Source organism: Pseudochaenichthys georgianus, unplaced genomic scaffold (assembly GCF_902827115.2).
Source record: "Pseudochaenichthys georgianus unplaced genomic scaffold, fPseGeo1.2 scaffold_456_arrow_ctg1, whole genome shotgun sequence".
NCBI classification, from domain to species: domain Eukaryota; kingdom Metazoa; phylum Chordata; class Actinopteri; order Perciformes; family Channichthyidae; genus Pseudochaenichthys; species Pseudochaenichthys georgianus.
In genome coordinates this window covers 696-72,784 of record NW_027263021.1, presented here as the reverse complement: position 1 = coordinate 72,784, position 72,089 = coordinate 696, and the positions used below count along the sequence as shown (strand labels likewise).

General features: G+C 44.8%; 1 protein-coding gene across 2 annotated transcripts; it reads right to left on the bottom strand.

Moving 5' to 3' along the window:
• Positions 1–14,252: 14,252 nt before the first annotated feature.
• Positions 14,253–71,039, bottom strand: LOC117442700 (NLR family CARD domain-containing protein 3-like). Of its 2 annotated transcripts, none has more exons than XM_034078652.2 (19): positions 70,945–71,039; positions 45,296–45,528; positions 43,114–44,923; positions 42,240–42,413; positions 41,659–41,832; positions 25,856–26,029; positions 25,122–25,295; positions 24,388–24,561; positions 23,654–23,827; positions 21,614–21,787; positions 20,400–20,570; positions 19,145–19,185; positions 18,974–19,014; positions 18,850–18,896; positions 18,261–18,478; positions 17,160–17,419; positions 16,392–16,508; positions 16,131–16,272; positions 14,253–14,807 (listed from the first exon to the last, which is right to left on the bottom strand). In XM_034078652.2, exons 1-19 carry the CDS (start codon positions 70,986–70,988, stop codon positions 14,461–14,463), a joined length of 4,689 nt encoding a protein of 1,562 aa, XP_033934543.1. In that variant the 5' UTR covers positions 70,989–71,039; the 3' UTR covers positions 14,253–14,460. The 2 variants fall into 2 exon arrangements, with proteins under 2 accessions (XP_033934543.1, XP_033934544.1); XM_034078653.2 differs by having other exon boundaries at positions 43,114–44,920.
• Between the last annotated feature and the right edge of the window lie 1,050 nt (positions 71,040–72,089).

Sequence of the window (72,089 nt, the reverse complement as noted above, 5' to 3'; positions counted from 1 at the left end):
GAGGTTGGGTGCTGCTGCTGTGAAGAAGGCCGACTATGGGTGCCGATGGGCGGACGGCAAAGCACCGCAAAGTAGACCCCCTTTAAGTGTAGCCAGGGGCACGATCAAAATCCTCCATGGAGGTTGGGTGCTGCTGCTGTGAAGAAGGCCGACTATGGGTGCCGATGGGCGGACGGCAAAGCACCGCAAAGTAGACCCCCTTTAAGTGTAGCCAGGGGCACGAGCAAAATCCTCCATGGAGGTTGGGTGCTGCTGCTGTGAAGAAGGCCGACTATGGGTGCCGATGGGCGGACGGCAAAGCACCGCAAAGTAGACCCCCTTTAAGTGTAGCCAGGGGCACGAGCAAAATCCTCCATGGAGGTTGGGTGCTGCTGCTGTGAAGAAGGCCGACTATGGGTGCCGATGGGCGGACGGTAAAGCACCGCAAAGTAGACCCCCCTTTAAGATTCCCAGGGGCACGAGATTCTTGAGGGTGTGATCATCTTGGTTTAGTCCGTGGGGGAGTGCTTAAGTTCGGGGGCCCGGGGACCCAAGGTGTGCGAGGTTCTGGAAGTACGCATGTCAGGGAGGGATCCTGGAGCTCCTTAGTCCGTGTTTTGGGGGTCTTGGAGCGGCCACAGAGAGGTGCTTTTCCCCGGGGTATGTCATGGAAGTCTGAAATAACCTGTTTGCTCATGTCAGGGAGAGATGCTGGGGCTGCTGCGTCCGTGTTTTGGGGGTCTTGGAGCGGCCCCGAAGAGGTGGCTTTGTCGGTGTACGTAATGTAAGTGTGAACTAGCCTGTTTTCTCAAGGCAGGGAGGGATCCTGGAGCTCCTTAGTCCGTGTTTTGGGGGTCTTGGAGCGGCCACAGAGAGGTGCTTTTCCCCGGGGTATGTCATGGAAGTCTGAAATAACCTGTTTGCTCATGTCAGGGAGAGATGCTGGGGCTGCTGCGTCCGTGTTTTGGGGGTCTTGGAGCGGCCCCGAAGAGGTGGCTTTGTCGGTGTACCTAATGGGTAAGAAAGCCAGTCTACACAGGTCGTGAAATGTGATTGAAATGTACAGAGTGCTGTACATTTCAATCACTTTGAATGGGAGTGGTGAGGTGTGGATGAAATGGCCATATCTCCCTTAAATTCACAGCAACGTTAGCCAGCTTTCACACACTAATTCATGGGTAACAGAGCCATGTGCACCATGCATTTAAAGTAATGTTAGCCAGCTTTCAGACACTAATTCGTGGGTAATAAAGGCCTGTACATCTCCCTGTTTGAAAGGGCCATATCTCCCTTAAATTCACATCAAACTCACCCATCTTTCACACACTAATTCATGGGTAACAGAGCCATGTACACCATGCATTTAAAGTAATGTTAGCCAGCTTTCAGACACTAATTCGTGGGGAAGAAAGTCACCCTGGACGGGTCATCAAATGTGATTGAAATGGACAGATTCCTGTACATTTCAATCACTTTTAATGGGAGTCGTGAGGTGTGGATGAAATGGCCATATCTCCCTTAAATTCACATCAAACTCACCCATCTTTCACACACTAATTCATGGGTAACAGAGCCATGTGCACCATGCATTTAAAGTAATGTTAGCCAGCTTTCAGACACTAATTCGTGGGGAAGAAAGTCACCCTGGTCGGGTCGGGAAATGTGATTGAAATGTACAGAGTGCTGTACATTTCAATCACTTTGAATGTGAGTGGTGAGGTGTGGATGAAATGGCCATATCTCCCTTAAATTCACATCAAACTCACCCATCTTTCACACACTAATTCATGGGTAACAGAGCCATGTGCACCATGCATTTAAAGTAATGTTAGCCAGCTTTCAGACACTAATTCGTGGGGAAGAAAGTCACCCTGGCCGGGTCGGGAAATGTGATTGAAATGTACAGAGTGCTGTACATTTCAATCACTTTGAATGGGAGTCGTGAGGTGTGGATGAAATGGCCATATCTTCCTTAAATTCACATCAAACTCACCCAGCTTTCACACACTATTTCATGGGTAACAGAGCCATGTGCACCATGTATTTAAAGTAATGTTAGCCAGCTTTCAGACACTAATTCGTGGGTAATAAAGGCCTGTACATCTCCCTGTTTGAAAGGGCCATATCTCCCTTAAATTCACAGCAAATTTACCCATCTTTCACACACTATTTCATGGGTAATAAAGCCATGTGCACACTGTATTTAAAGGGCTGCAGGAACACTTTACCCGCCTTGTAAACACCTTCTCCTGGGTAAAACAATCCATGTATTTCCGCCTGCTTTCCATCAGCACCCGCCAGTCATTTCAAACGGTTTCAAATCGTTTTTTCACTTTTAAAAACAGCTTTCTGCCCTGTAAATGATTTCTAATCATTATTACCGTCATGGAGGAGCTGCAGGGACACTTTACCCGCCTTTTAAACACCTTTTCCTGGGTAAACAATCCATTTATTTCCGCCTGCTTTCCATCAGCACCCGCCAGTCATTTCAAACGGTTTCAAATCGTTTTTTCACTTTTAAAAACAGCTTTCTGCCCTGTAAATGATTTCTAATCATTATTACCGTCATGGAGGAGCTGCAGGAACACTTTACCCGCCTTCTAAATACTTATTCCTGGCTAAAACAATCAATGTATTTCCGCCAGGGTCACAGCCTGCTGCTGCTGCTGCTGCGGCGGCTGCTGCTGCTGCTCTCCCTCCCTAAATTCACATCAAACTCACCCAGCTTTCACACACTATTTCATGGGTAATAAAGCCATGTGCACACTGTATTTAAAGTAATGTTAGCCAGCTTTCAGACACTAATTCCTGGGGAAGAAAGTCACCCTGGACGGGTCATCAAATGTGATTGAAATGGACAGATTCCTGTACATTTCAATCACTTTTAATGGGAGTCGTGAGGTGTGGATGAAATGGCCATATCTTCCTTAAATTCACATCAAACTCACCCAGCTTTCACACACTATTTCATGGGTAATAAAGCCATGTGCACACTGTATTTAAAGTAATGTTAGCCAGCTTTCAGACACTAATTCCTGGGGAAGAAAGTCACCCTGGACGGGTCATCAAATGTGATTGAAATGGACAGATTCCTGTACATTTCAATCACTTTTAATGGGAGTCGTGAGGTGTGGATGAAATGGCCATATCTTCCTTAAATTCACATCAAACTCACCCAGCTTTCACACACTATTTCATGGGTAATAAAGCCATGTGCACACTGTATTTAAAGTAATGTTAGCCAGCTTTCAGACACTAATTCCTGGGGAAGAAAGTCACCCTGGACGGGTCATCAAATGTGATTGAAATGGACAGATTCCTGTACATTTCAATCACTTTTAATGGGAGTCGGTGTGGATGGCCTGTTGAATCCGATTTTGAGCACTCTTTTCCCCGCATAAACTAGTTTAAATCACCGTTAAACACTTATTCTGTTGATGTCTATATAACCGACTTCCCGCTATGCATTAAGTCGGTTATATGGACCCTGTACACTAGGCATACCGCGGCCGGTAGTAAATGTCCAACCATTGTACCCTCTGGTCCCTAGGGTATGTAAGTTGCAACGGGGGAGTGGAAAAATGTCCGGGGCTTCAGCCCGAAGCGCCGAAGGGTTGAGCTTTTTTGAGCCCCTTCTCCGTTGGCACTTCATTTTTGATTATTTTAAGATATAATTGACCGTTTTCTTAATTTTTGTCTTCTTTCCACTGGTGGGGGCGCATGGCAGGCCACCTATGAGCTCCCAAATTCGGCCTGTAACCTCCACGAATTGTGGGCTAAGCTCCATAAACTGACAAAGTCACCCTGAAATGTCACTTTTATAGCCCAAAATATATAATACAAATACATTTAAATAGTAAAAGGTACAATTGTGCTCTGAATTACCCGGAATTTGATTTATATAGCCCCATGATAGTGAATACAAATCATTTCAAACAGCCATAAACCTCAGGTTCTTTTTAATGTCCTCAACATTAATCCTTGTGATGCTTCTCCAATTGTGCCCTCGACTACCCTCTGCGATACATTTCTTAAATTTGTTATCAAAAAAGTATCTGCGCTTAGGCTAGCCCACACTAGTGCTACCCCAGATTCTGCTCCTTTTCTGTGCCCTGCTGTCCTCGACCACTTTGAGCCTGTATCCCTCTCTTCTCTCTCGGATGTAGTCAAGCACCTGTGGCCGACAAACTGCACCTCAGACAGCATTCCCTCTCGTTTCCTTAGAGATGTTTTTGAAGCAAGTGTTTTATTACTTATAAACACCTCTCTTAGCTCAGGATGTGTCCCAGCTGCCTTCAAACATACCGTGGTCAAGCCACTACTTAAAAAGAAAAATGTCGACCCTTCCATTCTCGCAAATGTTAGGCCCATCTCACAGCTACCTTTTTTATGTAAAGCCCTGGAGCGAGTAGTCTACGTCAGGGTTTCCGTTAGCCGGTAATTACCGGTTTTTAGCTGGTACAATTTATTAAAAACCGGTAAATTCAAAATCTGCCGGTCAAAATGTCTGGTAATAATTAGGGAGGCTCCGATCGATCGGCCGCCGGTCATTATCGGCCGATATTCACTCTTAATGTCGAGGAGTCGAGGAGGGGATATTTGAGTATTGAGAAGCCTCTAAAGACATGTACAAAGCACTTTGTTGCTTCCCATGCCTCGTCTTCTTTCAGACGAGTGGAAAGAGAACGTCTCAAATCCACATTTAGGAGTTTATTTCTCTAACTCTGTCTGCAGGTTTCTCCTAAACTCCCCTTATATAATGCCTCATTTACATATTTAAACACAACCTGTCAGAAAACTTGTGATATAAAAGATAGTAAATAAAATGGAGTAAATAAACAAAACAATCACAGAAAAACAAACAACTAAAACTCATGGGACCCAAGAAGACGCAGTCGGCTGAGGAGGTCGACGAGATCAAAAAGTCGGTCGACTTTATAGCCGGAGAAATCTCTCCTGTCAGGCTACAACAGAAGGGCATCCTGGACTTGGTTGAGGAGGTGAAAATACTACGGATTCAGAACACGGAAAAAGACAAGGGTCTGGAATACCTGGAAAACAGGGTGGAGGACTTGAAGCAGTACACCCGGATAAACGACGTGATCATCACTGGGCTCAAAGTAAGGCCCCGGTCATATGCCCGGGCTGTGGGCGCTGACGCCGGGGGGGAGCCCGGGGAACTGGATGCTAGCTCCACGGAGCAACAGGTGGCTGCTTTCCTACAGTCCAAGGGGATACAACTGGATTGCAATAACATCGAGGCATGTCAGCCGCTACCCAGGTGGAAGAACAGCGACAATCCGGCTATCATACCGAGGTTTGTGAACAGAAAACACAAGACCAGTCTGATAAAACAGGGAAGAAAGCTGAAAGGATCAGATGTCTATATGAATGATAATTTAACTAAGCGCAACGCTGACATAGCTAGAAAAGCTTATATATTAATATGCAGTTAATATATGAGACAGAATTTATCAATGTAGAATTATTTTAATCTTGAGGGGTGTGCGTTCTATAAGTCTCAATCATGTTAAGAAATAAGAAAAAGTTATGTTTATCTCTGTAACTCCGCCCACTGATGTTCATATTAACCGAAAGGTACATCATTAAATGGTAAATGTCGCCTTTAAGGAGCAGAACATTTTTGTTTTATTTGTGTGTGAATAATGAAATAATTTCAAATATGTTTTTCTGTGATAGGTCATTGGTGTGGAGAAGAGCTCTGTAGTAAATGGTGAGTATTCAAATGTTTCGTGTGATTTACTTGACTAACTTAAACTTGATCTTTAACTAATTGAAAACTGGTATTAGTCTGACAATTTCTGAATATGTATTCATAACATTTACATACTGCAAACATTGCAGGGATATACACTGTTACGGCTGCTGTTTGTCTGCTCCTTAATCTGTCTGGGATTGTTTGCAGCTGTGTGCGTGTGTGCGTGATTATGCAAATGATCTGTGTGGTAGCCCCAACATCATTGGCTGCCCATCTCCTGGTCTGCCTCTGAAGATGGTGATTGGATCGACGTCGTCCAATCGCAGCACACAGCCGGCGCACACCTGCTGGGGAGGAGTACAAAGGCTGCGGACTATCAGCACTCTGGAGGCTCTGACATGTGGACAGACGCCTCTCGCTATTATAGAATTCTGTTAACTGGTTAAACTTGTGTGATTAGTAGTGTCTAGAGTAGCTTAGTTAGAGTGTAGAGTAGGTTAGTTAGTGTTTCGAGTAGCTTAGGAGTTTGTGACTGTTGCATTTTAGTTTAGCTGCGTGTTTTGTATATATTGCCTGTGTTAGTCTGTACCACTTTTAAAGTGAGGTTTTGTTTCGTTCTTTATTTAGCATATTGGTATTTATTTCCCCTGTATGCCTTTAGACTCCTTTTGAGTCCTCCCTTAGTTTGGTTATCTGTCAACCTGTGCCCTTTTGTTTGTTTCAGTCCCATTTTGTTTACCGCTGCTATTTAAAATAAATCACCTATAAGTATACCAATCTGGTCGTGTCGTTTCCCTTTCGTTCCCCCGAGCCAATTGGGAACGTAACATACACATGTTCTGATTGATCAGGCATAAGTTATTCAGAAAGTGAGAGGCAAAAGCCAAACGTTCTGTGATAAAGCCTCCTGTATTCTTTCCACTTAATTAATATGAATGTTCTCCTTTTGCATTTTCTAATCGAATTTCATTCATGAAATATCTGAACCTTTTGTCTTCTGAATTATCAGGATTCTTTTTTACACACACACACACACACACACACACACACACACACACACACACACACACACACACCACACACACACACACACACACACACACACACACACACACACACACACACACACACACACACACACACACACACACACACACACACACACACACACACACACACACACACACACACACACGGACCTGTGTTTACAGTTCTCTTCTGGAAATATGCACATTTTAAATAAGATAAGGCCTCGTTTGCATGTAACCATAACACATCAGTAAGGAAGCTTCATGGGGAGATCTGTTCTTTTCTATACATTCTCCTGCTGTGTCTCATTTGACCCTCCTCCTCTGCCGTAGCTCTTCTTCTCTAACTTCCTGTACCTTTAAATGAAACTTCCTGCTGCTCTCCCAACATCTGACACACACTGACGCTGTGTGTGAATCCTTTACATGTTGAAGTGTGTGTGATACCCTCCTGTAGTGCTCTGTGTATCAAACTGCACCAGTGTGTGATATTCCATTAGCAGGAGGTGATCCACACACACATGTTCGTGCTTTCAGAGAGGCTGTGGGGGAGAAGGGGCACACACTCTGTCTTTCAGGAGGAGCTGTCTGTGTCCTCACAGTCTGAGAGGCGCTGGAACATGAACTCCTCGTGGTGCGTTCAGGTGCAGATGATAAACAAAGCCTTGGGAGGGGGTTGCTGCTGATGCATTGTGGGATATAATGTGTGAAAACTATAAAAAGTTAAGAAGAGCTTCAGTCTGAGGCCCTCGTCTCTGTCATCAAGAGTCTTTCTCTCAGGTGTTTCAGGGTGGGTGTCTCAGGGGGGGTCTCAGGTGTTTGGGGGGGGGTCTACAGGTCGTCGCTCTCCACCAGACCCCAGGCTGCAGGGGGGAGGAGTCAGGGAAGAAGGTGGCCTTCACATCGAGTCCTCGCTCCGTCAGAGCGGCATAGCGACTGCTGGAGGGGCGGACCTTCTTCATCCGGGGGGCGAGGGGCTGCTGCCACTGGGCTGGGGGGGGAGAGGGGGGGGGGCTTATTATTTAGAGTTTTGTTCAGTTGCTACAGTAACACACACAAATCTCTGTTTTGAGAAAATGAGCCCTGTTGTCAAAAAATGTGTTTTAGCAAATGCAAGTTACATCTTAGAGCTTTTAGACGTTGATGTTGAGCATGGAAAATGTGTACATGTGTATGTGAGTGTCTCTGTGTGTGTGTGTGTGTGTGTGTGTGTGTGTGTGTGTGTGTGTGTGTGTGTGTGTGTGTGTGTGTGTGTGAGTCTGTGTGTGTCTGTGTGTGTATCTGTGTACCTACCACGATGAGCTCCAGGTTGAAGGAGTTCTGCCCCGCCTTGTTGGAGGCGATGCAGGTGTAGATCCCGGCGTCTCGGCTGCTCACTGGCTCAACAACCAATGAGTGGACTCCGTTCTCTTTCACCAGAATCTTGTGGGCGGAGTCAGGGCGGATCGTCTGTCCGTTCAGCTGCCACAGGAGGTCAGGGGTCGGCAGCCCGCTCACCTGAGGGGGGGGGGGAGTAGAATGTGTGTGTGTGTGTATGTGTGTATGTGTGTGTACCTTGCAGTCCATCCTACAGAGGCGTCCCTTAGTGTGTGTCAAGTCTCCTCTGATTTTGGTGCAGCTTGAGGCATTTACCTACATTTGATTGATTTTGCTAACTTATAACTGAACTTATGAGGCGATATACCTCTAGTGAGTGGCCCAGCCCTTCGTATATTTTTCTGTATGTGGCCCTCAGTGAAAGAAGTTTGGCCTCAATGGTCTATATTCGAATTACTCTTCTTTGTAACTCACTTTTTAAATCCGTTTCAATCAATGTGTTAGTCAGTTTCCCACTCTTATAAATGTCTGCCTTTGACATTTTGAAACTCACATGTCTTTCTTCAAAAAGCATGAACCAGTTACTCAAAAGAAACTAGCTGTCCAGGTGAATCCACTCATTACAACATGTATTTAGCACATCTCTGCACAGCCCTCCAATTTAAAATATAACACAAGGTAGTTTGTCATATATTCCGTTGTTTTGTAGACCAGGGGTGTCCAAACCTTTTTCTCCGAGGGCCACATACAGAAACATATTTGAAGGGCTGGGCCGCACTCTAGAGGTTTATTGTCTCATAAGTGAAGTTATAAGTTTGCAACATGAATCAAAAGTAGGTAAATGGTGCTGCAGCCTACATCACAGCTCTCTGTAGGGTTTCATTTATTGTGTTAGCAGCTCCTTCCTTAAAAGAGAAGCCTCAGATTGCTGATCATACGAGGAAATAGGAAGGGTTGTTATTTAAATAAGTTATTGCTCTTATCAACTTAGATTGGCTGGAACATATTTTTAACTTTATTTAACTTAACTTGAATTGCCTGAAAGTGGGCTTATTAACACATGAATACTACTGTGTAACATATGTGTACAGATATATTTAAGAAGTACAAGACAAGCTCAAGTTTCATTTGTGGGCCGTATTCCATTACACTTTTTGCATTTGGCCCCCGGGCCGTAGTTTGGACCTCCCTGTTATAGACCGAACGGTTAATAAACAATGAAACATAAGCACTAGTTGCAGAGAAAAGTCAGATGCATCCAGACAGTCTTAAAAGAGAGAATCCATGCATGTGCTCTGTTTGATATTTCATAAAAGGTAATATCATTGGGTTTTGGACTGATACGACGACACGTTTAAAGACACCACCATTATGGATATGAGGATCGACATGTCCACCAATTTTTGACATAGACTCACATACTTTCAAATACCTGAGTCAGTTTTATCCCACAGGCAATAACATTACATTGCATTTAGCTGACGCTTTTATCCAAAGCGACTCACAATCAGTGCGTTCGACCAGGAAGACACAACCTTGAAGAAAACAGAATCATAAAGTACATCAGGTTTCATAGAGCCAAGCATTTAAGTGCTACTCAACTGGCTTTAGAGGAGCCAGTCCTTTATTAGTATATAAGTGCTCTGTTAGCAGTTCTTTGTTAGTAATTAAGACTATAAGACTATTAAACACCTGAGCTCTGTGAAGAACATCCATAAACATTCATTTGTCATCTTGCAATCTATTATTTATATCAACAGTTATCACTGCAAAAAAACGTATTTAATTGTGTCTTAATGTACATTATTTAATTTCATATTCTGTTCTTGTGCATATTGTATTACATTTGCATGTAGACTTCTTGCTCTACTTTATATTGTATTATATATATATCTATATATATATAGATATATATATATATAGAAGAGTTTCATTGATTTTTTTAGAAATCCGCATTTTGAGAGAAATTGAGAAACTGGGATCGACGCTAGGCAAAAAGATACCGACAAATATCTTGACAATTGATTCATCATTAAGGAAACTGCTATTTTAAGTCTCTAAAATGGAAAAATGTGCAGTTCCCTGGGTTTATATCATATTACAGTGAAATCCACATTTTGAGAGAATTTGAGAAACTGGGATCGAAAGCAGATATAAATATAAAGACAATTATCTTAATAATTGATTAATCGTTAAGGAAATAGTCACTATTTTTATTCATTTATTTTGTATTGTATGCTGCATTGTTCGAGGACCTCAGGTCAGAAGATTTCAGCGCTATTTCTACTCTGTAGCTGCTGAGCATATGATGATAACACCTTTGGGTTTGAACGTCTGCACAGCCTTCTCTCTGATAACTGGACTCAAACTCACACTTTACATTTTACGTTTATATTCAATCTAATATTAAATAATCCATTCCTTGCACACTTATTGTAAATATAATATCCTGCTTTATATGTTGTTGCTGTACATGTCTCTATTGTACAATGCCTTGTCTTTTTATGCTGCTGCAATGCAAACATTTCCCAAATTGGGATCAATAAAGTACTTATCTTATTTTATCTTAAAATATACCACACTGTAGTCTGACATATATTCAGTGTTCTAAGTCTTTTCGTTTTTACGTTTTTTAGGTTATTTTGTATATTTAAATGTGTATGTTTGACCTCTTTTTACAACTTATGGTCTTAAGTAACATGTAATGTAAATCCTTTTGAATTCTCCTATCCACTATTCCTTAACCCGTGACGTTTCACACAGAGGTCAAGGGATAGACGATGGGAGCTGATTTTTGGACTATTCGACTGTAACCGGAGTCTTGTTCTTTCCTATGAGAGCTGCTCATTGGCGCATGAAGGCAAAATGGCCCAACTTTTGAGAGAGCGAAACGTCACAGATTACCCAGCATGCCTAGCTGTCAGAGCAGAAGTACCCCTGGGCCGTTTCTCAATCTCAAGGATATTGGCTTCCAAGTCAATATTTCAAGGATGCTATGTCATCGAGTGCCGCCGAAGGACTGTTCCAATCTCCAGCATACTTGGAATTCCACCGAGGCCGCGTACTTGGTTTGGGGGTAATTTCGAGGCTGCACATGGGTAGACTTCGCCTCCTTAAAATCCCCACAATGCTTTGTGCACGGACCAATTTCAAAAACCCTTGCGGAGAATGGCTGAACCGACACAGCGCAGCACACATTTAAATGTAAGCATGTAGTGGCGTAGAACATGTGTTGGTAAATATGTGACTTTGTTACATTTGTTTGTTATCACCAGAAATGTGTTCCGTGAAAGTAAAGCAAGTTCATAATTAGATAGACATCGTGAGGGATTTATTTTCGGTACAGTTTATGTTGAAACCGTTAGAGAGAGTGGCACACTTGTTAGCCTGTTCCATTCGTCTTAGTTTTCCGAAGCCGTGGCTTGGAAGTATACTTGCTTAGTTTCTGAAGGAAGTGAATTGGAAGTATGCGACTACCAAGCCAGCATCGCGATTGAGAAACACCCCTGGGTGTTTCTCAATGTCGAGTAAGGCTGCTCCAGAGCCACTATTTCATTACATTACAGTACATTACATTACATTGCATTTAGCTGACGCTTTTATCCAAAGCGACTCACAATAAGTACATTCGACCAGGAAGACACAACCTTGAAGAAAACAGAATCATATAAGAACATCAGGTTTCATAGAGCCAAACATTTCAAGTGCCACTCAACTGGCTTTAGATAAGCCAGTCCTTTATTAGTATATAAGTGCTCTGTTAGCAGTTCTTTGTTAGTCATTCTATCGCTCGAAGTGGAGTCGAAAGAGATGAGTTTTCAGTCTGCGCTGGAAGGTGTGTAAGCTTTCTGCGGTCCTGATTTCAATGGGGAGCTCATTCCACCATTTTGGAGCCAGGATAGCAAACCCACGTGTTTTTGCTGATGGGAACTTGGGTCCCCCTCGCAGCGAGGGTGCAGCGAGTCGTTTGGCTGATGCAGAGCGAGCATTTCAAGCATGCTACGTCATCGAGTGCCGCCGAAGTAACTGTTCCAATCTCCAGCATACTTGGAAATCTACCGAGCCCGGCGTACTTGGCTTGGAGAAATTTCGAGGCTGCACATGTGTAGACTCCACCGTCTTCAAATCCCCACAAGTGTTTTGCGCACGGACCAATTTTCCCAAATCTGTGGCGGAAAATGTAAGGCGGTGTCACACTCCTAGGTTTATGTCACGGTTTTAGTGTTGTCTGTCTGGTTATGGGCTTTGTAAGTCTGTTCCCTCTGTGTTTTGTCTTCCTCCTTGTGTTTTGTCTGGTCCTCCTCCCTGCCGTTAGTTTCCCTGGTGTGTCTGATTGTCTCATTGTGTTCACCTGTTGCCCTTGTGTTTCTCCTCCCCTGCCCAGCTGTGTCTTGTCCTGTGATTACCTTTCTGTGTATTTAGTCTAGTCTTCCCCTGTGTTCCATGTCGGTTCATTGTTTCCCCTCCATGTTATTCCACGGTCTGTGTTCCTTGTGCTGCTCGTTGGTTTTGGATATTTTGGATACTGCCTTTTTTGCCACAGCTTTTATTATTTAATAAAGCTCGCTTTTCGTTAAATTCTGCATTTGAGTCCTACCTGCTTCACCCAATCGTACCAGAATGAACCGACCAAATTTGGACTCAGCAGATTTGAATGTTTTGGCCCCACATGCGGAATGTCTTGGGTACTGTCTGGAGTACATTTTTTACACCTGGAAGAACGCCTCATCTAGACCGAATGATTCTAATAAGGGCTATAACATAGTTCATACTGGGTAGTTTATTTAAAAATTATCCACCGGTATAGAGACGTCCTTTTCCCCATGTTAGTCAATGGGAAAAGTCTTTCTGGGCCGGGTGACGTCACGGACTGATACGGAAGTTGCAGTACCGCCGTTTGGACACAACGGATTTTGGGCACAGAGTCCGGCGCACTTCCTGGGGGAGATGGAGACTTTTATTCATTTTTGTCAGTATTAGCTTCTAATTATGAAGTATTTCAAAATAAAACTTCTAATATAATCTTTTAAGCATTTTTTCCATTCATCAACTTAACTTTCTCCTTGTTTTGGAGATGCTAAGTTAAAATTGTTTTGTTTCTCATTGTAATGACTGCAGAGATGGGAAAAGTACTCGGGTCTTGTACTTCAGTAAAAGTAAGTAGATTTTGTACTTGAGTAAAAGTAGAAGTACTCAGATCTTGTACTTGAGTAAAAGTAGAAGTACTCAGATGTGGTACTTGAGTAAAAGCAGAAGTACTCAGATCTTGTACTAGAGCAAAAGTAGAAGTACTCAGATCTTGTACTTGAGTAAAAGTAGAAGTACCAGAGTGTAGGAATACTGTTACAGTAAAAGTACTGCATTCAAAATGTTCCTCAAGTGAAAGTAGAAAAGTATTCTCATCAAAATATAGTGAAAGACAGTAAAAGTAGTCGTTGTGCAGATTGGTCCATTTCAGAATAATATATATGATATGTTTTATAATGATTGATCATGAAAGTGTTCTCAAAGCTGGTAAAGGTGCAGCTAGTTTGAATGACTTTGTATACTGCAGGGTAGCTGGTGGAGGTGCAGCTAGTCTGAAGTACTTTGCAGACTGCAGGGTAGCTGGTGAAGGTGCAGCTAGTCTGAAGTACTTTGCAGACTGCAGGGTAGCTGGTGAAGGTGCAGCTAGTCTGCAGTACTTTGTAGACTGCAGGGTAGCTGGTGAAGGTGCAGCTAGTCTGAAGTACTTTGTATTCTGCAGGGTTGCTGGTGGATTTACTCCAGGTGGAACTAAAGTCTGATTTAACACTTGATTATATTTCACATCATTCATCTGGGAAGTAACTAAAGGGATTAAATACATGTAGTGGAGGAAAAGTACACCATTTACCTCTGAACTGTAGAGGAGGAGAAGTACACAGTAGCAAAAAATTGAGATACTCAAGTAAAGTACTTCAGAATTGTACTTAGTTACTGAACATCACTGGGTTTAATACACTACCCAAGTATATTATATTTACATCACCAGCACAAACAGGTACAGGTTTTTACAGTTTGATAATACAAAACAAATAAAACTCCAAATCGCACGCCTAGGTACCAAATGCCCCAAAATCCCAAATCTTACCCAGAAGTCAGTACCAATTGGCAAAATAAGAACAAGCCCTTATGTTTGTCATAACCCGGCTCCTATGCCTGACACAAATGTGAAAGGATGCAATGGATGCTGGTAAATTAAAGTATTTTATGTAATAAAGTAAACATGTACTTGAAAGAAAAGCTGCTCTCAGGAGGGAGTCCAGGAGAAAAGAGAGAAGGGAAGTGGCCTTCGCTCAGAATCTGTGTTACCTTCAAGGACAAGGGGAGACATGTACAGGTAACAAAACAGAGGACAGGACTTCAACTGTCACACACACTCCACAAGGTTTTTCTTCAGCTCGAGTTGAGCTCTCTGTAAAGATACGGGTCCAGCTCTCGGAGAGCATTGATCAGAACCCTGCTGGCTGCAGCTCCTTTTTTTCGCACCACGTCCAGCACCTCAAGTGCTCCGTCTCGTGCTCCGTCATTTCGAGATTTGGTTCTGGCTGACTCCATTTCAGATTCAATGATAACTCCAGACTCAAGGAGTTTATCCAGAAGGTCCTTCAGGAGAGGTGAAGACACTCTTTCTTTGAACTCTGTCCGAACTGAGAGCAGCCACTGGTCTGCTGGGACTCTGCTCTCTGTTGGGACTCTGCTCTCTGATGGGACATTTCTCTGGGACAATTCCTTCCTTGGATCTGGAAGATAAACAGGAAAAATACTTGTGTTAACCAACAATCACATTAAACAGATCTCTTAAAAATCAAAGTAACTCGACATTCCCAGAGGTGGATTTCTGTTCACTTAAAATTAAAATATGTAACATTTCCTCATTAAAATTTAGAAAAACTTGAGTCAGAGGTTCTGACTGCACGGTAGGGTTGCCATGTAAATTCTGAAGAGCCTCTCTCTCGATAGACTTTTTAACTGGTTCACAGAGAGTAATCAACATATTTGAGGAGATAGACTAAACCGCTGGGAACACTGAATCACTTGCGTCTGACACTTATGGCCTCGAAGATTTCACACCTTGGAGTCCACAAGCACCAAGAAGGAAGTGTTCCAGCGTACCCACAACAATAAACCATTTGTGACCGAGAGTTGCCCGGTCATAAACTGGTAACAACAACATATGGCTAAAGCAGCCCTTTCCTTAAAGGTGACCTATCATGCAAAATACACTTTTGTACGTCTTTTATACATGAATATGTGTCCCCGGTGTTCCAGGGAACTCACCAAGTGTCAGAAAATACAACCCTCTCTATTTTCCTCCTTACCCTAATCTCTTATAAAGGGGCTGCAACGGATCTGATACAGACTGATCCAGATTTGAACACTTCTCTGACGTCACAGAAGTGGCGCTACGGCTATTGGGCCAACTCCACCAATCAGGAGGAGACAGCCACGGACATTGCCGTTCGAAAGCGCTGGAGACGCTGTAGTACATATGCCAGGCCTGTAGATGGTGCTGCTCTCACAGAATCAGCCCATGCAAAGACAGTGTTAAATCGAGCGAAATGAGGAATGGCTAAAATGCATGATCTGTTTGGTATTTTGAAAAATAAAAAGTATAAATATGCCTTATATAGGTATGGTCCTACAATTTATTATTCAAATATAGTATGATAGGTCCACTTTAAGGGAGATAACAGACGTCAGGGTTGGTCATAAACGTCAAAGGGCAAAAGTTAGATATCTAGGAGAATTACTCCCAAACACAAACATTATCTCAAATGGTTCAGAGAGATTTGTAATTTTAATTAAGGTAACAGTACGTTCATCACGGTCTCCTGTAATGGCGGCGTATCCAGTTAAGCATGAGAAGCTGAAGACTACAACTCCCATGATGCCACGCTGTTTCACCACCACACTAGTTTTTACTATGGTCTTAGAATATAACAGGTTGTGTGTTTAATGTCGTAATGATGCGCTGCCATGGAGCCTTAATGGAGAAGGCTATGCGATAGAGCTTTGGAGTTATCCAGTCTATCACTGGGTCTGAGCTCAGGTGGAGGCTTTACCTTCCAGTGACACGCGATAACTCCAGACTACATTTCCACCTTGGTCCTTGACCTTCAAAGCCACTCTCTCTGTGCTCGTCGTCAGGGAAACTTGAAATGTCGGGTGGTAGTTTGGTCCAAACCTGGAATCAAATGTTTTACTCTGAAAACCAGAAGCAGAAGTTAAAAGTGTATCTGTTTCTTTCCTTATTGTGGATCCACATGCAGATACATGTGTGATAATGATCATTGTGTTTCTTTAGAGGAGTATCAGTGACTCACCTCAGGCTGTATGAAGAAGCCCTCAGGTTCACAGTGCACACTGTAACTGTGATCAATGTCCAGCTCACAGTCGGAGGAGATTGGGATGTGCACAGCACGTCTGTGTTTTTTAACAACCTTCAGTGACAGGACATTTTGATCAATTTAAAACAACATGTTGACAGACCTGCTCTACAGAGATATAAGAATGACAATCAATTAAGAATAACATCATGAGGATATATGTGAGTAGATTAATTAAAGTGTATTATTACGCCATATTATTAGTTTTATGAAGAAGATCAGGACTAGTGTCCATTTTAGCCAGCTCTTTCCTGGAGCGTCAGCTTCAGCGTCAGACAGACGAGGACAAAGGAGTCCTGCTGGAGTCACGAGGGAGGCAAAGAGGAGGCAAATCCTACTTTGATTGAGCTAAGTATCGCTGGTGTTCCCCTCATGTTAAAAATTTTGTATTTTCTCCATTCCTGTTCCTTCTCGCAATTATCACTGGCCCCGTGTATCGCCTAATCGCTATAACCTCCTGCTCTCGTCTATCCCACGTGCTCCACTGAGATCCAGCATCTAGTTTCAGGCGGCCTGTGGAACTGCCAGTCAGCTGTTCCTCAGGCTGACTTCATCTCTGGCTCCGCCTCCCTGCAGACCCTGGATTTCCTTGCTCTCACTGAGACCTGGATTACTCCATCCAACACATCTCTCTACCCCTTTCCAAACATAACAGACTAAGCTCTTCTAATTCTGCACCTGTTCGTCTGATGGTGAGCACATTACCTCCTCCTCAAGGACGTTGTTCTGCAGAAGATGTACATCCAGTATTTGCTCCTCTCTGCCCGGGGGTCGTAGGAACAGCAGAATTTGGCCCTTTATTCGCCACCTTAGAAGCCTTTTAAATGTATCGATGATATTGCCAAAGGAAGAGAGGTGAAGCACGTTCACCACCACGTGGGTGGGTGTGACCTCCAGCGGCTCCAGGATGCTCAGGCCTTCCTCAGTGATGTGGACGACAGACAACAGGCCGTCCAGGAGCAGCGCTGTGGAGCAAAGAGCTGGTCATCTGTTGCTTTGCTGCTGAAACAGCTTCATCATATTCAAAGTCACACCACTTTAGCTCAGAGCTAATGTTCACCTGATGTCATTCACTTTGGAGCCTCACTAGGATGCCAGTTTATATCCTCCACCTTTTATTCTAATGTTTCATTATTGTTCCGTCCCCTGTGATCTTTCTGGAGGTGAGCATGCGTAATTATTTTCTAACTTAAAAGACTGCTGAGATGTTTGTAATCTGCAGCCAGAGCAGCTTGACTGCGTCCGGTCTCGTGTCCGAGTGATCTCTAGATGTGTGAATCGCTTTCTAAAGCTTTCAGGGCGTAGAAAGTCTAACTTATAAATGTTGTTTTGTTTTGTACATGCTGCAGCCAGACTGACAATGTGAAGAGCAGAAAGAGCAACAGACGGATAACAAAGTCATAATTAATCAAACTGCTAGCTTAGAGAGAGTTAGCGTTGAGCTAGCACTGTTAGCAGCTAAACATGCTGTGGACTGACAGGTCACGGTTTACATGTCTTTAATATCCAGTGAGGAGACTGCAGAGGCCCAAAGACACTCCAACTCAGTATTCAGAGCTGCATTGCATCGTCTGCTTCAATAATGATGTCATGCAACACATCGTCTAAATGGATGTTTTAATCATTTCATTCTTCTTCTTTTGGGGACACAACTATTTTGAATGTAAAGAACAGATTTTGTGTCTGAATTATCTTATCTTTGTTAAACTAGTTTAATAAAACTGCTTCATAACTTCTGAGCGGTAGTGGATATTATAAGGTGCTAAACATTATATAAGTGTATGTGTTAACACTAGATGTCTTTACCATCCTCTGTCTCACTGTGTGGCAGGTGCAGCTGGCAGACGGCAGCTTCATCAGAACTCTTCACGTCGAACAGCGGCCCTGCTGCCTGCTTGCCAGCTGATTGGAGGAGGCTCTCATCCCAACGGACCGTCCTGTACAGAAGCTCCGCCTCCTGAGCCATGACGAACACCAGGCCAGTCGAAGCACACTGGAACGCACCTGGACCAGGACACCTGAACCTGTGGACACACAAGAGACACGTTACTCCAACAAGCCTTCACTGGCCTGTGTTCTGACTGTTCATCCAGCTGGGTCTGACCTGGAGGAGGGTTTGATGAAAGATCTGACACACCTGATGATTACAGGAACATCACTGAAGATGTGTCTATGCATCAGAATGTGTGTGTACACTTTCATTAAATTAACAAAATGTCTAGTCCAGCGAGAATCTAGACTGGTACAAGAAAACAATCCTACACACAGTCATTATTTTATTTATGTCTGCTGGAAAGAGATTGGATGCAATACCTCAAGGTGAAAGACATGACATTAAACACAATTAATAGAATATATGTGTTTAAAATCATATTTGGTCATGTTCTAGGATTACCTGTATGAAGACTCAGTTGTGTGTTCAGGTGAGAAGGATTCAGGAGCCTGGAACAAACAAAGTTATTTATTTTATTATCAAGTTAAGTTCTAGCTTCAACTCTGTACAACTGCTCCTCTCTCACCGTTGTGTCTGTCTTCACTTCCTGTTCCACATCGGAGACACCTGATGGAGAGAAGAGGTGAGAACAATAATAATAAAACAATAATAATAATTATTGTACTATAAATACCTTTTAAGATCAGATTTATTGTACAATATCTTGATGAATGGAGGACATGGTTTCAGTACTCACAGCTCTTCTGGATGTTGGCTCTGAACGTCTCGGGATAAATCCTGTAGGGATGAACACAATCCAACAGTTTGAGATCCAGCTTGAATAAGTGTTAGTTCTTTGAGTCGGCTTCAGAGTCCTGACCTCAGGCTTTACATCCCATCATATCTTCTCTGCAAACACTACGACTGCCTGCCACAGCTCTCAGCTGCATCACAGGAAGTAACCAGTGATCAGAAACTCATCCCATCAAGAACAGACTACCTGTCCCACTCTTCTGGGAAACCCCATATGTCTGGGGGAAAGCTGTAGGGCTGCCCCCAATTAGTCGACTGAACGTTAGTCGGCTAAAGAAGTCAGCTGGAAACCCTCAGCCTTCATTCAGAGCGGAGCCTGGTCATTGAGAGCATTCTGTCGGGCAGGGCATCTAAAGTGTGGATCCTTCGGAGCCTAAAGGACCCACAAGGTGACATGCAGACTCCACAGAGAAGAAGTGTCCTCCATATGATTATCCCCAACGTGTGTCCCTCTCTCAGACTGGGAGGAAAGCAGAGTCAGGCAGCAGCTAGCTCTGCATCAACATATAGAGACCTGTAGTATCAAGTCCTTCTGACCTCAGAACACCATAAAGCTCTCATCTCACGGTGAGGCCGTCATGTCCGGAGGGATTCCAGCCCACGCTCACATCTTCAGTGTTTCCGTTTCCTGTGTAGTTTTTATTGGGTTGTTATATTCAGATATGAATTATAGAAACTAAACGTTCAGTGTGTGTCCTCGCTGCTTGTTCACACACATTGAGAGTCCTTAGTGGAGCTTCTGCTGTTTGCACCGCTGCGTCCGTGTGCTGTGACTCTCGTGCGCTCTCTACTGTAAGATCTCATCTATACTTCAAAGGTTCATTATTACAGTCTTATTATATATTCTATGTGAAGCACAACACTGTTATAATAATGCTCTTTATCAGCCTTGGAGACTGAAACCATTTTGGGAGAAAAACTAATATATGAATAATCATAATATATCGTAAAAGCGAGTCGACTAATCGCCTGAATTGATGACTATCAGTCGACTAGAAGAGTCTGCAGTGGAGGGCAGCCCTAGAGAGGAGATGACTCACTAAATGTGGCTTTGCATTTCCAGCTGGCCTTCTATAGCTGATGGAAGAATGGAAGAGCCTGCAGTCAGTGGGTAACATCACTGATTTGTTTCCCAGTGAGAGAAACACCTCCCTGAGTTTCATACAATACTGCTGAACCAGCAGAGACCCCTCACTGACCTGAGGGTCTCCAGTCTGCAGGCTGGACTCTCCAGAAGATCTCTCAGCGGCTTCTCATCTGAATCCTTCAGAGCGTTGTGACTCAGGTCCAGATCTCTCAGATGGATGTTGGACTTCAGAGCTGAGATCAGAGCAGAGCAGCTGATCTCTGACAACCTGCAGCCCCTCAGTCTGAATAAAGAAAACATGATGAGGATAAAGAAGAGTTTATAATCAGATGTGTTTCTCAACATGGAAATGAATGAACAATAAAATCTGTCTCCTTCAGAAAGTAAACTTCATGTCAAACTAATATCACTTCTGATGACCTTTATTCAGACGTTATCGTTTACTAAATATTAAAAACACAGATTTACTTTTTACAAATAACAGCAGATATCTGTAACAGTTCCTTTAAGTACTTTATTTAGCACGTAAACATTTAAATTAGGGCTGTGCAATTAATCGTATTTTAATCTTGATTTTGGCTTGCAACGATTATGAAAACAACGTAATCGAAATAAAACGATTATTTTGCTGCATTCCCTTTCGCAACGATGCTCCCCCTAAAGCCCTCTCAGCAGTCTGTTTCATAAATCCATAGAAACACGTCACAAGGGAAGCTTTAGTTTCTTTATTCTCCGTCTCCAGCGTCAGCTTCCACTAACTCGTCCAGCCGGAGCCTCTCAGCTACTTCCTGTTTCCAGATGAGGGGTTACCAAAATAAGAGCACTGCGTGGAGCAGTGTAATTAAACATTACAGGTTGAGAGTGACGTCAGTTATCATATTTATATATGTTTAGCAGGTTGTGGAAGTGCGCTCCAAAATATTAGTTGATCTTCTTTATTGGTATTTATTATTTTGATGTTATTTATTAAAATGTAGATATAAATGTATAATTTATTTTGTATTGGTTTTTCAGTTGAATTAAACTTAAAGTTCAGGGAAATCAACTGTTAAAAACATACTGTTCAAATAATTATTGTTATGTTTTAAAATTCAATAAATGGATGTTTTCAAAGTCAAAGAATAATCGTATTTAATAATCCTGATATCAGTTTTGACCAAAATAATCGTGACTATGATTTTTACCATAATCGAGCAGCCCTGATTAAAATATGAATAAAACAACAATTACAAACATATGGATGCAATATATTAATGTAGAAGAATCAGGTTGAATAACTAATGAAACATGAGATCTCCAGCAGGAACAGAGAGTCAGTGAACTGACCTGAGGGTCTCCAGTCTGCAGTCTGGACTCTCCAGAAGATCTCTCAGCAGCTCCACTCCTGAATCCTGCAGAGCGTTCCCACTCAGGTCCAGCTCTCTCAGATGGGAGGGGTTGGACTTCAGAGCTGAGATCAGAGCAGACCAGCTGATCTCTGACAACCTGCAGCCCCTCAGTCTGAATAAAGAAAACATGATGAAGATAAAGAAGAGTTTATAATCAGATGTGTTTCTCAACATGGAAATTAATGAACAATAAAATCTGTCTCCTTCAGAAAGTAAACTTCATGTCAAACTAATATCACTTCAGATGACCTTTATTCAGACGTTATCGTTTACTAAATATTAAAAACATAGATTTACTTTTTACTAGAGCTGGGACTCGATTAAAAAAATTAATCGAATTAATTAGAGGCTTTGTAATTAATTAATCGAAATTAATCGCATTTTTAATCAAATATACATATTTGACCTGAGAACAGTGAGAAGCAATTTCCACATGGATTTTACTCCAGGTGGTCGACAGCCGAGTGCAGTCCAGAGAGCCAGGGAGCTGGTTATTCTCTCAGACGTGGACTGACTTATCCTGGCCCTGAAACCAGTCATCTGGTTGAGTGTGGGTCGGGTCAGGGCGTGGTTCCTTGCCCTCGGAGTCGGGCTAACGTCCACGCTAGCTGCTACACGCTAGCTGCTACACGCTAGCTGCTACACGCTAGCTGCTACATGCTTTGCATTTAGGTGATACTTTAGGCTCGATGTGCTGCGGTGATATGCACATTCTTTTTTGCATAATTTGCACACAACCGTGCTCTTATCGACGCTTCCATCCGTCCGTTTTTTAAAACAAAATGTCCCATCCACGGGGCCGAGCAAAGCGGTCTCATCAGCTTGTTCGTTCATGTTTGACTATTGTTCACCGTGGTTTGTTGTTGTTTGAAGTCCCATGCTGAAGTCATGAACGTTAGTTGGTGCTCCAGTATAATCGGTACGCCTGAAACTCATCCAGTGAGAAACGTTCCGCTGTGCAAAAATAAGTGCGATTAAAGTGCGATTAAAATGCGTTAATTTTTTTAACGCGTTAATTTTTGTGTAATTAATTAATCTTAATTAACGCGTTAAAGTCCCGGCCCTACTTTTTACAAATAACAGCAGATATCTGTAACAGTTCCTTTAAGTACTTTATTTAGTACGTAAACATTTAAATTAGGGCTGTGCAATTAATCGTATTTTAATCTCGATTACGATTTTGGCTTGCAACGATTATGAAAACAACGTAATCGAAATAAAACAATTATTTTGCTGCATTCCCTTTCACAACGATGCTCTCAATGTGTCGTGCGTCACACACCCTGCCCCCCCCCTAAAGCCCTCTCAGCAGGTCGTGCTGTGACTTGCAGTCTGTTTCATAAATCCATAGAAACACGTCACAAGGGAAGCTTTAGTTTCTTTATTCTCCGTCTCCAGCGTCAGCTTCCACTAACTCGTCCAGCCGGAGCCTCTCAGCTACTTCCTGTTTCCAGGGGAGGGGTTACCAAAATAAGAGCACTGTGTGGAGCAGTATAATTAAACATTACAGGTTGAGAGTGATGTTAGTTATCATATTTATATATGTTTAGCAGGTTGTGGAAGTGCGCTCCAAAATATTAGTTGATCTTCTTTACTGGTATTTATTATTTTGATGTTATTTAAATGTAGATATAAATGTATAATTTATTTTGTATTGGTTTTTCAGTTGAATTAAACTTAAAGTTCAGGGAAATCAACTGTTAAAAACATACTGTTCAAATTATTATTATTATGTTTTAAAGTTCAATAAATGGATGTTTTCAAAGTCAAAGAATAATCGTATTTAATAATCCTGATATCAGTTTTGACCAAAATAATCGTGACTATGATTTTTGCCATAATCGAGCAGCCCTAATTAAAATATAAATAAAACAACAATTACAAAACTATGGATGTAATATATTAATGTAGAAGAATCAGGTTGAATAACTAATGAAACATGAGATCTGCAGCAGGAACAGAGAGTCAGTGAACTGACCTGAGGGTCTCCAGTCTGCAGGCTGGACTCTCCAGAAGATCTCTCAGCAGCTCCACTCCTGAATCCTGCAGAGCGTTGAGACTCAGGTCCAGAACTCTCAGATGGGAGGGGTTGGACTTCAGAGCTGAGATCAGAACAGAGCAGCTGATCTCTGACAACCTGCAGCCCCTCAGACTGAATAAAGAAAACATGATGAGGATAAAATCAGTTTATAATCCAGTCAGATGTTCAGGTCTGAAATGTGCAGCTCATCATTACTGCGTTCTCATCAATGATCTTTCCCTGAATTACAGAGACTGTCATTCTGTTATTGTGGATCATCATTATATCAGCCTTCTGGTTATTATCCATGGAAACACGTCTAAATGATGGGAACATTAACATTTCTATGTCAGGAAGTAAACTTTATGTTAAACTAATATTAGTTCAGAGGAGCTTCTTTATTCAGATAATTTACTAAAGAAAAACATACATTAACTTTAACAACTAACAGTGGAAGAATAATAGTTACTTTATAAAACACTCAACTGCTATGACTGCAGACTACATTTAGAGCACACATGTCAAACTCAAGGCCCGCGGGCCAGATTACATTTAGGGAAACAAAAATATGAACAAAACATTTACAAACGTTAATGTACAAATATTAATGTAATATATTAATGAACATAATCAGGTTGAATAACTAATGAAACATGAGATCTGCAGCAGGAACAGAGAGTCAGTGAACTGACCTGAGGGTCTCCAGTCTGCAGGCTGGACTCTCCAGAAGATCTCTCAGCAGCTCCACTCCTGAATCCTGCAGAGCGTTGAAACTCAGGTCCAGAACTCTCAGATGGGAGGGGTTGGACTTCAGAGCTGAGATCAGAACAGAGCAGCTGATCTCTGACAACCTGCAGCCCCTCAGACTGAATAAAGAAAACATGATGAGGATAAAATCAGTTTATAATCCAGTCAGATGTTCAGGTCTGAAATGTGCAGCTCATCATTACTGCGTTCTCATCAATGATCTTTCCCTGAATTACAGAGACTGTCATTCTGTTATTGTGGATCATCATTATATCAGCCTTCTGGTTATTATCCATGGAAACACGTCTAAATGATGGGAACATTAACATTTCTATGTCAGGAAGTAAACTTTATGTTAAACTAATATTAGTTCAGAGGAGCTTCTTTATTCAGATAATTTACTAAAGAAAAACATACATTAACTTTAACAACTAACAGTGGAAGAATAATAGTTACTTTATAAAACACTCAACTGCTATGACTGCAGACTACATTTAGAGCACACATGTCAAACTCAAGGCCCGCGGGCCAGATTACATTTAGGGAAACAAAAATATGAACAAAACATTTACAAACGTTAATGTACAAATATTAATGTAATATATTAATGAACATAATCAGGTTGAATAACTAATGAAACATGAGATCTGCAGCAGGAACAGAGAGTCAGTGAACTGACCTGAGGGTCTCCAGTCTGCAGGCTGGACTCTCCAGAAGATCTCTCAGCAGCTCCACTCCTGAATCCTGCAGAGCGTTGAAACTCAGGTCCAGAACTCTCAGATGGGAGGGGTTGGACTTCAGAGCTGAGATCAGAACAGAGCAGCTGATCTCTGACAACCTGCAGCCCCTCAGACTGAATAAAGAAAACATGATGAGGATAAAATCAGTTTATAATCCAGTCAGATGTTCAGGTCTGAAATGTGCAGCTCATCATTACTGCGTTCTCATCAATGATCTTTCCCTGAATTACAGAGACTGTCATTCTGTTATTGTGGATCATCATTATATCAGCCTTCTGGTTATTATCCATGGAAACACGTCTAAATGATGGGAACATTAACATTTCTATGTCAGGAAGTAAACTTTATGTTAAACTAATATTAGTTCAGAGGAGCTTCTTTATTCAGATAATTTACTAAAGAAAAACATACATTAACTTTAACAACTAACAGTGGAAGAATAATAGTTACTTTATAAAACACTCAACTGCTATGACTGCAGACTACATTTAGAGCACACATGTCAAACTCAAGGCCCGCGGGCCGGATTACATTTAGGGAAACAAAAATATGAACAAAACATTTACAAACGTTAATGTACAAATATTAATGTAATATATTAATGAACATAATCAGGTTGAATAACTAATGAAACATGAGATCTGCAGCAGGAACAGAGAGTCAGTGAACTGACCTGAGAGTCTCCAGTCTGCAGTCTGGACCCTCCAGAAGATCTCTCAGCAGCTTCACTCCTGAATCCAGCAGATTGTAGCTGTCACTCAGGTCCAGCTCTCTCAGACTGGAGGGGTCAGACTTCAGAGCTGAGTCCAGAGCAGGGCTGATCTCTGACAAACTGCAGCCCTCCACTCTGAATAAAGATGTAAAATACAATTTAGAGGTACTTTTAATTTACTTGAATATTTCCATGTTCAGAGCGGGTCTTTCTGCTGTTGGTTCTGGACTAGGGCTGCACCAAACGACTCATTTGATAATCGCTTCATCTATCGATTAATGAAACGATTAATCGACTATTCGGACTATGCCTTGCACCATTTCTCAAACGCTCTTATTTAGCCATCAACTTTTAGATTTAGCTCGAGGTTGTTTTAGGCATGTGGAAACTAACAATGAAGACAATAAAGATGAATACTTGATTCAAAAATACATATTTTATTAAACTTTCTGCTGAAAGATAAATAAAAAATCTGTCCGTCAACATTTTAAATCAAGGATAGCAAATCAGATAAAAGATAACCTTTGTTTACGCATAGTCAAGTAGGGATGGGTATCGTTAAGGTTTTAACGGTACTGCTACTTTTATCGATATCGCTTATCGATCCGGTCCTTTAGCGGTTCTCTTATCGGTTCTTTTGGAGAAAATAAGGTAAATTAACTAAACTAATTGTGAATAAAATTAACATTGCTTTTTATTTAAATAAAAATAAATAATATTTCACTTCAAAAGAAACAACAATGTTTTAAGGGGCCCATGTCATGCTTCTCTGGTTCTGACCCGTCCCCTTGTGTTCTGTAGATTCTGCTTGTGAACGGTCTGCAGAGTCAAAACCCTCAAAGTGCACCCTGTAGCGAGTAACACTCTGACACAGAGAAGACCTGTCTGTCCCTGAACGCCTCGTTGGAGATCTTTCTTCTTCCATTTTTTTCTTGCTGGGTACAGTGACGTGACCATACCCAAATGGACCAATCCGTGGAGCTCTCAGTCCTCACACACCAGCATCCCTTGGCGTAATAGTAATAGACGAGTTGGGATCGCGGAGAAATGCTCTCCGCAGACCCATTCTCACAGCGTTTATCAGGAGCTCCAACAAGGCGTGTAGGACAGAGAGTGAATACACAGACTTTACAGAGATGCTGTTTGAGGAAACAATGTGAGTTTGGAACATTGAACAATGTAAATCTATCCTTGTAGCCTCAACACTGGAACTATGATCAGTAGAAATGGCCGTGACACGGGACCTTTAACAAATATCCGCTATAGTAATCAGACATAGATCTATCAGCTGTTTATTTCCCATGAGTTCCAGTGTGGCAGCTTTTTAATCACTGCTCCCCCTGGTGGATCCATGATCCATTGCAGCCGGTTTCATTATAATTGATCAAGGGGGGCGTATCAAGTCATGCGGGGGGTTTTCCTTTCAGCGAGGGCCGACCACGTGCTGATCACGGCCTCAAAACGGTAGGGACGTCCGTAATGAGGCGCTACATCTGTAGCGTGTGTGTTGCATGCATGTAGCAGCCGTGTGTGGGTAAACTGCCCCTTGCACACAGACGTGGGAGAGAGATCTCTGGTCTGGATTGGAAAGATTGCAAATACATCATAGATGCGTAAAACACACGTGATGACGTCACCAACGAATCAACGACTGAATTAATAATTTGGTCATCGATTTTAATCGATTAAGTCGATTAGGTGTTGCACCCCAATTCTGGACTGATTCAGAGCGGGTCACTCTGCTGGTGGTTCTGGACTGATTCAGAGCGGGTCATTCTCCTGTTGCTTCTGGACTGATTCAGAGTGGTTAACTCTGCTGGTGGTTCTGGACTGATTCAGAGCGGGTCATTCTGCTGGTGGTTCTGGACTGATTCAGAGCGTGTCATTCTGCTGGTGGTTCTGGACTGATTCAGAGCGGGTCATTCTGCTGGTGGTTCTGGACTGATTCAGAGCGGGTCACTCTGCTGGTGGTTCTGGACTGATTCAGAGCAGGTCACTCTGCTGGTGGTTCTGGACTGATGCCCCCAACACTCCTGATTGGGAGAGCCACAAACCTGACTCATGGACCTGCATCTGGGCTGCAGTGGTGAATGCCCTGACGCCCTCACATTCATTCATAGTCCCCCACTGTACAGACAAAACACCATCAAGGGCCTGTTGTTGCACTCCCTGGCACTAAGGGAAGCAGTCACACGCTTTGACCTCAGCTCCAAAGCTGCTGCCAGTCAACCTTCCTTTCCTGAACAAATGCCAGTTTGGGTTGGTTCGCTGACCAGTGGTAGCCACCTGAATTGCCCTCTGTTGCTCCTCAGACTATGCCATGCTTGCCACAATTGCCTCAGGTCCCTGATGCCCAACAGGTTTGAGAATGTCAGGAACAGCAAGTGTTTCCAAGCTGTAGTGTTCCTCTTCTGGCTCGGGGGAGAGAGGCCAAGAAAGTCCTGAGAACCTGCCCCCGAGTCTGCCCCTCAGCCAGTCACGATCTTCGGAGGTGGGCTCTCTTGTCAGCGGGTTGAATGACTTATTGGTTGGAGGAAATAATTCCTCCACTGAATGCGTACGTTTAGCTGCCTTTGGCTTCTTCCACTGACAGGGGGCGTCAGTGCAAGGCAAGGCAAGTTTATTTATATAGCAGTTTTCAACACAAGGCAATTGAAAGTGCTTTACAAAAATGAAAGACATTAAGAAAATGGCATTTAAAATCAGTCATTAAAAAGAAAAGCTAATTAAATAAACATTAAAAGAAAAAATACATGGATAAAAGTTACAGTGCAGTTTAAGATGTGAATATTTCAATGAAAAGCAGCGACAAAAAGAAAAGTCTTCTTGCTGGATTTGAAAGTAGTCAGAGTTGCAGCGGACCTGCAGGTTTCTGGGAGTTAGTTCCAGATACTTGGAGCATAATAACTGAACGCTGCTTCTCCATGTTTAGTTCTGTCTCTGGGGACAGGACGCTGACCAGTCCCTGAAGACCTGAGAGATCTGACTCTGGGGACAGGAAGCTGACCAGTCCCTGAAGACCTGAGAGATCTGTCTCTGGGGACAGGAAGCTGACCAGTCCCTGAAGACCTGAGAGATCTGGATGGTTCATCATTTAGCAGGAGGTCAGAAATGTGTTTTGGGCCTAAACCATTCAGTGCTTTATAAACCAGCAGCAGTATTTAGAAATCTACTCTTTGACACACAGGAAGTCAGTGCAGCTGAAAGTGTGGATGGCAAAGATGGCTAATGCAGCTGCATTTCCATTCTCCACGTGGGCATTCACATTTTGAGGAGAGAATTCCCTCTTCTCCTGTAGATACCTGTGCGGGTGGGATTGTTTTATTTAAAATATATTTACATTTGTAATGCCTTCCCAATTATCCCTTTAATTGTTTATAGCCTACTGTATGTTTATTTCATGGATATTTCTGTGTTTTCTGGTGTGTCATATTTGTAATAAAGATTTCATGTGACACATAAAATGGATTTGTTGATGGGAATTAATGTGAATAAATTAACTCTAGGTTAACGGTACTCTTGCTATCACTACTCACCGACACTATAAACCTTGTCCCTCATGCTATCCCTGACAACACCGGTAAGCACACCTTCATCTAGGCTGCACTGTTGTACGTGTCCTGACTTGTAGTGGTTCTCTCCTCTATCTACACTTCTTGTCATCTTTGTAAAACGATATCAGACTGGTCATTGACAGCCATGACTTCTAGTTGAATTCAGTGTGGCTCAAATGAAAAGCTTTGTTAAAATATGCAAGCACGCGGAAGTAAAAGTCAGCTTTATTGTCAAAAATTCTACATGTGTTATACATCAAGAAATATCGTTTCCCACAGTGTGACATGTATACATTAAACAAAACAAAAAGGGCCTAGATAGCCGGGGTATACAGTTTAAAATGTTAATATATTTAAAGTGTTCAAAGTGCAGTTTCAGTGCAAGTCAGTTGAAACGATCTTAAGTTGGCGTGACGTTGAAGTCGTGCGACCCTGCTGCTGTACTGGCTTGTAGTTCGTTTATAGCATAACGTTAGCATTTTACTTCTGGCGACTAGATTTATGATTCAAAAATTATAAAAGTAGGGTTGACATGTGGAGATAATCCGGCGGAACAAAACGTGATCCCTCTCTTAGATGTGTGTCAACCACAGACCTTATTTCGAGCTATTTTCCAAAATCCTATGGAGAAATTGCGTTTTTCACGAAGGAACCGGAAGAAGTTTACATCCGGGTTTTAAGAGGCGTCACTGCGGTTCTCTATGTTCAATCAAGGATGTAGAATACCTTGTTGAAGGATATTCTACCCAGAGACCCAGAACAAGATCTGATTGGTTGCTTTCTTTTCTAACCCACTGAAATGCGTAGTGCATGGTCCGAGAAGGACAAACAAATCAACGTAACACTGTAATATTACAGATCAACAGCACGGATTCCATTCTCATTTATTCATTTTATATACATTTTATTTATATAATTAAATCAATCTTTTGTTTGTTTTATCTGAGTGTTCCAGGGTATTCTCTGAATACCTTGAAGGCCCTGACGGTTCGCCACTGATATATATATATATATATATATATAAGTATAATGAATACAACTGTTCATTTGATTAGAGCTTTGACACATATATCTTTATTAAAGTATGACGACTTCCTCGGGCGATATCATATGGTATAGCTAATTAATCTGGGTCAAAACGTGTTGTGCCCACATGCAAAGGTTGTAAACTCTGGCTTATCCCTGCGTGGTATTATAGTAATAGCAAACAGCAACGTTCAACTCCTTTAATGGTATATTGCAAGTGCAATAAGAAGCTACAGGGACGTTAATCTACGTCGGTAATATTAACTTTATTTATTACAAGATGTACATCATACAGCCCATGTAGTATAATATTTTACAAATGATGAATTACAGCAAACATGTGCAATATATCCATTATTACAGCTCCGTGGGCAGTAAGGCGATATGGGTCCGTTCTTATTGTGCATCCATGGGTAAAGATAAACGCATGTATAATGAACACGTAACATGAACGTGCCGGGCGGCGCGGTCCCGTGGGTTAGATGCGCGTTCATAATGCCGAGGGAAATAACTCTCAGAATAACGTTATTAGCACATTTTTACAACTTGAGGAACGAATATTTTTAGTAAGGGCTATACAAGTGTTCATACTGGGTAGTTTATTTAGTTTAAAAAAAATTATCCAACGAGTTACAGACCACTCTTTCCCCATGTAAGTCAATGGGAAAAAGTGTTTCCGGGCTTGGCAACCAACCGGAAGTGTAGTACCGCCGTTTGGCCAACGCGAATATTTTCATCTGAGTCCGGCGCACTTCCTGGGGGCTTGGCTCCGTCTCCTGACTATGGTTGCGTTCCAATAGTCCATTTAGCTCAGGAACCTTCCTCACGGAGTGAAATGACCCGGAAGTCCCTCAGTGGCAGCCATCATAAGTGACGTTCCAATTCTCTAAATGAAAGGAAAGGAGGTTTCAAACTTCCTTTATAACCTCCGTTAGCTTAGGAACCACTGGACCTCCCTCACCGAAAGGAGAGGAGAAAATGCTGCCCCACAATGCATTGCAGCCGCAGCATTTGCCATCACTCAACAGTCGGCCGTTCACGGAAACAACCGATTATGACCGAGAAATTATATCATGAAAAGTTACGGTGCTTATTAAGCTTTTTAAAACGTATGTGGTAAGTTGCCAAAGTGCTTTGTTCTGAACGTTCATCAGTATTATAATAAAGAGAGAAATATGAACGTTAGTTTTTACTGAAATGATCAAATAAAGTCAACATCTCAGTCTTTACTGTGCTGTGTGGGGTTTGTTCAGCTTCTAAAAGATGTTTGAATGGTGATACACACAGAGACAGATGTCTCAAGGTCTCAAAGGACTAACGTTTATAATAATTACATCTGTATTGATTTTAAGATCTTTTCATCAATCATACGTATTGGGATCATTTGTATAAATGTGGACCGGAGGGAGAGGGGGACGAGCAGAAGTTTCACTTTCCTTTTTTATTTCAATTCCAGCTTTGGTCCTGAAGAATATGTTTCTCTGTTGTCCACGTTCATAAAGCAAAGCAGCAGCATGAGAGCACGGAGCAGAGTCTCTAGATGAGTTGACAGTAGTCCCTTGTTCTTATTGAGCATCCATGTTTGTAGTCCGCTGTATAGAAAACTGTAGTTTCCATGGTTTCCCCACAGCAGCAGACGCACATTCAGGACGTCCGCTGGCGCATCAGAAACACGTCGGATAGTGAAAGTGCAGTCGATTCTCTAAAGCACCGCAGTCTCTTCTCCTAAGTCCTTTTGAATTCTCCTATCCACTATCCCTTAACCCCGTGACCTTTCACTCAGACGTCAAGGGATAGGAGATAGGGTTAGAATTTAGGAGCTGATTTTTGGATTATCGGAACGCAACCTATATCTCATTTGGCTCCTCCTCTTCAATGACGGCTGTGGCGTAATCTTCCGCCCTCCTTTCACCAATGTCCGATACACATAACAGAGGATTTTGACATTGTACATTCAATACATTACTAAACACGCCGTTTCTCCTCCTTATCTATTTCATGACTTTTCATGTAATACATTTTAACGGCTGCAATCGTTACTTTTCCCTAAAACCTGAAGTCAAGCTACTGTTGTTATTTCGGAGATCTCTTCCGGAATAGCTTTTCAAAATAAACTTTAACCACAGGCGTAAGCTAACCGGAAGTATTTTCACAATAAAACAGTTATAAAAGTACAGGTGTTTAATCTATCTTATATCATCAAATATTGATTTTAATTTCTAACAGGATATAAACGCGGAAAATATGTAAGTACAAAATGTACAGGAGCTGTAAACAATTACATTTACTTGCATTCACTTTGATCAAAGAGCTCGGTTATGCTACATTAAAATAGCGACCGTCATTACACACACACGCGCACACAGCAACCACGAGGCAGTCTCCTACGCAACATTGAAGACAAATAAACAACATCCAAACACCACTTCAAACACTAGGACATCGTGACACAACACTACCGTGTATATTTATAACACTTGTGACAATATGTACACAAAACTGACCTGCAAAACAGGAGAAATGATGAACAACCAAATTCTTAGCTGCTCGTTTGGCGGGTCTTGCCAGAATTAGTGATGGGTCGTTCGCGAACGATTCGTTATTTTTGAACGAATCTTTGAAGTGAACGAGATTAACTGATTCCTCATCAGCGATAAATACACACAGCGTTGTATTCTCCTCCCCCTGTCGGCCCTAAAAGCTTCAGAGGGCGGATAGCTGGGCTACGTAGCGTCCCACTAGCTTAGCCGCTAGCTAAAGGTAAACATAGATGGGTACATAGAATATGAATAAATCGTCACCGATGTAGAGGATATATTCGGCCAAATGGAGTTTAATGCTTTGGGATTAGGCCACATAGAACGTGCATGGGTTTGAAAGTAAAACGTGCTAGCCTGCTGTAATACATCGTATAGTCAGGCACACATTTATGAGATTTAACAATGGCCAATTATATTTCTTAAATAATATGTAGCCTATTCCCAGAGCAAAATGTATGGGGCAACAAGGTGAGGTGTAAAATGTGTTTTAATGTCATACATTTTACAGTAGCAAACTTCTTGTACGGACTTCGGCAGTAGTGAAGACTCACTGAACGAATTAAGTACAAAGACGAATCATTCGCGAATGTGCAAATCTTGGGACGGGTGGCGCAGTGGTCTGTGCATCTGATCATCAGATCAAGGGGGGGTGGTGGGGAACTCCAGTTCGAAACCCGCTCCTGCCGCCACTGCGTCAGGCCGTTGTGTCCAAGACACTTCACCTGAACTTGCTCCTGTGGGTATTGTCCACAGTGAACATCGCATGTATAACAAAAAAAAATGTGTAATGTGTATCTGTAAAGTGCTTTGAGCACTGGAAAAGCGCTATAATAAATGCAAGGAATTATTATTAATTATTATTAAATCACCAGAAGTCGTTTGCGAACCGGTGAACGAATCAGTGAACGAATCTTTAAAGTGAACTGAATCAAAAGATGCGTGTCCCCGAAGGGAATCTAAATGCCCATCACTAGCCAGAATGGCAAGCCAACGGCAGCTCCGTCTCCACATCAGTCCGTTTACGGCAGGCGCAAATCACAACAAACCCCTTTATGGCAGTGTTACCCTGCCCTCTACTGCCCCCTGCTGTCCATTGTTAAACAGGTTTCTAAAATGATAATAAATATAAACATAAACTTTTGATCACACACTTTGTGTGGGTCACATTTGAATATTTGAAATTGAAATGTTTAAAGAAAAGAACTTGATACTAAAACATGAGATTGACAATGTGTTCTGCTTTCATGAAAAATGTTTCATATTCCCTCTCTTTAAAATTGCTATAAGTCTGTATTTGTTTAATTTTTAAACCTTACATTTTTTAATGTTCAATAATTAAATGTTGAACAGTTGTGACCTCCTTCTGACTCAAAGAGAGAAAGGGGGAGACCACCTGATGCAGAGAGGGAGGAGGAAGACTACAAAGAAGAGTGGAGAAGAAGAAACAAGGCTTGTTCAGGCTTGGGCTCTTTTAGACCGTGCTTTGACTTTTGACTTATGAACCTGTTGCTATTGTATTTTCACTTGGTGTCTTTATTATTTTTTAAGGATTATTTTTAATTCTCAATTTTTGTTAAAACCTTAATAAATCTGGTTTGTACTTTGTACACTTCCACCCAACTCCTGGTCTGAAGGTATCTGCTTGGTCTGAGAGTGAGGTTCAACTATAGTTCACATTGGTCACTGTGGTTGAGGTGGTTATATCTCTCACAGGCTCCGCCCTCTACTGGACTCTATGGGTACTACATTACCCTGCGAGCATTCTCCCACTGAGACTTCTATAGACGTAGCCGGCCTTGGGCGGGCCTACCTGAATGCGCGCGCATCACACCGTATAAAAGGAGGCCTGGCCTCCTGACTATCATCCTTTTCTCTTCAGCAGCGGAAGTGATTCCACGAGAGACTGAGATGTTTGAAAGAAGAAGAAAGAGTTATCATACCTCCAGGGAGTCGCCACTGCTAGAGACCCGGGCCTGTCCTTCGAGCCCTGGCTGAAATAGCGGGCGCCGATCCCCACCACCTTGCTTCGAGTGGTTGGGGGACCAGGATATGGCCGAGGCGGTGCCATTCACGTTCGCCATTCCTTCCGGGTCTGGCATCCATGGAAGTCCACCGCCCAGGGCTGTACTCTCCCTGGGTGATGATCATGGCGGCGGATGTGTGGGCTACTCACTTATTGCGAGAGATGCCCCCGCCTCACCAGGTCAGAGCGATTATTGGGCCGCAAGGCCGAATAAGTAGCTTGGTCCACGGGCCTTGCCCCAGGCCCGGTTCCCCCAGGGACCGGTGCTCGGTGGCTTCACGTGATATAGGGTCGACCCTACTTCATCACAGGCCGCCACCGCTGCCCGCCGTGTGATGTCCCTGGGATATCACGCCGCGTGGCACTTTCCAAAGAGGATCGTGTTGATCTCCTGGGAGCCCCCGTGTTTACGGAAGGGCTCTTTGGATCGATCTCCTTGCTCACGGGATGAGGATTAGTAGCAGCGTAGCTGCTTCTTGCCCATCCCCAGCGGAAGAAACACTGTCCTACACTCCCCGCCCCTGCTGTAAACCCCAGTATAGGGAGCCAGCAGGTGGGCGTGTGCACGTGAGTGGAATAAACCGAGTGCTGTCAAAGCACTGTGCGGGTTCAAGAGGCGCTATTGCCGGCGTGCTGTTGTCAGAAAACACACCTTGCCTGGTATAATGGCTCCGATTAATGCATTTCACCGTTGCAATGGGAAATCGTGAGAGTGGGCGTGCGGCCCTCGTGAGAGTGGCCGCGGTGCGTTCAGGGACCCCCGCAGGAGAACGGTGGTTTACGTTTGTAAACTCTAGTTCTGGAGGGAAGTGTGTGTGTGTGTGTGTGTGTGTGTGTGTGTGTGTGTGTGTGTGTGTGTGTGTGTGTGTGTGTGTGTGTGTGTGTGTGTGTGTGTGTGTGTGTGTGTGGGAAAAATGCATTCAGTAAAGCCTATTGCATTTATCCCAGAGTAAGAGTAATTTCTCTCCACAATTCCACTTTTCCCCATAATGTCTGTTTCAAAGAGACGGCATTGTGACGGCGCGCGCGGCCCCCCTCCCCCGAGGGCGGGCCACGGTGCGTTCAAAGACCTCAGTAGAGAGGTGAGACGAAGGGAGAGGTGCCGGCACGGAGATCCCGTGCCCGCGGTGCCCTCCACCTCTTCGGCCCACCCCGTGGAACTGGCGTGCCGGCACTCACGGGGACGGGCTTTCCGTCTTTACGGATCTGGCTGGCGGGGGGAGAACATCTCTCCGCCCGGGACGAGGGGGCGAATCCCGCCTCCTCCCTGTATAATGCACAGATCACTACGTTTTCTAATAAGAATGAGGTTGATCTGTATCCAAATCTAAGTGTCTTTTGTTTCCACAAAGGCTACACTTAGGCCTACACACAATGTTAACCGTACAAATTCCCCATTCGCTGCCCCAGCTGTAGCTCCTGTAAAGGAGGTGGCTAATGGGCGTGCGCAGAGAGGGATGAACCGCAGGGAGTGCTATCTAAATGAGAGCGCTATGCGGGTGCAGGGACATTATGGCCGGCGTATTGCTGTCAGAGAACACACTACGCCTAGAGCAAAGACTCCAATGCAGTTTACCCGTAGTGGTAAAGGCTGCATTATGGCGGAGCCCGCACTCACACAAGAGCGCGTGGCGGTGCGTTCAGGGACCTTAGTAAAACACACTACGCCTATAAAGACTCCGATTAATGCCGTTTACCGTAGTGGTGAGAACAGCATTAGGGTGGAGCGCGCGCTCACGCAAGAGCGTGCGGCGGTGCGTTCAGGGCCCTCAGTAAATAATTGGCCCTTTCTGTGTCAACCCTCGATGGGCAAATCTTCCCTTCACGGGGAGTTTTGCGGCGGGACGGGTCGCCAGAGAGTACCACAGCTTTATAGCTGCGGCTCCACAGCTGAGGGCATGCCCTTTAACATGGAAACTCAGCTGTGTACTATCAGGGTGGATGGACAGGACGCTGAGACGGGGTTATTCACTCCAGTTCTGCAGCGTCCCACCCCCTTTTTTGGGCATGCGAGAAGTGAATCTAGTCTCTCAGGAGGAGATGGGTTTCCTCGCAGCAGAGATTCAGGCTCTGGTGCAAAAACAGGCTGTGTCTGTTGTGCACCCTCAGCACAGGGAAGAGGGTCTTTATTCCATGTACTTCCTGGTTCTCAAGAAGACGGGGGAATTCAGATCTGTTCTAGATCTCCGCGACCTGAATCGCCACATTTCCCGCAGGAAATTCTGCATGTTGACTGTGAAACAGTTACTGGGGCTGGTGCAGCCAGGCGATTGGTTCACCACCATCGACCTGAAAGACGCGTACTTTCATGTAGACTTGCTCCAGAGCACAGAAAGTATCTGCGTTTTGCCTTCCAGGGAATAGCCTACGAGTACAACAGACTGCCGTTTGGCTATTCCCTATCCCCACGCACATTCAGCAAATGTGTGGCCACAGCGCTTCAACCGCTGTGCGCACACGGCATGAGAGTTTTCTTTTACATAGACGACCTCATAGTCATGGCTGGGTCATGGGAACAGGCAATGTTTTGCACAGCACAATTGATCACACACCTGACCAGATTAGGCTTTGTGATCAATTGGAAAAAGAGCAGCCCCATACCTCACCAACGGGCGCTGTATTTGGGTGTGGTGCTCGATGCAGGCACGTTGCGCGCCACCCTGTCAGAGAGCAGACGTGCGTCCCTTCTTCATGCAGACATTGGGTCTCATGGCGGCTGCTCACATGGTGGTCCCGTTAGGGTTACTACATATGTGCCGCCTGCAGAGGTGGTTCTCCAGCCTGCGCTTGGATCCCAAGAGGCACAAGCGGCGGCTGGTGACCATCCCCCCCTCAGTGAGGGGCAACCTCCGGTTTTTGGGGTCCCCGGATCACCTCCAGAGGGGGTCTCCACTGGGACGGGTGACCTCCTACATCACAGTGTTCACGGATGCATCCAGAACAGGATGGGGAGGGACCTGCCTGAAGAGGGCTATAGGTGGGCGCTGGGCTCTAACAGAGTCGCTGGGCTCTAACAGAGTCTCGACACAGCAACCTCCTCGAGCTACGGGCGGTAGTGTTAGTCCTCCAGCATTTCAGGCCCCTAATTCAAGGGAGGCATGTAATGGTCAGGAGCGACAACAGCACCACAGTGGCTTATATCAACAGGCAGAGCGGAGTCTGCTCCGCCGCCTTGTTGGCCACAGCGGAGAGGCTGTGGTTATGGGCTTCAGAGGTGGTGTTATCTCTGAGAGCCCTCCATATCCCGGGACTGGAGAACAGGGGGGCCGACCTCATGTCGAGGAGCGGCCCCCTGCCAGGCGAATGGGTGCTTCACCCGAAGGGTGGTGAAGCAGATCTGGGCCCAGTTCGGGAGAGCGGAAGTGGATCTGTTTGTCAGCCGGCGAAACAGCCACTGTGCCCTGTGGTTCTCCGTGGCCCTGGGCGACGACCCGCCCTTGGGGGTGGACGCGTTTGCACACGAGCCATGGCCAAGGAAGCTGCTCTACGCCTTTCCACCGCTGCGTCTCATTCTCCCTCTCCTGGGGAGAGTGAGGCGAGAACGTCTGTCAGTCATTCTAGTGGCTCCGGACCGCGTCGGGGCACCGTGGTACTCAGAGATGACACAGATGAAGGTGGGCCAGCCCTGGGAGGTTCCCCAGTTCTGGGGGGCGATGTCTCAAGAGGCAGGTGCAATCGGGGCATTACCCACTCTCGGCCGTCCTCTCCAGGTTTGGCTCCTGAGAGGGACATGCTGAGACAGTGTGGATTGTCTGACAGCGTTATTCAGTCTATCCAGGCAGCTAGAGCTGGATCCACCACAGCCTGTTACAGGCCAAGGTGGCTAGGAATCCAGCGAGGGTGTGAGGAGCGGAGAATAGAGCCCCTATCTTGTGAGTTAGGCTCTATGTTATCCTTCTTACAGTTACTGGTGGACAGAGGGCTGGCGCATTCAGCAGTGAAAGTGTATACAGCAGCCATCTCGTCCTGCCATGAGGGATTTGGCGGCAGGTCAGCCTTTAGTCAACCACTGATGTCGCGGTTTTTACAGGGGGTCAGGAGGCTGCGCCCAGTAGTGCACGCCTCCACCCCGCAGTGGGACCTGCCCCTAGTGCTCGAGGCTCTGGCCTCGGGGCCGTTTGAGCCTCTGGAGCTCTCCTCCCTAAAAGCACTGTTGTGGAAAACAGCTTTGCTTCTTGCCTTAACGTTAGCCAAAAGGGTGTCCGAGTTAACCGCTCTGTCGGTGCACCCGAGCTGTTTACAGATTCGGGGTGACCGGAGCGGCGCGACACTCAGACCGAACCCCTCCTTTGTGCCCAAGAGCCTAAGAGTGTGTTCAGGTCAAGGGCTATTCAGTTAGGGGGTTTTAGTCTTCCCCCCCATGGTGGGACCAGGGAAGCTAAACTGCACCTCCTCTGCCCGGTGCGTGCGCTCGCATGTTATGTGGAGCGCACGGCTGCCCTTAGACGCACCGAAAAGCTGTTCGTGTGCTTCGGGGGCGGGGTGATCGGGAAAGTTCTGTCCAAGAAACGCCTGGCAGGCTGGCTCTGCGAGTGCATTGCACATGCCTACGGACAGGCAGGGAGAGCCTGCCCCACGGGGGTTCGTGCACACTCCACACGGGCTGTGGCTGCGTCAACAGCCTTATTCAACGTGTGAGTGTGGAGGATATATGCACAGCGGCGTCTTGGTCGACGCCAGGCCCCTTCATAAGGTTTTATCTCTTGGACATGTCGGGCTCTTTCTCCTCGTCTGTACTTGCGGGGGCAACACAGGACTGGTAGGGGGGAGGGGGGTTGTGGGTCAGTTGGCATCTGACCCCCTCCCTGGACGTAATGCGCCTTCGCTGTTCTCGGGCCTTCTGAGGGTCCCGGGAGGGGCGGGGGGGGGGGGGGGGGCGCACTGGGCCCTTACAGGGCTGGAGGACTACTCTCCTCCTGTCGAGAGCAGGAGGGGGGGAGCCCTCCACACTTTAGTCCACACACTCTGCACGGGGTCAGTGTTTGAGTGTGGGACGTGGGCTCTGACGCTCTCCCTGTTATCCTTAGGGATTCAGGGAGGCAGGCGTGTAGTAAGCCCATTCGGGGCCGAGGGGGCTCTCCCTATCCGTCTATGGGCGGGGGGGGGGGGTCCCCCGGCACTGTTTTTTGAGCACACTTTCTGCGAGGTAAGCGCAGCATGGTGTGCTCTGTCAGCCACAGCCCAGATTTCTCCTCGGTTACAACCGGGTTAAAGGAGAATGTGGGGCAGCAGCTGCTGACCATAAAAGCCGGTCAGGGGCAGTAGGGTGGAATATTGTTGTTGGACGACAGTGCGCGTATACATCGCGGCTCTACCCACTGTACCCATAGAGTCCAGTAGAGGGCGGAGCCTGTGAGAGATATAACGTTGGGTTACGTATGGTAACCCTTGGTATATTAGCACAGGCGGAGCCCTCTACCCAGGGCACTGTCTGTCCTATTCCACTCGCTGAAGAGAGGTGTAGGATGATACGGTGTGATGCGCGCGCATTCAGGTAGGCCCGCCCAAGGCCGGCTACGTCTATAGAAGTCTCAGTGGGAGAATGCTCGCAGGGTAAGGTAGTACCCATAGAGTCCAGTAGAGGGCTCCGCCTGTGCTAATATGACAAGGGTTACCATACGTAACCCAACGTTTTGATTGATGTTGAAATATGACATGTGCTCTGCTGATGTGGTGATGTCCCTGCTGTGACATTAATGTTTGACTCTGGCTGTGTTTGATTTACATTTGCATTGTTTTGATTGATATAACTGGGGATCAAAAGAGGGGGTTAGGGACTGTGGGTTCTGAAGCTGCCCTAATTACCAGGGGGTCTCCCAACGACACAGGGTTTCTCCTCCAGGGGCAGTTTAGATACTGCTCTGGGGTTCTACCAGCCCACCAACACCTACTACACCATACACTCCGTTTTGCTATCCTGGTGGCTTTAGTGCCTGAAACAGGGATACGACGGGCAGCTTGGTGTTAGAGGCCACGCTGTAAACGCCCCCCTGAGCAGATTACGGTGATCTTGTAGATTCTGGGGGTTTAGTCCTAAAAAGATTGGACGGCCGTTCACCGGAGCCTTTTCAGCACCGGAGCTCGGTATCGGAGACGGCCTAGATATTAACGTTGGTTGTATCGAAGTTAGATTCCTTTTCAATGTGATTGTCTGTAACATTATGCCCATCAAAAAATCTATTGGAAAACGCAGGCTGAAGCTAACGATAGGAGTTAGTGACAATGTATGCTAGTTAGCCAGCTAAAGGCTAAATTAAATAATATTAAGAAAAATAACCCCCCTAACAATCCCTGCACGTCAGGCTCTCTGACAGTGAGCTCTGCTCTGAGTATCTGAGCGTCCCGCTCTAACAGCGCTCCGAGTTCACCAGCAGTTAGACCGTCATCCCGGAGCAGCGGAGTTTAGCCGAAAGAGCCGACAGGAAGAGTGGAGCACACAGCTCAGGCACCGTTACAAAATAACACCCTGCGCGTCATGGCGGCAGAGAACAGCTCGCAGATTATTTGGGGGCCCGAACCCTGATTCTTTATGGATTCAAGTTATTAAAGTACATCAATTAGTTTCAATTACAAACTGAACACATGAGATCTCCAGCAGGAACAGAGAGTCAGTGAACTGACCTGAGAGTCTCCAGTCTGCAGTCTGGACTCTCCAGAAGATCTCTCAGCAGCTTCACTCCTGAATCCAGCAGATTGTAGTTGAGACTCAGGTCCAGCTCTCTCAGATGGATGTTGGACTTCAGAGCTGAGATCAGAGCAGAACAGCTGATCTCTGACAACCTGCAGCGTCTCAGTCTGAATAAAGAATACATGATGTAACTTTAGAAAACAACGTTCCTGTTTGAAATAACTCCAGGGTTAATAATCTGATCAGAGTTAAACAGAGTTTTAATGCCAGCGATGAAGCAGAAACAATCCACTGATGATCTGGAACTCTAACTTTGATCAGATGTGTATCAACTCCTTCATCTCCCTCACAGCTCCTCAGTACTGACAGCATCTCCACTGACTCATGGAGCACAGAGTGAGTCTGTGGAATCTCAAACTCTCTCCCTCACACATTCACCTTCTCTTTGTTACTCTGATGAATATTCAGTCATTAGCAAAAGTGAGGAAAATAATTAAAATGTCTTTGTTCTGAGGGAAATTCAGAAAATCATAAACATAAACGGATCCATATGAAGTTCAGTCAGTGAACTGACCTGAGAGCCTCCAGTCTGCAGTTTGGACTCTTTAGTCCAGAACTCAGACGCTCCACTCCTGACTCCTGCAGAGCGTTCTCACTCAGGTCCAGTTCTCTCAGATGGGAGGGGTCAGACTTCAGAGCTGAGGCCACGACTTCACATTCAGCCTCTGAGAGTCCGCAGCCAGTAAGTCTATAACAACACAAATATTACAACATGTGTTTAAAAAAGGGAACATTATATTAACCTCAAAGACTTCACAAAATAATATTTGACATACAGTATGTTCTGAATTACATCTGCTGATGCCATTTTATATTATATCTAATAATATTAAATGATTATTGTAACGGAGTTTAATGTGTGCGTTAATGTCTGATCACATGTCTGTGTTGGCTACCTTCTGCTGTCAGAGGCTGTTGCTAGATTGCTTCTCTGAGCATCTGAACATGTATTTTGAACACAAACACAAATAACAAACCACTAAGGTTTCAACCATCAGCAAGATGTTCTCCGTATATCAGCATTAAGACATAACTCTGGTATTGGTGGGAAATTATATAGATCCTATTTTCAACTCTAATACATTGTAATAAAAACCTCTGTATTTAATGATAAAGAAACTACCAGAAAGTAATAACTGATAACTGTGAGTCCTGCAGTGTGGTGAGATCACATGCTGAGAAACCTCTAGAGTCCTTCATGTGTTTGACATGTCGCCTCCATCACTCAAAGGAGTATGAAGAGAGAAAAACATTTAACTATTATTATAAATAAATAGAAGCGTTGGTTTTAATTTGCTCTCAGTATTTAAACAGCAGAAATGTTATAGTGTTCATTTGAATAATTAAACTTCTGATCAGTTTATAAAGTTAATCACATCTGGACTCACTTGGCCTTCCTGCAGTTCCTCACAGATGGAATCAGTCTCCGTTTCCCCCCCTGTGATGTGTTGTACTGACTCAGGTCAAACTCATCCAGAACCTCCTCTGACATCTGCAGCATGTCTGCCAGAGCAGAGCAGTGGATCTCAGAGAGTTTCTTTGATTTGTTCTTTGACTTCAGGAACTCTGTGATCTCCTGATGCACTGAGAGGTCCTTCATCTCTGTCAGACAGTGGAAGATGTTGATGCTCCTTTCAGGAGAGACTTTTGTTCTCTTCTCCTTCAGGTTGCTGATGGCTCTCTGGATGGTTTCTGGACGGTTGTCTGGGCGACCCAGCAGGCCTCCTAACAGTCTCTGGTTGGACTCCAGAGAGAGGCCGTGGAGGAAGCGGACAAACAGGTCCAGGTGGCCATTTCTGCTTTGGAGGGATTTCTTCATGGCTCCTTTTAGAAAGACATCCAGGGATGGGTACTCCTGATCTCTGTTGTTACTGTTCTTATAGGGCCAGTCTCTCTTCAGGAAGTCCTTCAGTACCTCTGTGTCTCTGCTCGTGTAACAGTGGAACAAGTAGACTGCAGCCAGGAACTCCTGAACGCTCAGATGAACAAAGCAGTAGACTGTTTTCTGGAAGATCACACTCTCTCTTTTGAAGATCTCTGTACAAATTCCTGAGTGCACCAAGGCCTCGGTGGCACCAAGACCACAGCGCTGCAGGTCTTCTTGGTAGAACATGATGTGTCCTTTCTCCAGATGTTCAAACGCCAGCCTCCCCAGCTTCAGAAGAAGTTCCCTGTCAGCCTCCGTCAGCTGCTGTGGACTCGTCTCATGTCCCTCTTCATACTTCTGCTTCTTCCTCTTGGTCTGGACCAGCAGGAAGTGTGAGTACATGTCAGTGAGGGTCTGGGGCAGCTCTCCTCTCTGGTCTGTAGTCCACATGTGGTCCAGAACTGCAGCAGTGATCCAGCAGAAGACTGGGATCACACACATGATGTGGAGGCTCCTGCAGCTCTTGATGTGAGAGATGATTCTGCTGGACAGGTCTTTATCACTCGATCTCCTCCTGAAGTACTCCTCCTTCTGGGCGTCAGTGAAGCCTCGTACTTCTGTCACCCTGTCCACACACTCAGGAGGGATCTGATTGGCCGCTGCAGGTCTGGAAGTTATCCAGACGAGAGCAGAGGGAAGCAGCTTCCCCCTGATGAGGTTTGTCAGCAGCACGTTGACTGAGGACTGCTGAGAGACATCAGACACAACCTCATTGTTTCTGAAGTCCAGAGAAAGTCTGCTTTCATCCAGGCCGTCAAAGATGAGCAGCAGTTTGCAGACAGCCAGCTGCTCTGCTGTGACCTTCTGTAAGGTTGGATGGAAGACATGGACCAGCCTGAGAAGACTGTACTGCTCTCCTTTGATCAGGTTCAGCTCCCTGAAGGAGAGCGGGATCACCAGACTCACATCTTGGTTTCCCAAACCCTCGGCCCAGTCCAGAGTGAACTTCTGCACCGAGAAGCTTTTTCCAACTCCAGCGACTCCGTTGGTCAGGACCGCTCTGATGGGAGTCTGCTGGTCAGGTAAGGCTTTAAAGATGTCCTGGCACTTGATTGGAGTGTCATGGAGGGTCTCCTTCTTGGAAGCTGCCTCCAGCTGCCTCACCTCATGTTGGGTATTAACCTCTTCACTCTGGCCTTGTGTGATGTAGAGCTCAGTGAAGATCCTGTTGAGGAGGGTTTCACTTTGATCAGTTCCTTCAGTCACACGTTCACATCTCCTCCTCAGACTGTTCCTATGTTCATCTAGAACCTTCTGCAGACCACTATCTGCTGAGAGAGAAGGAACAGGAGAGAATATGAAAAATGCGTTTGAGAAAATCTTATTATAACAAAAGAAAGAGACAGTTTAAAAAGTTAAAACAGCTTACTGTCTATGCACTACAACAGTATACCTGACATGAAGACAATGATCCTAGCCATCAGATATCTTCACTATCTTCTGTAAAAGTATTTGCAGGGCTAACGTTCCCCTTTAGATCTGTCCAGTGTTTCTACAACGGAAATCACTGCTGTCTGTTTTAAAACACTTAAACAACGCCTGGAAGAAGATCAGAGGACACTCTGAGCCAATGAGAGTTCATACAAGAGTAGAGACCCAGCGCCCCGACGGCCTCAAGACGCTGCATGAGTTCGGCCTCTTACCTCGTACAGAGCTGGTCTGACTGGCTGTCTGCAGGCCAGCTCTGGTTCTGGATCTCTTTCCACACTGGGGACAGGAGTCTCCTGATGGAGGTCTCTGCTCCCAGTATGAGGTGATGCACTGTCTGCAGAACCAGTGTCCACAGCTGGTAGAGACTGGATCCTTCAGGACGTCCTGACACAGAGCACAGCTGGACGGCTGCTGCTCCACAGGAACACCACTCTTCCTCTTCCCTCTGTGGAGATGAACAAATCCTTTAGAGGAGCTGATTCTCACCAAAGGTACAACAAGGGAGATTTAAGAAAAAGTTCAATATCTGTATATAATATATCTTTGTGATCGGGTAGATAGTTTAAGCTTCTCATTATTATAAAAGCATCCTGTCTGGATTCATGACCCAGAGGAGCACATGGTCACCGTCTCTTCTAAGACACACACAGCTGTATTAACCTGGAGCACTATAGCATTATAAACACAATTCACATAGAATATGCTGTGAAGTAATAGCAATAGAAATATGGAAAGGATGCAGAAATAACAACATGATAGTGATTTGTAAAAAGCTTGAGTCAATGGTTTGTCAGGTCTGTCTCAACACAACGAGCATAAACATTTATAAAGTTTTCTGAATGAGAACGGTTTGGTTAAAGCTAGGCTAACATTGTAGCTGCTCCATCAACACTTCATGTAGTCGTAAGTACAGCAGTGACAGTGACTATATGAATGTGTCATACCCACTTAACGGGAAGAAACTCAGCTATCAGACAATATTAACCCTTTTTACCTAAACGAAACATAAGGGTAATAATAAAGGCTCTGAAATAGCCCTGAGCTAAAGAATGCTAACACACTTAGCACAGAACTCACGTTAAAATACCCTTAGTACTTATCGTGTCTGCACAAACAAGATATCGATTAGCAAGCTGAGATTGCACAGATTCGACAGGTATTGGTATCATTGCTGACCGATCCAAACTTGCAACATGAGTAGCTAACAAAGACATCACACCACGTAGCATTACAGATGTAACACTCCAGATAGGACTCCACCCAGCGGATTCCAACCAAAAATCCAGCGGATCCCAGTCGCTGGTGATAGAAATTATAATAAATGTTTAATGACGTAATTTAGTTTAAACATATAGTAAGCTTAAAACTGTTTTATTCTGAAAACATTTCCGGTTAGCATTGGCCTGTGGCTAACGTTGTTGCTAACGTTTATTTTGAAAAGCTTTACTGGAAGAAGTCTCTGGATATCCACAGTGACGTCATTTTCCGGTCTTACGTTAACATCGATCACAGCCGTTAAATTGCATTAAATAAAAAGTCATGAAAGAGTGTATGAGGAGAAAAGGCGTGTGGAGTTATACAATGACCACACAACGTCTAAATCCTCTGTCGCCTCCTGACTATCATCCTACACCTCTCTTCAGTGAGCGGAATAGGACAGACAGTGCCCTGAGTAGAGGGCTCCGCCTGTGCTAATATGACAAGGGTTACAATACGTAACCCAACATTATATCTGTCACAGCCCATGCCCCACACTCAAACACTGACCCAGTGCAGAGTGTGTGGACTAAAGTGTGGAGGGCTACCCCCCTCCTGCGTGAGGAGAGCAGCTCTCCAGCCCTGTAAGGGCCCAGCGCGCCCCTCGCCCATCCAGGGACCCTCAGAGGGCCCAAGAACAGCGAAGGCGCATTATGTCCGGGGAGGGGGTCAGATGCCAACTGACCCACCCCCCCCCCCCCACCAGTCCTGTGTTGCCCCCACAAGCACAGACGAGGAGAAAGAGCCCGACATGTCCCAGAGATAAAACCTTATGAAGGGGCCTGGCATCGACCAAGACGCCGCTGTGCATATATCCTCCACACTCACACCGTTGAATAAGGCTGTTGACGCAGCCACAGCCCGTGTGGAGTGTGCACGAACCCCCGTAGGGCAGGCTCTCCCTGCCTGTCCGTAGGCATGTGCAATGCACTCGCAGAGCCAGCCTGCCAGGCATTTCTTGGACAGAGCTTTCCCGATCACCCCGCCCCCGAAGCACACGAACAGCTGTTCGGTGCGTTTAAGGGCAGCCGTGCGCTCCACATAACATGCGAGAGCACGCACCGGGCAGAGGAGGTGCAGTTTAGCTTCCCTGGTCCCACCATGGGGGGGAAGACTAAAACCCCCTAACTGAATAGCCCTTGACCTGAACGCACTCCTTAGGCTCTTGGGCACAAAGGAGGGGTTCGGTCTGAGTGTCGCGCCGCTCCGGTCACCCCGAATCAGTAAACAGCTCGGGTGCACCGACAGAGCGGTTAACTCGGAGACTTTTTTTGGCTGACGTTAAGGCAAGAAGCAAAGCTGTCTTCCACAACAGTGCTTTTAGGGAGGAGAGCTCCAGAGGCTCAAATGGTTCTGAGACCAGAGCTCCGAGCACTAGGGGCAGGTCCCACTGCGGGGTGGGGGCGTGCACTACTGGGCGCAGCCTCCTGACCCCCTGTTAAAACCACGACATCAGAGGTTGACTAAAGGCTGACCTGCCGCCAAATCCCTCATGGCAGGACGAGATGGCGGCTGCATACACCTTCACTGTTGAATGCGCAAGCCCTCTGTCCACCAGTAACTGTAAGAAGGATAAAATAGAGCCTAACTCACAAGATAGGGGCTCTATTCTCCGCTCCTCACACCCTCGCTGGATTCCTAGCCACCTTGGCCTGTAACAGGCTGTGGTGGATCCAGCTCTAGCTGCCTGGATAGACTGAATAACGCTGTCAGACAATCCACACTGTCTCAACCTGTCCCCCTCAGGAGCCAAGCCTGGAGAGGACGGCCCAGAGTGGGTAACGGCCCGATTGCACCTGCCTCTTGAGACATCGCCCCCCAGAACTGGGGAACCGCCCAGGGCTGGCCCACCTTCATCTGTGTCATCTCTGAGTACCACGGCGCTCCGACGCGGTCCGGAGCCACTAGGATGACTGACAGACGTTCTCGCCTCACTCTCCCCAGGAGAGGGAGAATGAGACGCAGCGGTGGAAAGGCGTATAGCAGCTTCCTTGGCCATGGCTCGTGTGCAAACGCGTCCACCCCCAAGGGCGGGTCGTCGCCCAGGGCCACGGAGAACCACAGGGCACAGTGGCTGTTTCGCCGGCTGACGAACAGATCCACTTCCGCTCTCCCGAACTGGGCCCAGATCTGCTTCGCCACCTCCGGGTGAAGCGTCCATTCTGGCAGGGGGCCGCCCCTCGACATGAGGTCGGCCCCCCTGTTCTCCAGTCCCGGGATATGGAGGGCTCTCAGGGCTAACACCACCTCTGAAGCCCATAACCACAGCCTCTCCGCTGTGGCCAACAAGGCGGCGGAGCGGACTCCGCTCTGCCTGTTGATATAAGCCACTGTGGTGCTGTTGTCGCTCCTGACCATTACATGTCTCCCTTTAATTAGGGGCATGAAATGCCGGAGGACTAACACTACCGCCCGTAGCTCTAGGAGGTTGCTGTGTCGAGACTTTGTTAGAGCCCAGCGCCCACCTATAGCCCTCTTCAGGCAGGTCCCTCCCCATCCTGTTCTGGATGCGTCCGTGAACACTGTGATGTAGGAGGTCATCCGTCCCAGTGGAGACCCCCTCCGGAGGTGATCCGGGGACCCCCAAAACCGGAGGTTGCCCTCCACTGAGGTCACCAGCCGCCGTTTGTGCCTCTTGGGATCCAAACGCAGGCTGGAGAACCACCTCTGCAGGCGGCGCATACAGTTGCAAGAAAAAGATTCTCCACACATAGCGTTGTGTGTTCCTTCCAAACATCTCAGCCTTGGTTTCATCTGTCCACAGACATGTTGCCAGTAGTGCTGTCGAACATCGAGGTGCTCTTTTGCAAACTTCAAACGTGCAGCAATGTTTTCTCTGGACAGCAGTGGCTTCCTCCGTGGTGTCCTCCATGAACTCCATTCTTGTTCAGTGTTTTACGTATCGTAGATTCGTCAACAGAGATGTTAGCATGTGCCAGAGATTTCTTTAAGTCTCTAGCTGACACTCTAGGACTCTTCTTCACCTCATTGAGCATTCTGCGCTCTTGCAGTCCTCTTTACAGGACGGCCTCTCCTAGGGAGAGTAGCAACAGTGCTGACCTTTCTCCATGTATAGACAATGTGTCTTACCGTGGACTGATGAACATCAAGGCTTTCAGAGATACTTTTGTAACCCTTTCCAGCTTTATGCAAGTCAGCAATCCTTAATGGTAGGTCTTCTGAGAGCTCTTCTGTGCGAGGCATGGTTCACATCTGGCAATGCTTCTTAAGAATAGCAAATTCAAAAGTGGTGTGTATTTCTTATAGGGCAGGGCAGCTTTAACCAACACCTCCAATCTCGTCTCATGGGTTGGACTCCAGGTTGGCTGACTCCTGACTCCAATTAGCTCTTGAAGAAGTCTTTAGCCTAGGGGTTCACACCCTGCACTGTGAATGTTTACATGGTGTGTTCAATACAAACATGAACACATATCATTGTTTGTGTGGTATTAGTTTAAGAAGACTGTGTCTATTGTTGTGACTTAGATGAAGATCAGAACACATTTCCAGGTCATTCCAAAGAGTTCACACTTTTTCTTGCAACTGTAAGTCTCCTTTCAGTATCAACACTAGGGATGGGAACGATTAATCGAATATTCGAAATTATTCAGGTATTCGAATAATTATTCATGTATTAAGGTGGGTTTTGCTCCGCTCACCGGTCCCTCACAGCGGGCAGAGCTGCAGGTGCTGATCTCTCTCTCTCTCGTGTCCGGTTATACTTCACTCGCATTTATGTCCAAATCCATCAGATCTAGCTGGTTCTAGCCAAAGATACGGCTGCTGCCCCTCCCTACACGCAGAGCATGCAGACTCAAACCTCATCTTAGGCCCAAATGTGGCGCAAATGAGCTCCGCAGCCGTTGCGAGGTTCCGGCGCTAACAGTTCATGAGCGTGCTCCCCCGCCCCGTCAACACTCGCGACACATGAGTGGCCAGCCTAAACAACAATAAGCGCTGCTTGGCAACCGCGTGTGGCGGCAAAGTACATGGACATTTTGACTGGAGAGATTTAGTTTTGCCGGTATTCAACATATTTTACCAGTCATAGTCCGGTAATTATTTACACTCCAAGAAGAGTCCTACACAACAGACATGGAGGAAAAGGAGTAATGTGTGGAAATATTTCGACCAGGTTAGTGAGTGCGGTGTAGAGGTCAAACTATGTCAAATTAAACTTATATATACATGCTATACCTTGCTATACCCGCAACCTCCGTTCCAGCTGAGAGGGTCTTCTCTCCAGCTGGGCTGATTGTGAATCGCCTCCACACATGAAAGCTGTAGGCCTATAGCTGTCAAACTGTGATCACCAGTTCAATACATTGACAAATTCGACTTGGTTTCTACACTTATTTGAACATGTATGTATTTATTTCCAAAAATTATTGATATATATTATATATATATATAAATTATATATATATATATATATATATATATATATATTGTTACAAAAAAGAATGTAACCCAATTTTTTTTTTTATAGGATATGTACATTTCGGTTAACCGTTTTTTGGGGGGTCGAATATTCGAATATACATTTGCTTTCAAATTCCCATCCCTAATCAACACTAATTCGGCTGACTTTTATATGTGATCCAATGGGTATATTTACACCATAACGGTGCAAAGCTAATAGAAAGGGACACCTGGTGGTTAAAGCACGTTATTGAAATGTATTATTTTTATTATTAGATATTAATAGGAGACACAGACAGACAAACTAATAAGGCTTTATTTAAAAATTAAAAAATACTTTAGGTTAAGGTCTTATTTTGAATAAGAAAAAAGCTTTGAGGGTATAAATATTAAGCCTGACCAAGTACTAATATATTGCTTTCCTAAAATGTTAACTACTGTATGTTTAAGCACTTATTGTAACTGATATTATACATATGTATTATACTCTTATAAGATGCATGTAGATAGAATAAGAAATGTGCAGAATACGACAGTTTAATGGTGGAGGAAACACACATATTGATAGATGTCTTGTAATGCACTGTTGAGCAACCTGCGACCCAAGTTTTTCATCTCCGGCCTTGTCAGGTATTGAATACTCAATAAATAAAGAACACAGAATTATTAAATATAAAACACAGAATGTGTGTGATTATACTAAATGATTTACAAATAAAAACCACTGCATATTTACAACTGTTAGACATGCTGATGTAAGGCAAATGTTCCAACTTGGGATCAATAAAGTATATCTTATCTTAAGATGATCAATGGCTACTGCCATATTTACAAAATGTGCCTTCGAACCTTGACAGGTGCATGTTTCAGGCTTATCAATGAGCAACAGGAGGGCTCACAGACATAAGACCAGGGCTGCAGTTAAATAGTCCATTTAGCTTAGGAACCTTCCTAACGGAGTGAAATGACCCGGAAGTCCCTCAGTGGCAGCCATGATAAGTGCCGTTCCAATTCTCTAGATGAAAGGAAAGGAGGTTTCAAACTTCCTTTATAGCCTCCTTGAGCTTAGAAACCACTGGACCTCCCTTATCGAAAGGAGAGGAGAAAATGCTGCCCCACAATGCCTTGCAGCCACAGCATTTGTGTCACACAACAGTCGGCCGTTCACGGAAACAAACGATTATGACCGAGAAATTATATCATGAAAGTTGCGGTGCTTATTAAGCATTTTAAAAATGTATGCAACTTGCCAAAGTGCTTTGTTTTGAACTTTCATCCATCTTCTCCCACTTATCCGTGGTCGGGTCACGGGGGTATCAGTTCCAGCAGAGAGCCCCAAACTTTTCCTTTCCCTGGCGACATCAACCAGCTCTGACTGGGGGATCCCAAGGCGCTCCCAGGCCAGCGAAGAGATATAATCCTTCCACCTGGTCCTAGGTCTACCCCTTGGTCTCTTCCCAGCTGGACGTGCCTGGAACACCTCCCTAGGGAGGTGCCCAGGTGGCATCCTTACTAGGTGCCTGAACCACCTCAACTGGCTCCTTTCGACGCGAAGGAGGAGTTTTTTTGTTTTGCTTTGTTCTGAACGTTCATCAGTATTATAATCAAAGAGAGAAATATGAACGTTAGTTTTTACTGAAATGATCAAATAAAGTCAACATCTCACAGTCTTTACTGAGCTGTGTGGAGTTTGTTCAACTTTTAAAAGATGTTTGAATGGTGATATACACAGTGATAGATGTTAAGGACTAACGTTTATAATAAATACATCTGTATTGATTTAAGATCTTTTCATCAATCATATGTATTGGGATCATTTGTATTAATGTGGACCGGAGGGAGAGGGGGACGAGCAGAAGTTTCACTTTCCTTTTTATTTCAATTCCAACTTTGGTCCTGAAGAATATGTTTCTCTGTTGTCCACGTTCATAAAGCCTAAAGCAACAGCATCAGAGCACGGTGCAGAGTCTCTAGATGAGTCACAGGAGTCCCTCGTTCTTATTGAACATCCATGTTTGTAGTCCGCTGTATAGAAAACTGTAGTTTCCATGGTTTCCCCACAGCAGCAGACGCACATTCAGGACGTCTGCTGGCGCATCATAAACACGTCGGATAGTGAAAGTGCAGTCGATTCTCTAAAGTACCGCAGTCTCTTCTCCTAAGTCCTTTTGAATTCTCCTATCCACTATCCCTTAACCCCGTGACCTTTCACTCAGAGGTCAAGGGATAGGAGATAGGGATAGAACTTAGGAGCTGATTTTTGGACTATTCCACTGCAGCCCAGCTGTTAAATAAAGCTCTTCTGACCTTAGCTGGCATGTGGGTATATATTAATGCGGGCACAAGCAATTTTCACCCATTTATTAATTATATGTTTTAAATGTGAGTGTTTCCTATCCCCTAAACCTCCAGGGATGTACACAGTTTAATACTGACAACTTCTTATTATGGGAAATACGAAAACGTCTTTTAAAACTACAACTCCCAGCAGAGACGTGCCATAGATAGAGAGCATGTTGCGAAACAGAATAGCCAGCATGTGTAGTTCTGGGGACGGGGTGGGGGAGGGGGGATGCGGTGGATCCGTTCAAATCCAGTTTTGGACAGTCTGCCGTGGATCCATCCCATTTCAAAGTGCTGTTCGACGCTCGGCGTAACCCTCGGAGCACACTCAAACATCCAATCACAGAGCTTGAGGACTATCTCAGGGTTTCTCAAGCGAAGCGGAGAGAATACTTACCCAGCAAGCGGGGGAATGTTCTCACAACTGTGGCTAATGTTACCTACATGTTCCAATAAGGTTTTAAAGAAACGTTTTAATCTGATGTTCAAAGAACCTTTTTAGGATGTTCATTTTTTTCAAATAATGTTCCAATAAGGTTTAAGGTAGACATAACGTTTTAACTGCAACATTCAGAGGATGTTTTCAGGATGTTATTGAGGCCTGAGAAGACAGAAAGTGTTTATAAAATGTTCCTTTAATGTGATAAGTCAGCAAAGGTGGAACGTTTTGCCTCCAACATTCTAAGGAAGTGTTTTGGACGTTTTGGGTATCACATTAACGATGTTCTTTATAAAACATTCCCTCAATGTTACATGATAACCAATGAAGAACATTCTCCAAGAAACATTCTGAACAAGTTTTCAGGATGTTATTCTTTTTTTATTAAACGTTCCTGTTATGGCAAATATTAACACGGTCATGGTCAACGTCAGATTTATTTCTAGAGCGCTTTAAAAAACAAACTTGTTGCATTTGTTTGAAAAGGATGTTTTAAAAAATCTGATGTCACCATATTTTCCTTTTTAAAAAAAAAAACAGGCACGTAATTCATGATGAGCTGTAAGCAGATATTGCATGTTGGCGGTGGCATGTGTGAGTTCCAGACCCGGCGGCAGATATACGTCTCTGGGCGGGCATTTGATTTACCAGGGCGGGCCCACCCCGAAACTTATATTTCCCGGGAAATCTCGAGATTTGTCAAGGGGGTGTTAGGTTGCCATAAGGCTGTTGACGGTCTTATTATAGGCTGCTACATCCATTGGTTGGTTTTGTGGCACATTTGTAACGCTGTGCCAACTTGGGCAAGCACTCAGGCAAACTTGAGCACACACAGGGTGGAGGTGGAGTAAGGTTTAGCAATGGAGAGAGAGGGAGAGAGGGAGAGATTGAGCGAGGCAGAGAGCATGTGCAGCGCAGAGCAGGAGTTTCCCTGGCTGGCTTGCAGCTCGTTGGTAACGTAACTGATGTCTCTAATGTGCTGCACCTGGCGCTGAGTTGCCATATTCCTTTCATGAACCACTTCCTGATATCCATTGTTGCAGATAAATATAAATGATAATAGTCAAACTAACCTAGCAAGAGTAAAGTGACAGGCGTGCTGTGCCGCATCTCACTCAAGACCCCCACACGACCCAACCCAGCGAAAAACCAGTCTCTCGCACAGCCTTTCATTCAGAATTGCATAGCAAAATAAAAAAAAATGATATTAAACTTAATCTTTCAACGTAGTTTAAAACAAAAATAAATATTAGGACAAAGCCTACAAATAACAATAAACATAATCAGTGTTTTTGTTGGGTAATCTATGGTAGGGCTAACCCATACAGTGGTGGGGCTCAAGTCAGTATTTGCAATGTAATTACATACACGCTCCCCTTGACAGTGAAACGCCACGCGTGAGGTTTAGATTATGTCCCTGTCTCAATCCAAATTGAACTGTATGAAATAAAAAGGTACATCTGTCTTGTAGTAAATAAAAAGGGCGACCTGGAGCCAATCCTGCAACTTCCCCACAAGTGAAAGAGCTGACATGCTGAAAGCCCAACCCCTGCAGGGGGGTCTGGGGTGATACTCCCCAGGAGATTTTTTTGAAATACTAACATAAAATACACATTCTGGTACCTCTCTGAGAAGAAACATAAATACATCTATTACTACACGACATATTTAAAAAAATGAATGGCATTTTAGTTTTTTGTTACTTTGTTCTGAAAGCTGAACCTGCTGCTCCTCACAGAGAGAAGAGGGAAGAGGCTGTGAGTTACTTTACATTGTGGATAAGGGTGGATAGCCCCCATTGTTCTGTGTGTCAACATGAAAGACAGCCCACACATCAATCATCAAACCGTGGGGTCTTATTTCATTACGTGTTGATTTCTATCAACACGTAATGTTGTATCGATGTAGCCTAGAGATTTACTACGGCAAAAGTATTCTCCGTCGGGAGTCGGGACTTCCTGCAACAACACCACGTTGTTATCGTGATTCTGATTGGCCAGAAGACATTATCAAAGATGTTTCTATTGAGAAGACGATCACTACGTGACAAAAGTTTTCAAACCGTTTCTAGTCTTCGGTATTTACTGCTGTCTGTGCAATTACTCGTGCGCGAATTGGCGGACCTTATTTGCTTACTTTAAAATCATTTTTCATGGTGGGGCTAAGCCATTTCTTGGTATGGCTGTAGCCTACCCCAGTATACCCTGGCGCTGCCACTGAACATAATAATAAAACAATTACAATGTTGTATTCATCCCCGATTAAAACAGCGGGCCCAAATCCTGGATGGGCGGGCCCAATCCTGGATGGGCGGGTCCAAATCCTGGATGGGCGGGCCCGGCCCCATGGGGCCCGCCCATGACGCCGGGTCTGGTGAGTTCCCAGCTAGAAATGTTTGTTACCATTCGTTGTTCTAGGAATGTTTTCAGCGGAAAGTTTTATTTGGTTCCCAGAATGTTCTTCTGAAAGGTAGGATAATGTTCTCTAAGAATATTGTCGAGACGAAAGTCAATATGTAATAATATCTGTGAAAAACGGACTAATAAATAATTATGTGTTTTCATTTAGATTATTATTATATAGTATTGTTCAATACCAGGAGAGGGTATTTGTTTATTTTGGATAGCGTAAGCTACTTTTCATAAGCGAAGCGAGCTGTAGAAAAGATATGAATGCCGCTTCCGGCAACACGGCTAAAAAGGGGTGGAGTTTGTGATGGCCGGTCTCTTGTTCTCAAAGCCACGGAGACAGAACCAGGCGACAGTGTGTGTGAGGCTCCGGAGACGCCGTTGGTATGTTTACGGCCCGTCCACACTACAGCGTCGACAGCGCCCATTCACTTTCAATGGGATGACGTCACGTTGCCTCGCTTTTTCGCCGAACTGAATTGTGGGTAGCATAGCGGTCCGTCTCCGCCGTCTCCGCCGTCAGAAGTTGAACAATGTTCAACTTCTGACGGCGGCGGAGCGGCGGTAGCCAGCGCCAGCCAATCAAATCCCGTTTCGGAAAATCTGACAGCTGAAGCCGTAGCCAAAAACCGCGTCTAAGCTGAGAGAGATATCCCGCCGTTAATTTCTATATTTCAAAAAAGTTGGAGGAGAAACTAATTATCGCTGTAGCAAATCACCCGGTTTTGTATGACCAGACCCTCTTCACCTACCGGGATACAAACCGGAGGAACCAGGCATGGAGGGAGGGGGCAGAGACAGTGGGGGAAACTGGTAGGTTTTCGCCTGTTTGGGGAGTTTATATATATATTGCTCCCATAAAATTCCCGGGGGTTTTTGCTTTGTATGTCGGGGGCGGGAGATTCATGTGATTGGTTGTTGGTCGTGTTGCTTGAATAAAATCCCCAAGCTCCAGCACACACACGCCCAGCTCCAAGTTTTTTGAAGCTGTAGTGTGGACGCTCCGTTATTGTGTTTATGTACTTGATCTGTTGCCGCACTTTGCGAGAGTGCTGTTGCGCAATCAACTGTTTTTTGTACGCAGCGCGGTCTGCCTGTGCTCCGTTTGGTTTCTGTGTAATGTAGACGGCGCAGGTGTTCAGATGAGGTTTTCTCTGGTGCGTGTTTCCAAGTGGAGATAAACACTCTAATTCACTTAAGTTAATGATGTGGTTTTAAAGGAACAATTTATCCTTTTTAATTAAAACATAGTTTGTGGTGCTATTATTATTATTATTGAGAATGCAGTGAGACCGGAAAAATGTTTGTAATTTGTGTAGCATGTGAGCTAACTTTTGTTTGTCCTTTGTGTTTTGAAGGTTTTCAACCTGATCAATTCTTGGAGCTGTCTTGAATAAATAAAGACAAAAAGAACGAATTTGAGTTGTCCAAAGCATCCTCTGTCCCTCTCGCCTATCAAGTCAGGCTAAATCACTGGTACAGGCCTGCAGAACCAGTGTCCACAGCTGGTAGAGACTGGATCCTTCAGGACGTCCTGACACAGAGCACAGCTGGACGGCTGCTGCTCCACAGGAACAACCACTCTTCCTCTTCCCTCTGTGGAGATGAACAAATCCTTTAGAGGAGCTGATTCTCACCAAAGGTACAACAAGGGAGATTTAAGAAAAAGTTCAATATCTGTATATAATATATCTTTGTGATCGGGTAGATAGTTTAAGCTTCTCATTATTATAAAAGCATCCTGTCTGGATTCATGACCCAGAGGAGCACATGGTCACCGTCTCTTCTAAGACACACACAGCTGTATTAACCTGGAGCACTATAGCATTATAAACACAATTCACATAGAATATGCTGTGAAGTAATAGCAATAGAAATATGGAAAGGATGCAGAAATAACAACATGATAGTGATTTGTAAAAGCTTGAGTCAATGGTTTGTCAGGTCTGTCTCAACACAACGAGCATAAACATTTATAAAGTTTTCTGAATGAGAACGGTTTGGTTAAAGCTAGGCTAACATTGTAGCTGCTCCATCAACACTTCATGTAGTCGTAAGTACAGCAGTGACAGTGACTATATGAATGTGTCATACCCACTTAACGGGAAGAAACTCAGCTATCAGACAATATTAACCCTTTTTACCTAAACGAAACATAAGGGTAATAATAAAGGCTCTGAAATAGCCCTGAGCTAAAGAATGCTAACACACTTAGCACAGAACTCACGTTAAAATACCCTTAGTACTTATCGTGTCTGCACAAACAAGATATCGATTAGCAAGCTGAGATTGCACAGATTCGACAGGTATTGGTATCATTGCTGACCGATCCAAACTTGCAACATGAGTAGCTAACAAAGACATCACACCACGTAGCATTACAGATGTAACACTCCAGATAGGACTCCACCCAGCGGATTCCAACCAAAAATCCAGCGGATCCCAGTCGCTGGTGATAGAAATTATAATAAATGTTTAATGACGTAATTTAGTTTAAACATATAGTAAGCTTAAAACTGTTTTATTCTGAAAACATTTCCGGTTAGCATTGGCCTGTGGCTAACGTTGTTGCTAACGTTTATTTTGAAAAGCTTTACTGGAAGAAGTCTCTGGATATCCACAGTGACGTCATTTTCCGGTCTTACGTTAACATCGATCACAGCCGTTAAATTGCATTAAATAAAAAGTCATGAAAGAGTGTATGAGGAGAAAAGGCGTGTGGAGTTATACAATGACCACACAACGTCTAAATCCTCTGTCGCCTCCTGACTATCATCCTACACCTCTCTTCAGTGAGCGGAATAGGACAGACAGTGCCCTGAGTAGAGGGCTCCGCCTGTGCTAATATGACAAGGGTTACAATACGTAACCCAACATTATATCTGTCACAGCCCATGCCCCACACTCAAACACTGACCCAGTGCAGAGTGTGTGGACTAAAGTGTGGAGGGCTACCCCCCTCCTGCGTGAGGAGAGCAGCTCTCCAGCCCTGTAAGGGCCCAGCGCGCCCCTCGCCCATCCAGGGACCCTCAGAGGGCCCAAGAACAGCGAAGGCGCATTATGTCCGGGGAGGGGGTCAGATGCCAACTGACCCACCCCCCCCCCCCACCAGTCCTGTGTTGCCCCCACAAGCACAGACGAGGAGAAAGAGCCCGACATGTCCCAGAGATAAAACCTTATGAAGGGGCCTGGCATCGACCAAGACGCCGCTGTGCATATATCCTCCACACTCACACCGTTGAATAAGGCTGTTGACGCAGCCACAGCCCGTGTGGAGTGTGCACGAACCCCCGTAGGGCAGGCTCTCCCTGCCTGTCCGTAGGCATGTGCAATGCACTCGCAGAGCCAGCCTGCCAGGCATTTCTTGGACAGAGCTTTCCCGATCACCCCGCCCCCGAAGCACACGAACAGCTGTTCGGTGCGTTAAGGGCAGCCGTGCGCTCCACATAACATGCGAGAGCACGCACCGGGCAGAGGAGGTGCAGTTTAGCTTCCCTGGTCCCACCATGGGGGGGAAGACTAAAACCCCCTAACTGAATAGCCCTTGACCTGAACGCACTCCTTAGGCTCTTGGGCACAAAGGAGGGGTTCGGTCTGAGTGTCGCGCCGCTCCGGTCACCCCGAATCAGTAAACAGCTCGGGTGCACCGACAGAGCGGTTAACTCGGAGACTTTTTTGGCTGACGTTAAGGCAAGAAGCAAAGCTGTCTTCCACAACAGTGCTTTTAGGGAGGAGAGCTCCAGAGGCTCAAATGGTTCTGAGACCAGAGCTCCGAGCACTAGGGGCAGGTCCCACTGCGGGGTGGGGGCGTGCACTACTGGGCGCAGCCTCCTGACCCCCTGTTAAAACCACGACATCAGAGGTTGACTAAAGGCTGACCTGCCGCCAAATCCCTCATGGCAGGACGAGATGGCGGCTGCATACACCTTCACTGTTGAATGCGCAAGCCCTCTGTCCACCAGTAACTGTAAGAAGGATAAAATAGAGCCTAACTCACAAGATAGGGGCTCTATTCTCCGCTCCTCACACCCTCGCTGGATTCCTAGCCACCTTGGCCTGTAACAGGCTGTGGTGGATCCAGCTCTAGCTGCCTGGATAGACTGAATAACGCTGTCAGACAATCCACACTGTCTCAACCTGTCCCCCTCAGGAGCCAAGCCTGGAGAGGAAGGCCCAGAGTGGTAACGGGCCCGATTGCACCTGCCTCTTGAGACATCGCCCCCCAGAACTGGGAAGAAACCGCCCAGGGCTGGCCCCACCTTCATCTGTGTCATCTCTGAGTACCACGTCGCTCCGACGCGGTCCGGAGCCCACTAGGATGACTGACAGACCGTTCTCAGGTCTCGCCTCACTCTCCCCAGGAGAGGGAGAATGAGACGCAGCGGTTGGAAATGCGTATAGCAGCTTCCTTGGCCATGGCTCGTGTGCAAACGCGTCCACCCCCAAGGGCGGGGTCGTCGCCCAGGCCACGGAGAACCACAGGGCACAGTGGCTGTTTCGCCCGGCTGACGAACAGATCCACTTCCGCTCCCTCCCGAACTGGGCCCAGATCTGCTTCGCCAACCCTCCGGGTGAAGCGTCCATTCTGGCAGGGGGCCGCCCCTCGACATGAGGTCGGCCCCCCCTGTTCTTCTCAGTCCCGGGATATGGAGGGCTCTCAGGGCTAACACCACCTCTGAAGCCCATAACCACAGCCTCTCCGCTGTGGCCAACAAGGCGGCGGAGCGGACTCCGCTCTGCCTGTTGATATAAGCCACTGTGGTGCTGTGTCGCTCCTGACCATTACATGTCTCCCTTTAATTAGGGGCATGAAATGCCGGAGGACTAACACTACACCTACCAGCCCGTAGCTCTAGGAGGTTGCTGTGTCGAGACTTTGTTAGAGCCCAGCGCCCACCTATAGCCCTCTTCAGGCAGGTCCCTCCCCATCCTGTTCTGGATGCGTCCGTGAACACTGTGATGTAGGAGGTCATCCGTCCCAGTGGAGACCCCCTCCGGAGGTGATCCGGGGACCCCCAAAACCGGAGGTTGCCCTCCACTGAGGTCACCCAGCCGCCGTTTGTGCCTCTTGGGATCCAAACGCAGGCTGGAGAACCACCTCTGCAGGCGGCGCATACAGTTGCAAGAAAAAGATTCTCCACACATAGCGTTGTGTGTTCCTTCCAAACATCTCAGCCTTGGTTTCATCTGTCCACAGACATGTTGCCAGTAGTGCTGTCGAACATCGAGGTGCTCTTTTGCAAACTTCAAACGTGCAGCAATGTTTTCTCTGGACAGCAGTGGCTTCCTCCGTGGTGTCCTCCATGAACTCCATTCTTGTTCAGTGTTTTACGTATCGTAGATTCGTCAACAGAGATGTTAGCATGTGCCAGAGATTTCTTTAAGTCTCTAGCTGACACTCTAGGACTCTTCTTCACCTCATTGAGCATTCTGCGCTCTTGCAGTCCTCTTTACAGGACGGCCTCTCCTAGGGAGAGTAGCAACAGTGCTGACCTTTCTCCATGTATAGACAATGTGTCTTACCGTGGACTGATGAACATCAAGGCTTTCAGAGATACTTTTGTAACCCTTTCCAGCTTTATGCAAGTCAGCAATCCTTAATGGTAGGTCTTCTGAGAGCTCTTCTGTGCGAGGCATGGTTCACATCTGGCAATGCTTCTTAAGAATAGCAAATTCAAAAGTGGTGTGTATTTCTTATAGGGCAGGGCAGCTTTAACCAACACCTCCAATCTCGTCTCATGGGTTGGACTCCAGGTTGGCTGACTCCTGACTCCAATTAGCTCTTGAAGAAGTCTTTAGCCTAGGGGTTCACACCCTGCACTGTGAATGTTTACATGGTGTGTTCAATACAAACATGAACACATATCATTGTTTGTGTGGTATTAGTTTAAGAAGACTGTGTCTATTGTTGTGACTTAGATGAAGATCAGAACACATTTCCAGGTCATTCCAAAGAGTTCACACTTTTTCTTGCAACTGTAAGTCTCCTTTCAGTATCAACACTAGGGATGGGAACGATTAATCGAATATTCGAAATTATTCAGGTATTCGAATAATTATTCATGTATTAAGGTGGGTTTTGCTCCGCTCACCGGTCCCTCACAGCGGGCAGAGCTGCAGGTGCTGATCTCTCTCTCTCTCGTGTCCGGTTATACTTCACTCGCATTTATGTCCAAATCCATCAGATCTAGCTGGTTCTAGCCAAAGATACGGCTGCTGCCCCTCCCTACACGCAGAGCATGCAGACTCAAACCTCATCTTAGGCCCAAATGTGGCGCAAATGAGCTCCGCAGCCGTTGCGAGGTTCCGGCGCTAACAGTTCATGAGCGTGCTCCCCCGCCCCGTCAACACTCGCGACACATGAGTGGCCAGCCTAAACAACAATAAGCGCTGCTTGGCAACCGCGTGTGGCGGCAAAGTACATGGACATTTTGACTGGAGAGATTTAGTTTTGCCGGTATTCAACATATTTTACCAGTCATAGTCCGGTAATTATTTACACTCCAAGAAGAGTCCTACACAACAGACATGGAGGAAAAGGAGTAATGTGTGGAAATATTTCGACCAGGTTAGTGAGTGCGGTGTAGAGGTCAAACTATGTCAAATTAAACTTATATATACATGCTATACCTTGCTATACCCGCAACCTCCGTTCCAGCTGAGAGGGTCTTCTCTCCAGCTGGGCTGATTGTGAATCGCCTCCACACATGAAAGCTGTAGGCCTATAGCTGTCAAACTGTGATCACCAGTTCAATACATTTGACAAATTCGACTTGGTTTCTACACTTATTTGAACATGTATGTATTTATTTCCAAAAATTATTGATATATATTATATATATATAAATTATATATATATATATATATATATATATATATATTGTTACAAAAAAGAATGTAACCCAATTTTTTTTTTTATAGGATATGTACATTTCGGTTAACCGTTTTTTGGGGGGTCGAATATTCGAATATACATTTGCTTTCAAATTCCCATCCCTAATCAACACTAATTCGGCTGACTTTTATATGTGATCCAATGGGTATATTTACACCATAACGGTGCAAAGCTAATAGAAAGGGACACCTGGTGGTTAAAGCACGTTATTGAAATGTATTATTTTTATTATTAGATATTAATAGGAGACACAGACAGACAAACTAATAAGGCTTTATTTAAAAATTAAAAAATACTTTAGGTTAAGGTCTTATTTTGAATAAGAAAAAAGCTTTGAGGGTATAAATATTAAGCCTGACCAAGTACTAATATATTGCTTTCCTAAAATGTTAACTACTGTATGTTTAAGCACTTATTGTAACTGATATTATACATATGTATTATACTCTTATAAGATGCATGTAGATAGAATAAGAAATGTGCAGAATACGACAGTTTAATGGTGGAGGAAACACACATATTGATAGATGTCTTGTAATGCACTGTTGAGCAACCTGCGACCCAAGTTTTTCATCTCCGGCCTTGTCAGGTATTGAATACTCAATAAATAAAGAACACAGAATTATTAAATATAAAACACAGAATGTGTGTGATTATACTAAATGATTTACAAATAAAAACCACTGCATATTTACAACTGTTAGACATGCTGATGTAAGGCAAATGTTCCAACTTGGGATCAATAAAGTATATCTTATCTTAAGATGATCAATGGCTACTGCCATATTTACAAAATGTGCCTTCGAACCTTGACAGGTGCATGTTTCAGGCTTATCAATGAGCAACAGGAGGGCTCACAGACATAAGACCAGGGCTGCAGTTAAATAGTCCATTTAGCTTAGGAACCTTCCTAACGGAGTGAAATGACCCGGAAGTCCCTCAGTGGCAGCCATGATAAGTGCCGTTCCAATTCTCTAGATGAAAGGAAAGGAGGTTTCAAACTTCCTTTATAGCCTCCTTGAGCTTAGAAACCACTGGACCTCCCTTATCGAAAGGAGAGGAGAAAATGCTGCCCCACAATGCCTTGCAGCCACAGCATTTGTGTCACACAACAGTCGGCCGTTCACGGAAACAAACGATTATGACCGAGAAATTATATCATGAAAGTTGCGGTGCTTATTAAGCATTTTAAAAATGTATGCAACTTGCCAAAGTGCTTTGTTTTGAACTTTCATCCATCTTCTCCCACTTATCCGTGGTCGGGTCACGGGGGTATCAGTTCCAGCAGAGAGCCCCAAACTTTTCCTTTCCCTGGCGACATCAACCAGCTCTGACTGGGGGATCCCAAGGCGCTCCCAGGCCAGCGAAGAGATATAATCCTTCCACCTGGTCCTAGGTCTACCCCTTGGTCTCTTCCCAGCTGGACGTGCCTGGAACACCTCCCTAGGGAGGTGCCCAGGTGGCATCCTTACTAGGTGCCTGAACCACCTCAACTGGCTCCTTTCGACGCGAAGGAGGAGTTTTTTTGTTTTGCTTTGTTCTGAACGTTCATCAGTATTATAATCAAAGAGAGAAATATGAACGTTAGTTTTTACTGAAATGATCAAATAAAGTCAACATCTCACAGTCTTTACTGAGCTGTGTGGAGTTTGTTCAACTTTTAAAAGATGTTTGAATGGTGATATACACAGTGATAGATGTTAAGGACTAACGTTTATAATAAATACATCTGTATTGATTTAAGATCTTTTCATCAATCATATGTATTGGGATCATTTGTATTAATGTGGACCGGAGGGAGAGGGGGACGAGCAGAAGTTTCACTTTCCTTTTTATTTCAATTCCAACTTTGGTCCTGAAGAATATGTTTCTCTGTTGTCCACGTTCATAAAGCCTAAAGCAACAGCATCAGAGCACGGTGCAGAGTCTCTAGATGAGTCACAGGAGTCCCTCGTTCTTATTGAACATCCATGTTTGTAGTCCGCTGTATAGAAAACTGTAGTTTCCATGGTTTCCCCACAGCAGCAGACGCACATTCAGGACGTCTGCTGGCGCATCATAAACACGTCGGATAGTGAAAGTGCAGTCGATTCTCTAAAGTACCGCAGTCTCTTCTCCTAAGTCCTTTTGAATTCTCCTATCCACTATCCCTTAACCCCGTGACCTTTCACTCAGAGGTCAAGGGATAGGAGATAGGGATAGAACTTAGGAGCTGATTTTTGGACTATTCCACTGCAGCCCAGCTGTTAAATAAAGCTCTTCTGACCTTAGCTGGCATGTGGGTATATATTAATGCGGGCACAAGCAATTTTCACCCATTTATTAATTATATGTTTTAAATGTGAGTGTTTCCTATCCCCTAAACCTCCAGGGATGTACACAGTTTAATACTGACAACTTCTTATTATGGGAAATACGAAAACGTCTTTTAAAACTACAACTCCCAGCAGAGACGTGCCATAGATAGAGAGCATGTTGCGAAACAGAATAGCCAGCATGTGTAGTTCTGGGGACGGGGTGGGGGAGGGGGGATGCGGTGGATCCGTTCAAATCCAGTTTTGGACAGTCTGCCGTGGATCCATCCCATTTCAAAGTGCTGTTCGACGCTCGGCGTAACCCTCGGAGCACACTCAAACATCCAATCACAGAGCTTGAGGACTATCTCAGGGTTTCTCAAGCGAAGCGGAGAGAATACTTACCCAGCAAGCGGGGGAATGTTCTCACAACTGTGGCTAATGTTACCTACATGTTCCAATAAGGTTTTAAAGAAACGTTTTAATCTGATGTTCAAAGAACCTTTTTAGGATGTTCATTTTTTCAAATAATGTTCCAATAAGGTTTAAGGTAGACATAACGTTTTAACTGCAACATTCAGAGGATGTTTTCAGGATGTTATTGAGGCCTGAGAAGACAGAAAGTGTTTTATAAAATGTTCCTTTAATGTGATAAGTCAGCAAAGGTGGAACGTTTTGCCTCCAACATTCTAAGGAAGTGTTTTGGACGTTTTGGGTATCACATTAACGATGTTCTTTATAAAACATTCCCTCAATGTTACATGATAACCAATGAAGAACATTCTCCAAGAAACATTCTGAACAAGTTTTCAGGATGTTATTCTTTTTTTATTAAACGTTCCTGTTATGGCAAATATTAACACGGTCATGGTCAACGTCAGATTTATTTCTAGAGCGCTTTAAAAAACAAACTTGTTGCATTTGTTTGAAAAGGATGTTTTAAAAAATCTGATGTCACCATATTTTCCTTTTTAAAAAAAAAACAGGCACGTAATTCATGATGAGCTGTAAGCAGATATTGCATGTTGGCGGTGGCATGTGTGAGTTCCAGACCCGGCGGCAGATATACGTCTCTGGGCGGGCATTTGATTTACCAGGGCGGGCCCACCCCGAAACTTATATTTCCCGGGAAATCTCGAGATTTGTCAAGGGGGGTGTTAGGTTGCCATAAGGCTGTTGACGGTCTTATTATAGGCTGCTACATCCATTGGTTGGTTTTGTGGCACATTTGTAACGCTGTGCCAACTTGGGCAAGCACTCAGGCAAACTTGAGCACACACAGGGTGGAGGTGGAGTAAGGTTTAGCAATGGAGAGAGAGGGAGAGAGGGAGAGATTGAGCGAGGCAGAGAGCATGTGCAGCGCAGAGCAGGAGTTTCCCTGGCTGGCTTGCAGCTCGTTGGTAACGTAACTGATGTCTTCTAATGTGCTGCACCTGGCGCTGAGTTGCCATATTCCTTTCATGAACCACTTCCTGATATCCATTGTTGCAGATAAATATAAATGATAATAGTCAAACTAACCTAGCAAGAGTAAAGTGACAGGCTGCTGTGCCGCATCTCACTCAAGACCCCACACGACCCAACCCAGCGAAAAACCAGTCTCTCGCACAGCCTTTCATTCAGAATTGCATAGCAAAATAAAAAAAAATGATATTAAACTAATCTTTCAACGTAGTTTAAAACAAAAATAAATATTAGGACAAAGCCCTACAAATAACAATAAACATAATCAGTGTTTTTGTTGGGTAATCTATGGTAGGGCTAACCCATACAGTGGTGGGGCTCAAGTCAGTATTTGCAATGTAATTACATACACGCTCCCCTTGACAGTGAAACGCCACGCGTGAGGTTTAGATTATGTCCCTGTCTCAATCCAAATTGAACTGTATGAAATAAAAAGGTACATCTGTCTTGTAGTAAATAAAAAGGGCGACCTGGAGCCAATCCTGCAACTTCCCCACAAGTGAAAGAGCTGACATGCTGAAAGCCCAACCCCTGCAGGGGGGTCTGGGGTGATACTCCCCCAGGAGATTTTTTGAAATACTAACATAAAATACACATTCTGGTACTCTCTTGAGAAGAAACATAAATACATCTATTACTACACGACATATTTAAAAAAATGAATGGCATTTTAGTTTTTTGTTACTTTGTTCTGAAAGCTGAACCTGCTGCTCCTCACAGAGAGAAGAGGGAAGAGGCTGTGAGTTACTTTACATTGTGGATAAGGGTGGATAGCCCCCATTGTTCTGTGTGTCAACATGAAAGACAGCCCACACATCAATCATCAAACCGTGGGGTCTTATTTCATTACGTGTTGATTTCTATCAACACGTAATGTTGTATCGATGTAGCCTAGAGATTTACTACGGCAAAAGTATTCTCCGTCGGGAGTCGGGACTTCCTGCAACAACACCACGTTGTTATCGTGATTCTGATTGGCCAGAAGACATTATCAAAGATGTTCTATTGAGAAGACGATCACTACGTGACAAAAGTTTTCAAACCGTTTCTAGTCTTCGGTATTTACTGCTGTCTGTGCAATTTACTCGGCGCGAATTGGCGGACCTTATTTTGCTTACTTTAAAATCATTTTTCATGGTGGGGCTAAGCCATTTCTTGGTATGGCTGTAGCCTACCCCAGTATACCCTGGCGCTGCCACTGAACATAATAATAAAACAATTACAATGTTGTATTCATCCCCGATTAAAACAGCGGGCCCAAATCCTGGATGGGCGGGCCCAAATCCTGGATGGGCGGGTCCAAATCCTGGATGGGCGGGCCCGGCCCCATGGGGCCCGCCCATGACGCCGGGTCTGGTGAGTTCCCAGCTAGAAATGTTTGTTACCATTCGTTGTTCTAGGAATGTTTTCAGCGGAAAGTTTTATTTTGGTTCCCAGAATGTTCTTCTGAAAGGTAGGATAATGTTCTCTAAGAATATTGTCGAGACGAAAGTCAATATGTAATAATATCTGTGAAAAACGGACTAATAAATAATTATGTGTTTTCATTTAGATTATTATTATTATAGTATTGTTCAATACCAGGAGAGGGTATTTGTTTATTTTGGATAGCGTAAGCTACTTTTCATAAGCGAAGCGAGCTGTAGAAAAGATATGAATGCCGCTTCCGGCAACACGGCTAAAAAGGGGTGGAGTTTGTGATGGCCGGTCTCTTGTTCTCAAAGCCACGGAGACAGAACCAGGCGACAGTGTGTGTGAGGCTCCGGAGACGCCGTTGGTATGTTTACGGCCCGTCCACACTACAGCGTCGACAGCGCCCATTCACTTTCAATGGGATGACGTCACGTTGCCTCGCTTTTTCGCCGAACTGAATTGTGGGTAGCATAGCGGTCCGTCTCCGCCGTCTCCGCCGTCAGAAGTTGAACAATGTTCAACTTCTGACGGCGGAGACGGCGGAGTAGCCAGCGCCAGCCAATCAAATCCCGTTTCGGAAAATCTGACAGCTGAAGCCGTAGCCAATCAAACCGCGTCTAAGCTGAGAGAGATATCCCGCCGTTAATTTCTATATTTCAAAAAAAGTTGGAGGAGAAACTAATTATCGCTGTAGCAAATCACCCGGTTTTGTATGACCAGACCCTCTTCACCTACCGGGATACAAACCGGAGGAACCAGGCATGGAGGGAGGGGGCAGAGACAGTGGGGGAAACTGGTAGGTTTTCGCCTGTTTGGGGAGTTTATATATATATTGCTCCCATAAAATTCCCGGGGGTTTTTGCTTTGTATGTCGGGGGCGGGAGATTCATGTGATTGGTTGTTGGTCGTGTTGCTTGAATAAAATCCCCAAGCTCCAGACACGCCCAGCTCCAAGCTTTTTTTGAAGCTGTAGTGTGGACGCTCCGTTATTGTGTTTATGTACTTGATCTGTTGCCGCACTTTGCGAGAGTGCTGTTGCGCAATCAACTGTTTTTTGTACGCAGCGCGGTCTGCCTGTGCTCCGTTTGGTTTCTGTGTAATGTAGACGGCGCAGGTGTTCAGATGAGGTTTTCTCTGGTGCGTGTTTCCAAGTGGAGATAAACACTCTAATTCACTTAAGTTAATGATGTGGTTTTAAAGGAACAATTTATCCTTTTTAATTAAAACATAGTTTGTGGTGCTATTATTATTATTATTGAGAATGCAGTGAGACCGGAAAAATGTTTGTAATTTGTGTAGCATGTGAGCTAACTTTTGTTTGTCCTTTGTGTTTTGAAGGTTTTCAACCTGATCAATTCTTGGAGCTGTCTTGAATAAATAAAGACAAAAAGAACGAATTTGAGTTGTCCAAAGCATCCTCTGTCCCTCTCGCCTATCAAGTCAGGCTAAATCACTGGTACAGGCCAAAAACCTGAAGGACTTGACAAATATTCTTAACAGTTTTGGTGATAACTTTCTTAAGATGTATGAGCGCATTGAGACAATGAATAGGACGTATAAAAACGAATTGATGCATGCCAATATTCACTCACATGCTCTTATAACCGCACTAAGGCATGCAGGCCCACAGTGTTCATAATACCATGTGTGTAAAATATCAGAAAATAATCACACTTGTTTCTGACTATAAAGGCTGTGTCTCGTACGTAGGTTCTAACTGTTGGATAAACTATCTGGCCGTGTGTGGCTTGTGAGGGCTGCGTATGAACAGTGTCCGCTGTTTATGCATATTGGATACAAATCGTTATTGCACCCTTTAGATTTGAGACCGACAGACATATAGAGGAGCGGACCGACTGTCCCTGCCCGTCCCTGAAACCCCTGTTAGTGTTTGTTTCTACTGTGTCTCTCTCTCTGCCTGCTGGTCTGCTCCACACGGCTGGGAGCAATCTCCAATCAACCACACCTGCAACCTGCTCATCAGCCACACTATGAAAGCCTGCAGCCTGCACTCATTCCCTGCCAAGTTTGTTGCCGTGAACGGTTTGTTGCCGTGAACGGATTGCTGCCGTGAACGGATTGTTGCGTGCCGCTCTAGCTTTTTGCCAGTATATTCTTTGACAACTTTGCCTGCTTTTGCCTCACACTCATTTGTGTCTCTCCCAGGAGGAATCCAAGGCCTTCCACACTCCCAAGACCAGCCAGGCCTCTCCACCCTGGAACAACTGTTTCCCGCTGCCGCCATCACCAACCTCCCAGCTCCCCTTTTCTAATAAACAAATGTTTCAGCAACTGATTCCGAGTCTGACTCTGGGTCCCCTCCAGTACATGTGACAGCGAAATGTACTGGCTGCTGGTCGCATTGAAAAAAATAAATAGACTTCTGATAAATCGGAACGATAAAGCACGTTATCCTACTCTAAAATAATAACATTCTGGCAACATAAAAAAATCTAACTTGCAGCTGAACACGTTTTAATCTCAGTAGGGCATAATGTTCTAACAATGTTCTCAACAACAATTAAAAAAACGGTTATTATCCAATATTTTAAGAATGTTTTTAGAGAACGTTATCCCACCTTTCAGACGAACGTTCTGGGAACCAAAATAAAACTTCCCGCTGAAAACATTCCTAGAACAATGAACAATGATTCTCAGAATGTTTGTAGAACATCACTATTCACTAATAATGCATATCATAAACATGCCGAGTAGTCACATATATTCAGTCTTTAACAATATTTTAGCAATTTAAAACCATTTTATGCCACTGAAACATTGCTGATGGAGTTGCATATTGAAATACCCTTACATAATGTAGGCTGACTGTACTCTGCTGCACACGTGACTTTAAAGAACAGTTTAAATGATCAGTTTACATAAGAACTGAATCCTCTTCAGGTCCGGTTACAGCAGAAACTCTTACCCTGAGGGTCCAGGTTCATCACTGAAGACTGGAGGTCTCCCCATAGACCGGTCACTCTGCAGAGACACACAGCTGGGGACTGGAGACTCTGCTCCCTGTCTGTGGAAACAACATGTTTTAAACATCTTCAGTTCATTCAGAGAGAAGTCTTTCTGTTTCAGCGTCACGCCTGTGAAACCTTTTACATGTCTTTTATTTGCTGAACCTAACACAAAGTCCAACAGTGTTTCCCCCGGGGTTACTGCTTTGGGGGGGGGGGGGTGCCTGGGCTGGATGAGTATGACGATATGGCCTCAACTAATAACATAACAATTACAATTACATTGAAACTTGTTAATTTAAATGTTCGGGCTCTTTTATTTCGAGTGTTTTATTTATGGATATTTTATTAATCACGCCCCTTTTAAAACAGTTTTTAGTTTTACTATCCTAAAGTATTCATAGGAATGATTTCATACCCGTTTTTATTTATTCTGGTTTTGTATACAAGTAAACTCGTGCCTTGGAAATATTTGATTATATAAATAGTGACCAAAACGTTTGAGACCCACTGAGATAACTTTGACCGACAGTAACTATCCAAACACTCACGGAGCGTCCACACTAGAGCTTCAAAAATAACTTGGACCTGGGCGTGTCTGGAGCTTGGGGATTTTATTCAAGCAACACGGCCAACAACCAATCACATGAATCTCCCGCCCCCGACATACAAAGCAAAAAACCCCGCGGATTTTATGGGAGCAATATATATATAAACTCCCCAAACAGGCGAAAACCTACCAGTTTCCCCACTGTCTCTGCCACCTCCCTCCATGCTGGTTCCTCCGGTTTGTATCCCGGTAGGTGAAGAGGGTCTGGTCATACAAAACCGGGTGATTTGCTACGGCGATAGTTAGTTTCTCCTCCGACTTTTTTTGAAATATAGAAATGAACGGCGGGATATCTCTCCCAGCTTAGACGCGGTTTGATTGGCTACGGCTTCAGCTGTCAAATTTTGGGAAACGGGATTTGATTGGCTGGCACTCCGGCGTCTCAGGCGACAGAAGTTGAACATTGTTCAACTTCTGTCGCCTGAGACGCCTGAGACAGACCGCTCTGCTACCCACAATTCAGTTCGGCGAAAAAGCGAGGCAACGTGACCCGAT

Excerpts from the sequence above, each read along its gene's own strand:
- LOC117442700 (XM_034078652.2), bottom strand. The coding sequence starts at position 70,988 with ATGGGGAGACCTCCAGTCTTCAGTGATGAACCTGGACCCTCAGG. Across the intron at positions 21,788-23,653 it reads TGCAGACTGGAGACCCTCAG|ACTGAGGGGCTGCAGGTTGT; the intron begins GTCAGTTCACTG and ends TTCTTTATTCAG. Across the intron at positions 16,509-17,159 it reads ACAACGTCCTTGAGGAGGAG|GTTGTTAAAAAACACAGACG; the intron begins GTAATGTGCTCA and ends CTGTCACTGAAG.